A 69,700-nucleotide genomic window follows, 5' to 3' on the forward strand; every position below is an offset into this window, starting at 1 on the left:
AATAAAAAACAGCCCCTCCAAAGTGGTCAGGTGGGAGGAACTGGTCTAGGAGCAGCAAGTAGCCCCGTCTCCAGCACTCTGGGACAAGTGGATCTGGGATTAATGCCTAGTAGCCAACCTGAGGCCAGGCGGGAAGACTTTACTAAATAGGAGATAAAAATAGGGAAATAAATGTACAGTGACAATAAACTAGATAAGCTGGGTGACAAGATAAAACCATATTCTTCTTTAGTTTTTTGTTTTCAGGTATCCACAGAGGTATAAGTGGATTCTTCCAACAAAGCCCAGAGGGAGATAAAAGTTCTTTCTCCTGTGTAGCTAAGGCCACTCCAGTAACTGACCCTGGGAATGTTACCACCACAGGTTCTTAGGTTCTGCATGCAGTGGAAATTGACAAGAAGCTAAACAAGTTTTCCCAGACAAGGCTTTCTTGGGGCTTATGCTCTAGCAAAGGGAGTCAGCATAGCAGGAAGAATTCTCAGGCTGGCTCTCCACGGGGAGTTCAGGGAGAGTTTTAAAGAGACTTAGGCAGGGAAAGGGTGACAGGTAAGCATGTAGAGGTGGAGATTTTCCTACACTTGCGTAGTTCTTTTAGACGCTTCTTCATGTATTGCATGTCTCATTAGCCTGTTCAATCTCTATCCCAGCACGATTTTTAGCTTTAAAATGAGATTATAATGAGGAAAAAGTCAAGGTAAAGTCAGTAGGGAGGTCTATTCTGGCTTGAAGCGGTTAGGTCCAGAAAGGTCTGGTTTCTTTTTAGCAAGGTTCCCTATCAGCTTGTGTCAGTGGCTTGCTTTAGTGGTCTTGAAAAACATTATAAGACAGATAGTTCAGCCTTTTCCCCATATGAGTATGGGCCGAATGCTGGTGGTTAGGAAACTATTTGTTTTAGCCCTTCTGTAAATAATTAGACTAGGTTATGTTGACTTCCATGGTCAGGGGTGCGGGGCCTGAGTCCTGTCCCCGTTCTGTCTCAGGAATATCCACCCCTGCACACAGAAGTGTGACCTTGAGCCAGACAGGATAATCTTCATCTCCATATAACACAAACAGTAGATATGTTATTTTTTTAAAAGAAAAATATCTCTGAATATTTTATGTAAGCATCATGTTTGATTCCAAGTAATTTAGCTAATGGGGGCTACTATATTCAAAATTTAACACACCCCTAGTCTGCATGGCCCTTGAACACACACACGTGATGGCATGTTATAGGTCAGACCAAGCCCGATCTTGAGATGTTGACCTTTTATCTTTATCTTAACGGTGGGGTCTTGGTTTGCATGTTATTCCATAGTAACAGCACATTAAAATATGTGGAAGAGGAATTTCAAAGATTGTCCAGGCAGATCAGGAATCAGACTGGCTGTGTCCCAGAAGACCTCCCAAAGGAGGATGCATTTAAAGAAAAAAAAAAAGGACAGGGAACACAAAATTTTAGGAAAACCTAAGGAAACTGTTAAACCTGGTTTTCTCTCCTTGCTTTTTATCCTTTTGCCTCTAGTCTTTCCTACAGTGTTCAGCACCAGCTTTATCCAGCATGAAACTGTGGGAGACTACTCCCACCTGTTCACTGTCCAAGGCTCAGACACCAGCTTGCAGCCCTACATGCTGTTGGCTCACCTTGATGTGGTACCTGCCCCTGAAGAAGGCTGGGAAGTGCCCCCATTCTCTGGACTAGAGCACGATGGCTTCATCCACGGTCGGGGCACACTGGACAACAAGAACTCTGTGATGGTCTGAAATGCTATATTCCCTCTACCTTAGGGCTCTAAAGATCAACTCAGGATGGGAGTACTTGGCTGACCCCTGGGAGGTAGGAGGTAATGGCAGAAGAACCTTAGCTCCAGAAGACCTGGGTTCCAGCCATCAGTTTGTCACTTCCCTTTTCTTAGCCTTGATTTCTCAACTGTGACTAGGGATTGGAGTAGATGACCCCCGGGACCTTTTCACCTCTGGCATTGATAAGTTTATGCTTTCCTTCAGATGGTAAAGATTTTATGCAGAGTTCTGCTTCCCCACATCTGATCCCCAGAACCATTTGAATTTGTTGTCTTAAAAGAGAATCTGTCAGATCCTGGTCCCACCAGCCCTGATGCAGGCAGCAGAATGAATGTCCCTGCTACCCTGGTACTCCTACTTAATGATAAGCCTTTCTCCTCTTCCACTGTGCTTCTGAATCCCAGGCACTCCTGCAAGCCTTGGAGCTCCTGCTGATCAGGAACTACATCCCCCGAAGATCTTTCTTCATTGCTCTGGGCCACGATGAGGAGGTAGAGCCTCTTCACCCTATGCCTCCCTCTGGGACCCCTGTTCGGGGGAGGGGAGCAGGTACTTCACTCTAGTCCAGTTTGCTCCCTAGCTGCAGGGTCTCCATGATATATATGGTGTAGTGGTCTGCCAACTTCTCTGTGTGTCTGTGTGCCAGAACTATCTAAGGACCTTGCCAAAAATTCAGATTCATGGGCTCTGTGCCATAGATCTGAATTTTAAACAAATTCCCTGGTAATGTCTGAGACAGGCAAGTGATCCATCAACTATACCTTGAGAAACACTGGTGTTTTGGAAAGAGAACTGAACAATGACTGTGCTTTATTTTCAGTGATGCCACTTACTTAGACTCTGGACAAATCACTTCACTCTCTGGGCCTCAGTTTCTTCATTCGTGTAGTGAGGGGGGGTTGCGTCATTCCAACTGTGACATTCCAGGATTCCATGAGGCAGGATTGTCTAGGAGCCTGCCCCACAGGAAGGACACTAGATGGAAAGGTTCTAGAGCCCCTAGCTAAGCTGAGTGGGTTCCCATTAGCTATCTCTGGAGGTCTGTCTCTGACTGAGAAGGACTCTGGCTCTGTATTCAACGTCTACAGTTGTCAGGGATGAATGGGGCTCAGAAGATCTCAGCCCTGCTACAGGCAAGGGGCGTGCAGCTAGCCTTCATTGTGGATGAGGGTAGCTTTATCTTGGATGGTTTCATTTCCTACGTCAAGAAGCCTTTTGCCATGTGAGTAAACCACCCCTCCCTGACCTTGGAAGAGGTTCTCACCCCATTTGAGATGACCCCAGCCTGGTATATGTAAGCCATTCTGAGACAACCCTTTGTTTACCCCTCTTGCCTTAATCACCCTGATCTTCAGCCTGTCCTGGACTTCCCCTTTCCTTCTTCCCCTAGTGTATATTTCTCAAAGCAGCATAAAGCTGACCTCCTAGCCCACCAGACCACCACACAGATGGGCCTATGGGATAATTCAGGATGGGAAGAAGTCAGGACGGCTATCTCTGATCCTCTTCTGTAGGATTTCAGTCTCAGAGAAGGGTGCAATTCACCTCATGCTGCAAGTAAACATGACTCCAGGCCACTCTTCAGCTCCTCCAAAGGAGACAAGCATTGGCATCCTTGCAGCCGCTGTCAGCCGGTAAGCAACTCCTGGCCCTGCTCCCATGCCAGACTCAGGATGGGAGACCTGGCACTTTCCCACTTTGAGTCTGAGGAGGCTTATCTCTCAGCCCTGAAGCTAGGCTGGGAAGCCATGGCATTGGCCACAGGAGGGACAGAGCCACCAGTACCTAGGCAAGGGCTGGGGTCAGAAGGGGAAGTTTTAGTATATCCAGATGGCAAGCAAGGGCCAGCAGACAAAAGCTTGGTCACGTAGCTGGGGTAGCCAAGAGCCCAGACAGTTAAAAATCACATGCCGGCAATGACGTGTAGAGCTGTCTAAATTCTCCACCTGCCCTGGCAGGAGGACAAAGATAAACAATGTGTGTTGGCTATGGGCAAGGACAAGAGGATCTGTAACAGCAGAGGTCAGCCCTGGCTGGGTTTTCTTAGCAAAGTGGGAAGAAAAGATATAAACATTTCACAAACATTGAACTGAATAGCCACCATGGTCAAGGCTTTGTGCGTTGACCTATGTTACCTACCCCCTTGACCTAGGTGGTAGGCATACAGTAACGCATGAAGCAGCCCCTGTCCTCAAGGAACTCATGGTTAGCAGAGGAGCCTGACAATTCTGCTGCAGTGTGGGAGGTGCTATGAGAGTGGACACACAGGATGCCAGAGAGCAGTGTAGCAAGGAAGAGGGACCCTAACATCGACTTTGTAGATGGGGAAAGCTCCTGCTGGTAGAGTACAGGTGGTCTTGCTGGTGTTTTGACCTCTTCAGAATGTTGAGTTGGTGGAGGTGATAGGGAGGTGAATGGGAGACCCCCTGTCCAGGCTTGTGGAAACTTCCTCCTATCTCCTTCCTTCTCCTGTTCAGGCCACTGATCTTTGACTGGGGTTGTCTAAGTCCTGAGAACTCTGTTTCTCTTCCAGACTGGAGCAGACACCAATGCCTCACATGTTTGCAAGCGGGCCATTGGACATAACAATGCAGCAACTGGCAGATGAGGTATGGGAAGGAGTGTCACATACTCTTGGTCAGCTAGGAACAAAAAGGTGGCAGAGAAGTGACCTTTAGGGTAGTAAAGGGGCCCTGGTGCTGACCAGTGCTCTGCTCATTTTCATCCATTCCCAGCCAGTAGCTGAGCCGAGACGAATGGATCTAGGTGGTGGTGTTCATCTGAGACCCTAAGATCTAATATACCCTGGTACCTTTGGGAGCTGGTTCCCACTCATCCTTGAGGCTGCTGAGCAATTGTTCTAACCAGTCAGATAAGCCCAGCCGGGTAGTAAGTCATTGCTTCTGCTTCCCTGGCCTTCTAGCAGAGCTTGAGCTAACTGAACTCAGCAGCACTCTTGACCTCTAAGGGTCCCCGAGGCAGGTCTAAAGTAGAGAGAGACTCAGGCCTCAGGAACACTGACCCTGTTGGGCTGACCCCACTGAAATCCTGCTGACCTGTTCTTTCTCTTTCAGTTTCCCTTCCCTATCAATATACTCTTGAGCAACCTGTGGCTATTTCGACCCCTGGTAAACAGGTAAAGTGTTTTCTTTCTTCCTTTCACATCCCCTACCCCAAACCTACCCACCCCGTGAAGTCCTCTTTCCTTGGCTTAACTGAGCCTGCCTAATCATCCCTCACCCACCAGACACTACATCTCTAAATTTGTATATTTAAGACATCTCTAAGATATCTCTCTCAGTCTTAAATATGTCCAAGGTTCAGGAAAGTAGATGATCTTTTTCCTCTTTCTTTCACCCCATTGGACAGTTCTTCCTAATGTCTGACCCTTAGTCCTTTTGCTTTAGGTTAATGGAGAGAAATTACTTAACCAATGCACTGGTCAGGACCACCATGGCACTCACCATGTTCAATGCAGGGGTCAAGGTAACGTCACCTGGTTCCTTTCCATACACCTTTTTCTGACTGCCCTCCACTCCTCCCTCTCTTGGCTTTAGCTACTGGCTCCTTCTTCCTTTTCTGGTTACAATTTGAACAACAGTAGGAACCAATGCTGAACTGTCCTGTGTTGTCAGTTGGGTAAACATCATGAGCCTAGGGTCTAGTTGAGGTCTACGTAACCTCTGAAATTGCTGGCCAGATTTTATATGTGTGTATTTTAGTGGAGGGTGTCCATGGCCCTTTCAGGTTCTTTGGGTCTATACTTGCAAAAAAACAACAGTTACACTAGTGTGAAGAGGGGTATTTGGGGAGCTCAGTTTTGTGATCTATGTATGCTCAGACTGTCATTCAGCATGTTTTATATTCCCTCGCACTTTGGTCACGTAGAGTAAAGTTTTCTAACTTTTCTACCACCAAGGATCTTTTTTTATTCTTCCCCATGTTTTAAAAGATTTATCCACCTAACAAATTTAATGATTAATGTATTTTCCCCTGGTGTTACCCTAAATTGAAAGAGAGAAACTCACCTGCCTTTTAAAAAATCTATAACATGTGTGATATATACAACACTTAAACACATCGTCACTTCCCAAAAAGATATTGGGTGGCCTTAGCAAACATAAATTCTGTATTAGGTTTACTTTTATAGAAATAAGTTTCAGGTGAATTCAATACTTTGATAAATTTTTATTCCAAGAATTACTTTTCAGCAAATTGGTCCACCGCCAGTTGCATTAGCCACTAAGGGGGAGTCTCTCTTTAAAGGACCAAGCTTAGCCATACAAAGGCACAGGCCTTTCTGAAATCTTGAAGGGAGTTAGAGTGTTCCTGTAACTGCCAATACCACCAGCACAGCTTCAGGGGGCACCATTCACCTAGAGTACAGTGTGACCTTGAGGTGCTCTAGCCATGTAAAGCCCAGGTTGGCTATAAGTGAATGGTGCCTGAGAATTCATTTCTGCCATAACTGACTGGAATGTCCAGTGTGCCAGCTGGAACCAAGCTATTTTCACCAGCTGCCTGTAGTATTCACTGAAATAGTAGTATTGTGTCCTTACATTTGAATGGTGTTTTTATCGCCCAAGAATACTTTCACATGTTACTCCATTAGATCCTTCTCAGAGCCCTATGGGCATTACTGCCCCAATTGCCAGTTGAGAAAACAGGCACAAAGAGGTTACAATTATTCAAAATCATGCAGCTAATTTGCAATAGTCCAGTTCTCCTGTCCCTGACCTAGTGCTTTTTTGCACCATACCAGTTCAAAGAAAAGTTTGCACTTGGGTAGTCTGTTCTCTCCACCCTCCACGGAACAATCCCTCTGTAGCCTGTCTTTAATTAGTCCTGGGTTCTTCCTGGCCAGGCAAAGAACAGGGTCCGATTTTGCAACTAGATGTGGGAAACCATCATCCCCCTCAGGTATCAAACATGCCGTGATGGGGGCCTACAGAGGCTCTGGGTGCCCTGTCCTGAGTAGACAGCTGCAGAAATGTTCCGGGTGCCCTGGGAAAGAAACTACACACAGAAGGATTCTAATGGCACAGCATGGGCCAAAACAGATGTCTGAGCAGTCACAGAGGAAGCAGTCTTGCTCTGAGCAGCTCTGTGACCCCTCCAGGACCAAGAAGCACGAAGGTCTGGCCTAACCACTCCTCTAGCTCTGTATATAACCACGTATCAATCACTTGGCTCAGAGACGACAAGGGACAGACTAAAAAAATTAAGCCCTGGGTTCTTAAATCAGCTTTCTCTGCCCCTACTGGTGGTAATTGGCATTTTTCTGGGCAGGGATCAGGTGTGGAAAACTTGAGGTTGGCTCAGGCCAGGGTTTGTGGTTCTCTCTCTAGGTGAATGTCATCCCCCCAGCGGCCCAGGCCACAATCAACTTCCGGATTCACCCTGCACAGACAGTCCGAGAGGTATGTACTATATGTTTCAGACAACTGGTTCAGCATCAGGGAGGTGTGGCCCTCAGGACCTGGGTTTAGCTCCAATCCTAGGGCTGGTCCAGTCTCTCATTTGCTCAACCAACATTTTTCAAAGGCATCCTGTGTACCAGGTACTTGGCTAGGATAGGTGATCTCTGGTTTGGGGGAACCTGGAGTCTGGGTGTGGGAGACAAATATGAATAAATGATAGCAATACCTGTAGTAGTAAACATATATACAGTGGGCTTGCTATGTGTTTGGTACCATTCTAAGGTATACACACACATTTAGTCCTCACAACCACTCCAGGAGGTGGAAGCTGTGTTATCCACATTAAACTGGTGAAAACAGGCACAGAATAACAGCAATTAAGTAGCATACCCAAGATCAAATGTCTAGTAATCTAGTTCCAGAGTCTGTGCTTCTAGTCATAACATGAGACTGCGATTATAACAATTAGGGATGAACGAATTACTATAGGACCACTGCAAATAAGAAAACTGATGGTATCTCTGAGGGTCAAAAATCTTTTATGACCACTAACAATGTGAGCTGGGCCTTAGAGAACATATAGGACTTTGCTAGAAGACACTCATTGTGGCTAAAGAGTAGGATAAATTGGCGAGAAGTAATGGGAGATGAAAATGATGGGAGAGGGAGTTGTCATTTGGGGATCAAGGCCTTGTATGCCATGCTAAGGAGTTTGAGCCCTAAGCTGTGACAAGAGAGAACTTTCAGAGGTCTTCAGACAGGGCTGTGATAGACTCAGATTTGTTTTAGAGAGATAATGCTGGTGGCAATGCCAAGGAAGTGCTGGAGTAGAAAGAGACAATTAGGAAGCTATTGCAACATCTTAGGCAGTGCAGATGGAGGTCTGCAGTGAAGCCTGGCCGTGCGTGGAGAAGAGGGTACCCACCAGAGAGATGAGAGAGAGAGGCTCAACAGGATGTGGTGCGTATTATACACGAATGTGGGATGAGAGAAAGGGAGGACGGCTCCAAGGTTTTTAACCTGGGTACTTGGCCACGTGCTAATGCCTTTGACCAAGATTGGGAATTCAGGAAGAAAAACGAGCTCAAGGAGAAATATAATAGTTTAGAAGTTTGAGAAGCTTATAATGTATTAATAGTTAATTATAAATACCTCAGGTCTGGAGAGAGACATGAACTATAGATGCAGGCTGGAGTGTTATTAACAATATTGGAAACTCTAGAGTTAATAAAAAGCCCCTGGCAAGAACGTGTAAAGTTAGGAGAGAGGGAAAAAGTTGAAGCCAGAGCCTCAAATCAGTGTGCTGCAATGATCTGCTATAAACATGAATTTAAAAATTATAAAAATGAGTGTACAATTGCAAACCACGATGAGTGCTTTGATGAAAAGGAACCTGGTGCTATTAGAGAATGTAACAGGCCAGGCGCGGTGGCTCACACCTGTAATCCTACCACTCTGGGAGGCCAAAGCAGGAGGATCATGTGAACTCAAGAGTTTGAGAACAACCTGAGCAAGAGATCCCATCTCTACTAAAAATAGAAAAATTAGCCGGGCGAGGTGGCGTGTGCCTGTAGCCCCAGCTACTTGGGAGGCTGAGGCAGGAGGATCACTTGAGTCCAGGAGTTTGAGGTTGCACTGAGCTGTAATGGTGTCACTGCACTCTACCCGGGGTGACAAAGCAAGACCCTGTCTCAAAAAAAAAAAAAAAAATCTGACATATTTTTTAAAAAATAAAAAGAAAAATGAAAAACAAATTTAAAAAAATAAAAATAAAAAGAATATAACAAGGAACAAGCATTGTCTAGGGGTCAGGGAGGCTTCCCTGAAGCAGTGAAATCTGAGCTGAAAGCCAAAGGGTGAGTAGACTTTATACAGAACGTTCGACATCTATAGGAAATGCCAGCTTTTTAAATATCAAGTTGAGCTAACAAGAATTCAAAAGGTAAACCCGATCCTTCAAAAAAATGATCTAAAAAGTCAACCCAACAACTCTCAGATAAATAATACATTCTAGAATGTAATAGGGTTAAGAGCAGTTCTCTGGCATAGATCATCAAGGGCAGCCACACCTAGACATCTGTGGTCCTTTCTCCTAAATCTTCCCCATGGAGGATTCCATTTGTCCTCGTGCAGGGAGGGAGGCACACTCCTCATCACAGAGGGGGGAAAAGTTGACATCCTGCCCAAAGCCATGCAGCATTGGTCAGGGGGACCAATGTGGGCCCTGGGCTCTGCTGCTTTTCATCAGGTGCCAACCTTTGTCCTCTCCCTGGGGCCAGGAAATCACTGAATTCCCCTCATTGAGCTTCTTTCCACCAGTTTTTTCCCAGCCTCATTCCAACCCCATGCCCTTTCCAAGGGCTGTTTTCCACCCAGCTGGGGCTTTCATCTCCCCAGGTCCTGGCACTCTTCCCTCCTCTTTATTCCCCCGCCACAGTGGCCTTCCTTCCTGGCCTATCTGATGAAACCCCTAGAATCCATAGGCCCATCCTGCCCACCTGCCCCAATGAGGGATGGAAAGCTTCCGTCATTCAGAAACCCCACAGGGCCCATGTGTCCTCTGCTCCCTCAGGCCCTAGTTCCACGTTCAGGGACACTCCCTGCCACCCCTCTTCAGGGACACTCCCTGCCAGCCTGAGGGCTGTGCACACAGAGCCTCGGGCTGGATCCGGGGGAACACAGGCAGCCTCCAGAGTTCTCTATCTCTATCTTCAACAGGTCTCCTCAATGTTCCAAATGTAAATAGGTCTCCAGCAGCTATCTGTGAGGAACAAGTCTTTAGAAATTTCATAGGCTACCATGTGGAAAGGAAGGTTTGCCCTGAGTGGGCCTCAAGGAGTAGAAAGAAATGAGGCCAATGAGAGATGTTTCTGGGGGCCTCTAATTAAAGAAGAGTTGGGAATATGCCATCTAGGATGGCGACAAGCTCCTCCTCCCTAAAGGGCTCAATCACAGTGTGATAGAGAAGACTCCTTCCTTCTTTTATTCATTCACCAAGTGTCCATTGAGTGGCTACTGTGACCAGACATCCTTCTAAGCAATTGAGATAGCAGTGACAAGACAGACAAGATTCTCATCCTGATGGTGTTACGTTCTACTGGGAAGAGACAGCAATAAGCAACTAAATCAGTAAATGAACAAGGTGATTTTGTAAGTGGGAAGTACCACAAAAAAAGTAATAGGATGCTGTGTCACAGAGTGGGGAGTGGGTGCGGGGCAGTTGAGCTCCTTTAAATGCAGCGGTCAGTGAAGCCCTCTGAGAAAGAGCGGAAGACCTGACAGCGGCATCCGGGCAGCAAGAGCACAAAGGGCAGACAGTACAGATGCCCTCTCATTTTGACAGAGCTGAGATTCTGCAAAGTGTTTATGATGCATCTAGTACCATATTGTCTCCTGTGGTGTATATACAATATCATTAAAAAAAGGAGAGGGGCTAGATGTTACAGGACACCATGTCTCAGTTCATAAGAAAGATATTCATAACCCATAACCAAATTGCTTAAAAATGGAATGATACATAACTGCAGTCCCTAACCACCGGTACCAGTCTGTAGCCTGTTAGGAAATGGGTCACGCATCACTGCCTGAGTTCCACACCACCGCGCCTCCACCCATGACACCCCACACTCCTAGTCCCAGGCCATGGAAAAATTATCTTCCATGAAACCGGTCCCTGGTGCCAAAAAGGTTGGGGATCATTGATATATAGCGTGCGATGATGGTGAGCTTTCTGCCACTGGAAGTATTCAAACAGATTGGATGATAGCCTGTCGTGAGTTTTCTAGCAAGCAGCCTTACAGCAGTACAGAAGCTGGACTTGATAACTCTGAAGACTTTAACAGTTTTTAAGGATTCATTGTCCTTGCCTTCAACAACTATACCATTCACTTAGGAGGAAAATATCTCTACACGTAAAACAAAAAAATAACATAACGCTATGGGAACATGCTGTAAGCATTGTAGGAGATCAAAAAAACAAGAGGTCAACGTGCTCTAAAAGTAACCTTTGAGGTCTCTCTCACCATTGATGAGTCCCCCTCCCAGTCCCATCCTTGTAGCTCTGATTACTGCCCAGGCAAGCACCAGCTAACACTAGGCCCTGCCTAAGCATGTTACGTATGTTAGCTCCAGTGATGGTCACTACCACCTTATGGGGCAGGTGCTCCCATCATCCACCTGTCAACGGATGAGCAAGCTGAAGCACAGAGAGGTTAAGGAGCTTACCCAAGGTCACACAACTATGAGTGACTGTCCGAGGCACAGGGTTGGTTGTCATTCCTCAATTTTTGTGCATGCCCCTCTCTCTGCTGAGACTATCTCTTGCTTCTTTTCCATCAGCTTCATATACTTCCTTCAAACTTGGGCTCAAAATTCATACCACTAAGGAATCCATCTCCAATGAACACCTTATTTCTGGTCTACTCCACACCACCTCCACCTGTGTGTACTTAGGAAGCAGTAAAGCATTGTTCTTGTGAAGTCAGACAGTTGCCCAGCCTGGTGATACTAACTGTATAACCATCTACAAGTTATTTAATGAGATAACTCCTATTATTATTTTTATTGGTTCACATCTTTTAAAAATCTTATATAGCCAACATTTATTGCATGCCTTTCATGTGCTTCGTACTGGAAATACAGAAATAAGATAGTCACAGTGCCTACCCTTGCCTGGCCTAGCAGCTAGTGGGAAATGTGGCCTCTTGTAGCCTCTTACTGATGGGATACAATCTGTGTGCCACCTTTAATTTCTGGGGACAGGAACCTCTAAGTAAGTTAGGGTGGGGGAGTGGAAGGCACAATCCCAACCCACCTCATAGGGACTAATTTCAGGAACCCCCCAATGGGTTGAGAATACATCAAGACCATACATTAATTCTTGCATTAGAATATTAAGGCATTAAGTGCTAGAGTGAAAATAAGCTCTGATGAGCCCCTCACCCATCCAACGGCAGAGAATTTGGTTAGACTCAAATGATGGTTTCTAAGCCAGAGGTAGGACCCCTCACTTTCTTCTAGACTCAGATCCTAGCATTCTTCTAGGGCACACTGGCCTAAAAGGGGTACTCTTGAGATAATGCCCCCCATTCAAGTGATCCCCACCTATGGGATGACCCCCCTTCCTAGGGCCGAGGCGGTTTTAAAGCAACTACTCATCAAATGGGTTGAGACTAGTGCTGGGGCTTTCCTTGGGTGGCTGCGTGGGTTTTGTGGGAGACCACCTGAAACCAGCCTCCTGATCTATTCCCACATGGCCCCATGGAACGTAATCCTCAGGGTCTGGTCTACATCCTGACTGGGGCCCGGAATTTTGCTGGATTCACTCTAGTCATTTCAGACTGAATTTTCTAGGAGTTTCCTCAAGTTCCTTCCTGAGGAAAGGAGGCAAAGAGAGAAAACTTGAATACCAATACCCCAACTCCTGGCTTTTCATCTGTGCTGAGCTCATCTTCCTGGCTCCAATGTAACTGGTTACAAACAGGAAGCAGGGATACCCAGAGAGGGGAAAGAAAGTTGTGTGGCCCTTTCATCACCAGTCTGAGACTCCCAGTTGAAGCCGAGTCATCACAGCTATCCCCCTGCCTCCAGATGGTTGAGAGTCCCATTCTGCTGTCTCCTTGACACTTTCACCCAGCCCGTGCCTCACAACCCAAAGGGGAAGACACGTAATTTCCTGATTTTCCAATTACCCACCTGATTCATGGCTATGAGACAAGTCTCTCGAAACATTTAACTTAAATCCACCATGCTGTAGATTGCTTTCCAGGAAGACACAGCTGTTACATCCCCGATAGCTAGTCAGCTGAAATTGAGGTCTCGGCACTAAAAGATGAGTCCTCCCTGTAAACCCCAGGGCTCTGCCTTGCTGGAGAGAAATCAGGATGTTTAAATTCTTATGGTACTTGGATAGTAGATCAATAAGAAATCTAATCCCCTTTGTCTCCACCCTGGAGGTCCTAGAATTTGTCAAGGATATTGTGGCTGATGACCGAGTCCAGTTCCACGTGTTAAATGCCTTTGACCCCCTGCCCATCAGCCCCTTTGACGACCAGGCCTTGGGTTACCAGCTGCTCCGCCAGACCATACAGTCCGTCTTCCCGGAAATCGATATTGTCACCCCAGGTAATGACTTCATCAGCTATGGCTAGAGGGAGGTGGGGGCTGGAAATGTTTCCTCTCCAATGTCCACTGCTCCACCCCCACCCCAGCTGTTCAGCTTGGAAACAGCTGGCTGCTTCCCCTCCTGATGGGACTGGAACTATATTTTCCCCTCATGGTGGAAGTGAGAAAATAAACAGGAAAGGAGCAGAAACAATAAATTAGGTCAGTTAAGCCTGGATCCTTGCTTAACCTAGGCCAGCCACTCTGGCATAGAGGAGGGGATTGCCTTAGACTCCCTCTTCTCTGGAGGAGCCACAGAAGGGGCCCAGATATTCCCAGATTCTGATTCTAGTCCATTCTAACACAACAGCTCAGCAGCAAGGCTCAGAATCCTCAGCCCAGAAAATTCTCCCAGCCCATACCATTTGCATTAACCTCATTCACCTCTCCCAGCCCAGACCTATTTCAGCAGCACCCTCTGCACCCCTTCCCAGTCTCCATCCAAATCTATGCTGTGTAGACTTAAGAGTGGAAGAGGATCACCAAGGGAACTTATGAAAATGCAGATTACTTGGACCAACTCCCAGAGATTTGTGTTAACCAAATCTGGATGGGACCCTAGAGTCTACCTTTTAAACAAATACACCCAGGGGATTCTGATGAAAGATGCCAGTTGACCACTCTGTGAGACTCTCTGGTCTATGATGTGAGGAGGAGATGCTCAAATGTTAAGGCCTGTGCCCAGTTTCCTTTTATCCAGGTTTAATCAAGGGTTCCTCCAAATATCCAGGAACCTTGGCCCTCATAGTTGCAGATTCTTCTCTCTTGGCCCTCAAAAGCTCCCTAGTCTACTCTCTCTCTTCTGGGGCACCTTCCATAATCCCATCAATGGGGTTAGGCTTTTACAGAAAAAAGACAGGCAGAAATCCATAAAACAAGACATTGTGAAGGGTCTGGCTACCCATTTGAAACCAGGAGAGGAAAATAGAACAAAACACAAATTATCATCTCAAATCATCCCACATATGTGAATTGATGCTCCAGGCTATCTTTTCCCAAAGAACACACCTGTGGGGACAAGTCCCAGCCCCAGATAGGTCATTTGCTACCACCTTCAGGAGAGTGGGAGACTGGATAGACAATATCCTGGGACTCTCCAGACCTGGGGTTTGACTCTAGGAAGACAGAATCATCCTTCAAAGGATGAGAATAACAGGAAATTATGTTCCATATTATGGTAGTAAAGTTCCCCAGAGAGTATTTCTGACCCAGGATGATACAGAATAAAGGTCAGGTTTGACAAAGGAGTGATATCTAGACGCTGGTTTTTTAAATAGCAAATGGCCATGGATATGGGTATGAAATGAAGATATTGGCCTCCCTAGTCATCTTGGAGAGAGAACACTTAGCTTTGGACCATTCAAGGGATATCTCACCAATGCCCTCGGGAGGAAATTTCATGTCCCTGGCTGAAACGGGATTTTTTGTAAGGTTTTCTGGAGGACAAAAAATTATAGCCACAGGCTCCCAAGAGAGCCCAGGCATTGCTCGATAGTGACCAGTCATCCTAATTTTCCAGCCAGCCCACCTCCGACCACTTCCTTGGCTCAGTTGCTCATGTAAAGCCCCTTTCCTCTTCATCTGTCCTTTCTAGGTATTTGTATTGGCAACACAGACAGCCGACACTTTACGAACCTCACCACTGGCATCTACCGGTTCAACCCCATCTACATGCAGCCTGGGGACTTCAGAAGGTGAGTGGAACAGGTTGGAGCAGCAGGTGGTAGAGAGGAGATAATGTCTGGCCTCTTTTTTCACCCCATGCTCCTGACAGTCCGCCGAATGGGGAAAAGCTGGGGTTTGGCAAACTAAAATGGAGACATCGTAGAACCTAACTTGCCCCTGTCATCCCAGAATTTGTGGGAACTGGCCCCTCTTTTACAAGGATGGAGATGATCAGGTGATTGGTGAGCATGTGGTGGATAGTACCTTGGGTGCTAATCCCAGCTCTCCTCTCTTTGGGAGAGTGCTTACCCTCTGGACCTCATTTTCTCTACCTACAAAATGGGGAGACTCCTCAGCATTCTCTGAATTGCAAACATACATGAGGTCAAAGGTGGGCACATGCTTTGACTTCTCAGAAGAAAACACTGTGGAAATCCAAGATGTGATCACCATGCTATGTGTGAATTACTATCTGGTGGGTTCTTCAGCAAACTTGTGATCCTGGGGCATGGGAGGATGATTTCCATTTACTTCTCTGCTGCTTATCACATCCAGACCCGATTTCCCTACCATAAGTCAGTTATAAACAGAATGAAAATACTTGAATATGAGCTTAAGAACAGCTTTCATGTTTTTGTTTTCTAAATAGGGGGCAGGTAGCTACTCTTTATTTACCTTTCATCTTTGAGGTTACATGTGTAGTTTAGTTGTTTCATTTTGTTTTGCTTTGTTTTTCTTTTTTATTGTGGGGAGGCAGGTTGGTGGGCATGAGATCTGATAGTAAAGTTCCCAGGTGAAGCAGAAAACTGCATAGGTATCTGGGCAGTTGCCCTCCTTACCCTCACTTACCCCTAGTAAGTTGAGGGGGTAGGGGTCTGGTTTAGAGGTAAGTCTGGCTAGGTACTCTGTCCTAAGAGAAAGAGAAAGATAGTTCTCTCAGAAGACATATTATTGCATGAATATCAGAGCAAGAGGTGATTTTGAACTCTCTGGGAGTTTATTCATTATGTGCACCACTGTTCTTTGCCATGAACATGTGTCCTTGAGGTGACCAACATATCATATGGAACCTTATAAATGGCCTCTCCCACCTGGCCCACTTCCTAGCCCTGGAGGGTCAAAGGCCAGTGGTTTCAGGCTTGGGGAGGGGATAGGGAGTGTGTTCTGTAATAACACTTGCACTGTGGCACTTAGCTCTCCCCTCCTCCCCAAAATGCCTCTGTCTTTCCCTCAGCGTCCACGGAATCAATGAGAAAATCTCAGTCCAAGGATACGAGACCCAGGTGAAATTCATCTTTGAGTTCATCCAGAACGCTGACTCCGAGGCGCAGCCCGTTCCTCACCTGCATGAACTGTGAGGTCAAGGAGCAGCTGGGTTAGGGGTGCGCGACCCTGGGCCAGGAATAACTCAAGGGGGGAAGCCACATTGTAATACGTCTCCCTCCTGCCTTGCTCACTCCTAAACTCACCCAACAGCAATGCTGGGGGTAAAGGGAAGTCAGCAGAAATCTGCCTTCTCTCGTCCTCCCAACAGCGCACTCCTTGACCATCGGGCATTTGCTGCCTTCTTGTCCCCTGTCTGTCTGATGCTGATTATTTCACTGCTCCAGCCTCCAGGCCTGACTTAAATACAGATTTGAAAAATCTCAACCAGGTTTTGCCTGCTAGGAGTGTTTAATTTAGGGCACTCTTGCTGGGATGCCTTCTCCAGGGCTTACATATTTCTTCTTGCTAGAACTTCCTTTCTCCTTTTCTTCCCTTCTCTTCTTGGACTTGTGAGCTGCCTCTCTCTATCTCTTCTCTCCTGGCCCCACATCTCTCTCCCTGCTCTCCAATTTACTCGACATCTGGAGCTAGAGTTACTCAAACCGTGATAATACATGATTGCCACCACAATTGGTCAAATAAAGTTGCCATCACCAACAGTCACTGAGGGGTGAAACTGAGTCAGGGGCTTTGGAGGAACCCCAGACCCCCTGGTTCTGGAGACTGGAAAAGAGAGCCTCTGTCCTTGGGCTTCTTCTCAAGGACTCCCTGGGCTTTGTTCCCTCCCCTGCCCTGTTCCTGCCACCTGCTGCTGCTGTCTCACTCCAGGAGGCACTAATCTGTGGAAACATTTCCTTGGCACATCCTATGGACTGAGCTCATAAGGGAAGGGCATTCATGACCTGGCCTCCTCGTGGAGCCCAGGACCAGCAGGGCCCTGGCCCTGGCATCATGTCTTGGTTCAGACTGATCAAGGGGAAGTGGAGGGCATGGTGGGGGAGGGGGCACGAAAGCTGTCCTCCATTAGGGGACAGCAGAGCTGCTGACTTTTTTCTCTGGCCAACCCTGAGCATATTTGAATCTGCTCAGTAGCTGCCAGGTGGGGGGCATTGGAAGGCAGCATTTCTTGGCTCAAAGCTAGCAGCTGTGCTTTGTGGATCACAAGGGAGTCTGGGTCACAGAGGGAGCTGGGACTGGAGACTCCCCTCTTTTTCCTCACCAGGCAAGGACCTTCCGTGTCTTGCTGGGGTTTGACAGCAGTGGGCTCCTTTTCCCTCTCCTCACAACCCCCCTGCCCCTCACACCCCCAATTTCTCACCTCCCTCCCATGGACGTGAGCTGCTCCTTGGAGCTCCGGCTTAATGGAAAGTGTTAGAAACACAGTGTGGAGATTATTCAAGCTTTTTTCTACTCCCCCTGAGGTTCACATTCCTTCCCTCACCCTCCCTTTTTTGGCCAATTCAGTACTTATTCAGCCTTTGTTCGAGGGCGAGCTGAAGAACAAAAATAATCCTTCACGTTTGTATAGAGCTGTGCAAAGTGCTTTCATCCACCTTATCTCAGCAGAGCCCCACGAGGACCTGTGAAGAAGGTATTGTTACCCTTTCTTACAGGGGAGGGATTGGTTCTCAGAGAGGTTACACATCTAGCTAGGGACAGTCGGCTCAAATCCATGTCACCTGGCCCCAAATTCACTGTTATTCTGCGATCCTAAATTACCAATGGAATCTACTTCCCATCAATTTTCTTATTTAATCCTCACAACAACTCTAAGATGTTATTGCCCATTTTACAGATGAGGCAACTGAGGCTCTGAGGTTAAGTAACTTGTCCGAAGTCATGCAGGTGTTAGGGGCAGAGTCTCTGATTCCAAAGGCTGTGCTAAAAGTACTTAAGAGGAAACTGAGACTCAAATCTTGAACTGAGATTTGCCCAAGATGACAGAGTTCTTAAGAGGCAGCCCCAGAATTAAAATGTAGGTCAAAAATCCCCAAGTCCAGGGTTCAGTTGCACCATGCTGCCTGCCCCAAGAACCTGTGGTGTGTGGCTCATTCACTCTGGTCCAGGGAGATGTCAAGGACAAAGGCTATTCTACTTTCAGATTTAGGTCTTCTCTCTAGGTCTCTGTTCCCCTGGCTGACCTCTCCCTATTCACACCTCTCCCTCTGTCTGCCAGCACTTCTTACCGCCCCTACCCCCAGCTTCTGGATTCAGCTCTTTTCCCTTCTCTGAGTTTGCGGACAACCAGGTCTCTAATGATCCATGGAGTAACTGGGAGAAAAATGAGCAGCAGACCCTGTCCCCATCCAGTCTCACCACCCTCTTCCAGCTTTAGAAAGGATAGTTTCTGAACCCCCAGAGGGGGAAGAAAGGCCCTGGAGAGGGAACTGCTACAAATCCTGGCTCTGAGAAGACAGACATTCTAGCCTAGCGGCCCCTGAGCACTTCTAAAGAGAACAGCTCAAAGTGCCTGGCCAGTACAACGCAAGCCCCAAGACTCTGGGTGGGATGGGACAAGGAACCTGGGCTTTCCTCCACCTGTCCCCATCATCTACCACTCCCCAAATCCACCTTGGAAGGGCCCCAGCAGATAGTCCCAGGTACACCCTACACCCCCCATCAAGGACTTAGTTCAAGCTTCTTGCTCACACCTTACTACCTAAAGGGGGAAGAAAGACAAAATATTCATAAGCAAAGAGAATAGGAAAGGAAAGGAGTAAATAGGAGACAAAGTTCCTCCTCAAGAGCTGAATATTTCATTAAACTTTTTTGAAAATTTAAATCTAATTAAATATTTTTATAAAAAGGAAACTATTGGCCGGGCACGGTGGCTCACGCCTGTAATCCTAGCTCTCTGGGAGGCCGAGGCGGGCGGATTGTTTGAGCTCAGGAGTTCGAAACCAGCCTGAGCAAGAGCGAGACCCCCGTCTCTACTAAAAATAGAAAGAAATTATCTGGACAACTAAAAATATATATAGAAAAAATTAGCCGGGCATGGCGGCGCATGCCTGTAGTCCCAGCTACTTGGGAGGCTGACGCAGGAGGATCGCTTGAGCCCAGGAGTTTGAGGTTGCTGTGAGATGGGATGATGCCAGGGCAACACAGTGAGACTCTGTCTCAAAAAAAAAAAAAAAAAAAATGAAACTATTCGCAATTCTGGTGTTCAGTATCCCCCTGTCAACAAAAAGAATCAGTATCATGTTTCACATGTTACATTTCGCCCTCCAAATATGAAAATTTAAGATTAATGTAAATTATTTAATACTACAAAATGTTCCTTGGCCACCACGTGCAATGTGGCAAACACTACACTGATTCACGGATACCTCCAGAACCCGAAATTGGAACTCAAAGAGAAGCAAGAAAATGAATGCTCAGCACTACTGGTAAATAACATGTCATAAAAGAATCTACTGCAGTCACACTATCTGAGAGGAGGGACTTGACAAGTTAATTTTCTTTTCTCTTAGCTAAACACTTTAACGGCTTAGTTCCTCCCTGCTCTCTAAAGCCATGGCTGTCTCCAAAGTTCACAGTGACGAAACCCACAAACCTTCAGGGCATCCAGATACAGTTACCTTTGTTTCTGAAAACAGGATGTGCTTGCTTCAGTAGCACATATACTAAAAGTGGAAGGTTACAGAGAAAATTAGCACAGCCCCTGCACAAAGATAACACGGAAATTTGCGAAGAACTCCATATTGTTAATGTATACATATTTCAACAGAGCAGTGTGTATGCAATAAATATATATAATTTTTATTTATCAATTTAATTTAAATAAACAAGTAAGACAAGGGCAAGATATAGAGAAGTGTTTCTCTGGGACCTGAACTGCATTCGTCTCAGGAATGTGTGTTCAGGGTTACTGGTTGCTCTGTGTCAGCCCTGAGTGATGAATGCCAAGTGTCAGAGACATCCCTGGGTTTTTAATAGATTTATTAATAGTTCCTTTGTGGTTATACTATATGATGCCTTCTAAAGCATGAAGCTCAGGGCAGGGGGCTCTCTTGTCCAAGTCTAAGAGATAAGGTCTGGGAAATCAGGAAGGCCTCTGTGGGGAGGAAGTCATGATTTAAGCTAAGACTTTCAGATTGAGTTAACTAGGCAAAGAGTTGGGGTGGGGGGATCAGGAATTGTGGCAGGCAGAGGGAATAGAGCAGGCAAAGACTATGAGGCTCATGAAACATGACACTTCAGGAAACTGAAAGGAGTCTAGTTTGGGCCTTGTACGTCAGGAGAGGGATTTTGGACTTTGATGAAGGACAACGGGAAATGGAAATCTAGTTAAGAGGTCTTTCCTTCCACCCTTCTGTCCTTCCTTGTCCTCCTTCCTTCTAACGCTTACATAGGATTTACTACATGCCAGGTGCTGTGCTGAGTGACATACATATAAACTCATTTAATCCTAATTTTTACCCTGTGAAGAAGGCTCTTAGTCAGCAGGTTGGAGAAAGATGGGAAGATTAAAAAGTTACTTAGGTTAGTCATTTGGGAAATGCAAATCAAAACCACAATGGAATACCACCTCACATCCACTCAGTTGGCCATAATTAAAAAAAAAAATGTAAAATAACAAATGTTGGTGAGGATGTGGAGAAACAGGAACACTTGTGCATTGCTGGTGGGATGTAAAATGGTGTAGCAGCTGTGGAAAGCAGTTTGATGTTTCCTCAAAAATTTACACATAAAATTGCCATATCTTTCAGCAATTCCACTCCAAAAGAAATTCAAACAAAAGCTTGTACATGAATGTTCACAGCAGCACTATTCACAATGACCAAAAGGTGAAAACAACCCAAATGTCCATGAATGAATGAATGGATGAACAAAATGTCTTGTACCCACACAATGGAATATTAGGTCAGCCGTCCAAAGGAATGAAGTACTGATACATGCTACGATGTAGATGAACCTTGAAAACATTATGTGAGAGAACCCCTTCACAAAAGGTCACATATTGCATGGTTCCATTTATATGAAATACCCAAAATAGTGAAATCCATAGAGACAGAAAGCTGACTAGTGGCTGCCAGGGGCTGGGGAAAGGGGAGAGTGGGGAGAAACTGATTAATGGGTACAGAATTTCTTTTTGTGGTGATGAAAATGTCCTGGAACTAGGTAGAGGTGATAGTGGTACAATATTAGGAATATAATAAATGCCAATGAATGGTACACTTTAAATGGTTAGTTTTATGTTATGTGAATTTTACCTCAATAAAAAAAAATAAATCCAAAGAAAGAAGTTATTTAGGAGATGGAGCTGATGGATGGCACGTGGTGGCTGATGGGTGGTGGGGAGATGAGGAAGTGGAATGACTCCCAGGTGGCTGACTCGGGCCAATGGGAGGGGGACTCCCTTTCTGGGATGGAGAAGACTGCCGCAGGAGCAGATATCTAGGAGATAACCAGCTCCATTTTAGGTGTGACAAGTTCAAGTGCTGAGACATACGAGTCTGGAGCTCAGAAGAGAAGCCTAAGACAAATATATCTGGGAGTCATGAACATAGCATGATAAGTTGCCACTATGACAGTGAATGAGACTCAATATCTAAGGGGCTGACGGAGAAAGAAGAGCCAAATGTGTAAATTTAAATTAGAATAGGTCAGCAAACATCACAGAAATTTGAAAATATAAAGCATTAAAAATTAGTATGAATTTTAAAATATAAAGTCTCTATGCTCAAGGACCTTGTAATCTAGCTGGAAAAACAAAACCCACACATAAAATATTTAGCTCATGAAAAGAAGCTTTAAGCTGTGTAACTTACTGTATCACAAAAGCTTACCATTTTGGCTTTCATCTTACACTTCTCGACATGCGTTCGACTACATGTTGAATAACCTGCTGTTCCCTGAAAATGCCAAATTCTCCCTTGCCTGCCTGCCATTTCACTGTTCCCTCTAACTAGAATAATTTCCAATTCTTTTAGGCATATACTTGGGAGTGAAATTGCTCATTGATATGGTAATTCTATGTTTAACTTTTTGAGGAAAACCAAACTGTTTCCTACAGCATCTGCACCATTTTACATTCCTACCAGCAAATATACAAGGGTTGCAATTTCTCCACACTCTCACCAATACTTGTTATTTTCTATTTTTTGCTTTCTTTTTTAAGGCCAACCCAGTGGATGTGAAGTGATATCCCACTGTGGTTTTGATTTGCAATTCCCTACTGACTAACATAAATAACTTTATCTACCTACCTTTCTCCAATCCATTGACCCCATTTTCCAACTGTTATATTACAACTTACCTCACAGAGTAATTATTAGGATTCAATGAGGTCACATACAAACCCACAGTCAGATTCAATCAAAGCACCTCCATGTCTTTGAAGACTTCCTCGGCCTTCCCGAAGCGCAGTGTTTCCTCCTATGACGAAGGTATATTGTTATTAAAGCTTCTCAGGAGGTTCTAATATGTAGCCAAGATCGAGAATCACCAGATTGGGGCAATGTTCCCCCATCTGGTGGGATCATGGGCATCACCTGGGATATTATTTAAAAGGATGGATTTCCTGGCTCAACACCAGATCTTTGGAAACAGAATTTCCAGGAAAGAGGCCTGAAAATCTACATTTTAAAAGAAGTGTGCACAGGTGATTCCTATGACCAGGCCAGTTTAGGAAACCCTGGGCTAAAGGATAGTCATAGGGTAGTAAACACAGAGGGTAGTTTGAAAGTAGATAAGCTGGTTTGCAAGATACAGTCTCTTGGCATCGTGGCTCTTACAAGGTAAAGTTTCCTCATCTTTGGCTTGTGACCCACTGCAGAGATGCTACCCTGATAAGCTCCCCACCTGCATCCACGTGGGAGACTGTCCATCTTTAACTCTTTCCAGTCAGGCACGCCCTCACACTCTGTGAAGTCTAAAATTCAATGTGAGGCCCAGAGAGAGCTCTTCCTCTTTGGTGAAATCGTAACAGTCCTACTGTGTGCAGGGAATGTTCCAAATGCCACATTATTGCAAATTCTCTCATCATCTCTGAGAAAGGTAATTGTGTCTCCAATTTATAGAAATGGCCCAAGGTCACACACCTAATGTATGGCTGAGCATGGACTCAAATCCATGTGATCACAAAGCTTTGGCACATTCTACTTTGCAGCTCTGCCCCTCAAGATTACTTCTCTATTGCCAGTTATAGGTCACCAGACTCTTTTGCTTGCTGTTAAGGCTTCCCAACTATTAGTAATTTCAGAACTGCAGCTCCAAAATACCTGGAATCATCCTGCCTGGAGGAAGCCCAAGGTGGGTGTCCAATGGGCTTTTGGAAAGGGGAGCTAGCTCAGTTATAGAGAAGCAAAAGGGATGGTGACGGCTCTGAGCACAGGTGGCCACACTTCCCTATCCCACCCCCATCACTACATCCTCCTAGAACTGAATGAAGCCGGAAGGGGATGTCACCTCAGCTCTGGGCAGCAGGAAAGAAGTTGACCTCTGGGAGGGAGATAGCAGGGGAGAGGTTACAGCAAGGGGAAAAATGGGAGGGGGCACCCTCTCCCAACAGAACAAAAGACAGAAAAGTTTCCAGCCATGTCAGGCTAGTCTTGTGACCATGCCATGCTAATTAGCGGGTCCTGGAATTTTATGACGCTTGAAGATGAGTATCCAGGTAGTCCATGGAGAAGCCATTGGTAGACAGCAGCTGTTCCTGAAGGAAGGCCATGGGGCTCAGAGGACCTCAGGATAGAGGCTATATAAACCATATATTACTACAAGTGCCAAGCAAGACCGAAGAAGGCAGCCCATGCCCCATAGAGGTTCTTCTCTCACAGGCTCCTCCAAAGGCCCCTGGTAGTGATTAACAACTCTCCTTTCCCGAAACCCTCTGTTCCCCTCCCCTATAAACTCATATTCTAAGTGAAAACACTGTGCTTGCTATACAAATGCCATTTCATGGCAAGTCATCCAGCCTTTCTCCAACTAGACTGATGCCCTAAGCTCATCCTATATAGAAATGTTTGGAGCTACTGCCACGTTGCCTTCTGGAGGACCTGGGGAAGAGATGCTGTGAGTCTGTTCCAGTGTTGTTGTATGGGGGGAATCTCTCTCTGCCACAGTAATGGGAATCAGTCTGAGACCCCTGACCAGACCTGGTCTCCACTACCACTGAAGGAGGAGAAGGAGAGCATTCTGGTGAGAAAGACAGCAAGAGAAAGGTGCTATAGGATGCAACGGCCTCTAAAAAGACTTCATGGAGAAGAGGCTGGCAAAGACTTAATGGTCTTCCATATTCGGGATGGACATTACAGACCATGAGGAAGTTGAAGCCAGATCTGAGAAAAAGAGTTCCCCAATGGGGACTAGGAACAAGACCCTGCAATCAAAGACTCAGGGGACCTCCTTTGGAGAGAGAAACATGTTTTTCTAAGGACAGAAAAGTTCTTTCAGCTAACGAGCTTTTAGAGGAGGCATGTCTTGAGGCAAGAAGAGGGCCCACATGACCTTTGGAGGTTCTTGTCATACAAAGGACCACATCATGCTCAGAGACCCTCACTCTCTTTTTGACACCCCCAAATGAGTCTCCCCTTCTGAAGTATCTGGCTGGCTTGCTACCTGCTGCTAGTTCCTGTCTTTTCATCTGTGACCTCCGCTCCCTACATCTGTGTTCCTCAATTCACAGACTGTAGCTATTTCTGCTCCTTCAGTAGAGAAGGGCTGGAATGGCTTCCCCTTCCCAAGGTCACAGGTGGCTCGGCTGGAAGGAAATCTGCTTCCCCCAGGCCCTCTTGGTTTTTGACTCTAGGGATCAGTACAACATAGGGAAAACTACCCAGATGAGTCTCTTCCATCTCATTCAGCAGTCATTCAACATATTTATTGGGTACCTACCATGTGCTAGGAGCTGGGGATACACTACTGATCAAAAGAGACAGAGAAATTATAGTCTTGTCCCAGTGGTCCTGACACTTCAGAAGATCCTAAAACCAGGGTCTTCTGTACTTATATACTCATAAAAATATTTGCAATCCCTATAACCAACAAAGGACTCATATCTGAAATATATAAAGAACTACAAAGCAGTAAGATGGAAAGCCTAATAGAAAATGGGAACGATACTTGAACAGATATCCCAATGGCAAATAAATGTATGGAAAGATGGTCAACCTCATTGGTTATCAGGGTGAAACAAATTTAAACTACAATACCACTGTACCCACCAGAAGGGCTATAATTTTTTAATCTTTTTAGATTGACAATACCAACTGTTGATGAGAATGCAGAGCAACTGGAATTCTAAGACACTGCTGGCAGGAGTGTAAATTAACATGAGCACATTGGAAAATTGTTTAGTAGCATTTTCAAAAGCTAAATATATGCCTACCCTATGTCCCAGTAATTCTGTTCTTAGGCATATATCCAATAGACATATAAACATAAGTGTACCAAAGGACATGAACAAAAATGTTACAGCAACCTTATTCATAATAACCCCAAACTGGGAGCAACCTGAAGTTTCATCAACAGAATATTAAATTGCAGTATAATCATTAAATGGCATACTGTACAACAATGAAGATGAATGAGCTACTGCTACCATAATTCTACATGATGTTATAGGTGAGTTTCATAAACAGACACAAAATAATGCCTACTGGATGGTTCCCTTTATATAAAGTTCAATAGGAGGTAAAACTATAGTGTTAGATAGGGGTTACCTTGGGAAAGAAAGGTGAGGTAGTGACTAGAAAGGGATAGAAGGAGGGCTTCTGGGGTGCCAATAATGATCTCATTCTTTACCTAGACAGTAGTTATACAGGTATATTCACTATGTCATAATGTGTTGATCTATACAATTAGGTTTTATGCACTTTCCCAAATGTGTAGTATACTTCAGTTAAACAAAATACCCACAAGAGAACGGAACTGTTTTCAGACGGGTAAAAAAATGGAAGGTGGGAAACGAATGAATAGGAGAGAGGATGAAATTTTATACACAGGTAGCGGAGCTGCAACAAGATTAAATGGGGTCAGAGAGGGGAAGGAACTGTCGAGTGGAGCAGGGCAGAAGTTGTCTGCAGCCCCTGGCTGAAGTATCTCCAGATACATTAAGCCCTAATTCCCGGCCCAACCCTCCACCTCTTATTCACAAACCTGATCTTTCTGAGTGAGGTCTAGTGTTTCCCAGTCTAGCAGCTACCTCTGTTTCCAAACAGAGAAACTCAGTATTTAAAGTCAAAATCGGGATTCTGAGACACTTACATTTACTCTACTAGGTCCCATGAGTCCACAGGCCCTTGATGCAAATGCCGCAGCAGCCGAGCTGAAATAATTCTAGGGATGCTAGATACTATTCCTAGAATATATAAGGGGAATAGGAGGTGCGAGGGGATGGGTTGTGTATGTGTTTTTGTCATCCTTGTCCAAAGAAATGATCCTCTTGGGTTGCTGTGTGTGCTGTTGTGTGCACGCGCCGAAAACTTCATACCTGGAACTGCGTTCTTCTCTCCCCAGGCACATCTCTGCCCCGAACCTCTTCAGGGGTCTGCAGTCACGCTTGAATGCCCCCTGGGCCACTTTCCGGGAGGAAAAGGGCAGGAAGGAAGAACTGGTCACAGGTTCAACCGACAAGAGAGGAAAACCTGGGGGTGGGGGTTCCTTTATGGGGACAGTCACACACCCCTGCACAAAAACATCCCGAAGAGACCTGGTACTGAGTTTGCGTTAGAGAGCTGGAGATACCCCAGGGAGGAAGTGGCAAAAGGCTAGCACGGGAACACCTCTCTTTGATTCCATAAGGTGCGTCAGGGAAAGTTGGATTTCGTTTAGCTTGGGATAGAGACATCTCTCCCCATGCTGCCACCAGGCTCTGTGGGTTAAAGGAAGCGAGGCTCCCCTCCGCCCCGACCTCAGGTGATGCATATGAGACCCCAGCCCTGCCTCTGACCTCTTTTCCCTCCCGCCCGGCCATCTCCACCCCTTTCAAGGCAGGGACTTTATTAAGGCGGGATCCGTCAGGGCTGAGCCATTTGCCGACAGGAACGCGGCATCTGGTGGAAGCGCGAGGTGACCGGCCAGCGGGACAGCCGCTGTATCCAAGAACAAGGTAGGGACGGTTCTGCCTGGGTACTGCGCGCGGGGAAGGAGCGCGCGGATGGCTGCTCGAGCCCGCGGGTCAGAGCGGGCTGGCTCTCCGTACACAGGGACGCTTGCCGGTCTCCTCGAAGGCCGGAGGCTCCGAGGCAGCACTCCAGAGGCCGCAGTGGACGCGCACAGGCGCACACGCCCTTCAAAGGCTCCAGGAGCGCCGGCGCGGCGGCGCGGGCCCGAGGGCGGTGGCCCTGCGCAGTGAGCGCCGGCAGCGGGAACCGCGGGCGGGCGCTGGGACCCGCGCGCTCGCGCGGCGCTGAGCCGGCTCCAGTTCCCGTCACTCCTCGCACGGCGTTTTCCCGGCGCCCCGCCTCCGGGCACGAAGCGAAGGAAAGGGGCCGGGCCGGGGTTGACACCGCCCCCTCCCCAGGTACTGATTGGCTACCGCAGTTGTCCATCCGAGAATCTATTTTTGATGGAGGGGGGGTGCCACCCAGTCTGCCCCAGATCACGTTTGCCACCAGCAGCCAACCAGTTGGGCCCAAGTCCGCGGGCAAGAAGCGATTGGGGGCGAGCGAGCTCGGCCCCCTAGTCCGCCGTCCGGGTCCCCCCAGGCCGGGTCATCCCCTCCCGGCCCGAGGCGGTATATCCTGCCCTCCCCGGCCACCTCCCCCCTCGTGGAAGCGGAGCGCGGCCTCGCTGTAACGCAGAGGCGAAATGTAGCGAGCCGGGTGTCGCGGCTGGACGCTAGCCTTGGCTGGAGGTGTAGGGGGGGCACGCCGGGGGCCGAGGAGGACTGCCGAGGAGGAGTGATGAGAAGAGGCGGTACCCTGCAGCCCCCGAGACCACGGGCCCCTGCTGCCACTCGCCAGGCGCCCCCCTTCCTCCCAAGCGAGGGGCAGGTCAGTCCTGTTGGGTCTGGGGGGGTGGGTGGCGGAGGGCGGGAGTCCTGGCGCGCAGCGCATTTGCTGAGTCTGAGTGGTGGAGAGACTGGGGAGGCCACCCAGCTACTTCTCCCCCTCCCTGGGGTTGGGGATACTAAAACGGATCTTTTTTGTCCCCAACTGGGAGGAGGAGATACGGCGTCTTGGTTCACTTTTTGCTTCTTTCATCCCACGGCCTTAGGCCCATCTGAAGTCTCTTTATTGGGGAGTGGGTGAGGGCCTGGCTTCCCTTCCCGTGAGCCCCCTTTCAGGTTAAGTGGCCTGCCTGGAAGACAGGAGGGAGGTGGGGGTGTCACATTTTAGTGGACTCGGAAACTTTTCTGGCATACGGGTGGTGGACTCAGAGGTTTCCGCCTGCATCTCTGCTGAGAGTCTTTGAAAGAACCACAGTGCTGTGTTTAAGGAGATTGGAAAAGGGAGTCCTGGTGGGTGACCGAGTGGATTTAGAAGGGAACAATTCCCGAGGGCCAGTTACTGGGGTTTGATCCAGCCTTTCCCGAACTGGAGCTAATTGTGTGTGTTTGGAATACTTAAGGACCTGTTCTTCTTACCTGGGGACACTCTCCTTAAATTTATTTTTTACTTGTAAGAGCTATTCTGGCGAAATGGACTTCCATTAGGAATTAGGAACCCTGGGGATTCCTTAGGCAAAGAAAAGTGGAGCCATTACAACTAAAGAGATTCATTTGGGAGCAAGTGCATGTTGGCATATGGCGCTTCGGTTTTGGTTTCTTGGGGGTTATTTCATGGTTACTTTTTGTTTTTAAGACTTCTACTATATCCAACTCTCAGTAACCCTGGGGAACAGGAGCCTTGGTAACTGAAATGTGTGGGTAATAACCAATAGTTTTATCTTCTGCCCCTTCAAACTGAGATAATTCCCTTGTCCTATCTGACAAGCTCACAGGGCCAAGAACGGGCAGAGAAGTAGAGACAGAGGCCTGGATCTGAGTCAGAGTCAGCGTCTGAGCTTTTTGTAACACTGTTGACTCTCAAGGGCAGGAGTGGGTAGGCCTCTGGCTCTTGGCCTTGGTCTGGCAGGCTTACCCCTCTACCCAGGGAGTCCTCCTACTTTTGTTTTGGTTTTGGTTTTTTTTTTCTCGGAGGCTAAGTGTTTGGAGGTCTGGGGGCCTCCACTCAGCGATCAGGTTCTCTCTATTTGCCTTAGGTGGCTGTCTTGTGATGATAAACAATTACCTTCTACAGTGGGGTGGGTGGCTGTGTGGCAGGGAGTTTGCAACTGAATTTATAACTGACCCCTCTGAGAGACTACACTTAAATAATCCTGGATTCTTAATGGACATTCAAGAAGGGATCTCCCCAAGGACATCTCTACCCACCCCAGGTTGCTGAGAAAACAATGCCAAGGTCTCCTACCCAGCATCTTCCCAATCCCAGTCTGGCCACATCTCATTGCTGCAGACCATGGTGGTGATCCCTGTGGGTGGTAGGTTGCTGGTTGGGAGGATGGTGAGGTTCCCAACCTGCTGGACCTCCAGATGTAACAGTGTAGGACTGAGTAATTTTACTGGAAAAAGGGAAGCAACTAGCAAACTCTCTATATAACAAACTCATAACTGCCTTAGGGGGGAATTCTCCCAGTATGAGCTGTCCTTTGCTGTATCATAACATTCTCTTTTTTCTTTTCTTTCTTCTTCCCACATAAGGTGTTCCACACAGATTCTCGTGACTTTAAGGACCAGGGACTTGGGGAGGTACAAGGTCTGCTCAGGAAGGGAGGAAATCTCTGGAGGAGAGGGGAAAGGCCGCAGACACTGCCCTGGGACCAGCAGAGCCTGAGGAGCTGTGGGAAGCTGGAGGAGCCCAGCAAAAGGAGCAGGAGGGAGCCACAGCCCCAGACCAAGGCTGTGTTCCTAAAGATTTGAACTCAAGCTACTTTTGACGAAAGAGGGGCCTCTTCAGAGGGCACCCCAGACTTTGGTTGGGCTCTTCTACTCTGGATGCCCCCTGCTCTGAGGAGCCTGCTGCTGAGAACCAAAGAAGATAAGAGGCCAGACACGTTTCCCCCAAGCACAGAGCTGGTCGGTTGGAGTCAGGCATCTGCACCCCTAGTGGCTGGCTGCTGAGTCTGGTGAGGAGTTTCTTGTTTCCCTCCAGCTCGCGGCTTCAGTGCTTGATGGGGCTGCCTGTTGGTGGATCAGTTTTTGCAGTGCCTGGTAGGAGCGGAGAGCCGTGGGAAGAGGTCCCGCGGCACCCAAGCCTGGGTTCACCCCAAGACTAAGTTCTTTCCCAAGTTAGAGAGGGAGAAAGAAAGCAGGAAAAAAGAGGAAAGTTCTCCCTTCCCCTCCTCCCTGCCTGTCATGTCCTCTAAGTCGGAGCCGAAGGACGTCCACCAGCTGAACGGGACTGGCCCTACTGCCTCTCCTTGCTCTTCCGATGGCCCCGGGCGAGAGCCCTTGGCCGGGACCTCAGAGTTCCTGGGGCCTGATGGGGCTGGGGTAGAGGTGGCGATTGAGTCTCGGGCCAACGCCAAGGGGGTTCGGGAGGAGGACGCCCTGCTGGAGAACGGGAGCCAGAGCAACGAAAGTGACGACGTCAGCACAGACCGTGGCCCCGCACCACCCTCCCCGCTCAAGGAGACCTCCTTCTCCATCGGGCTGCAAGTGCTGTTTCCCTTCCTCCTGGCAGGCTTTGGGACTGTGGCTGCTGGCATGGTGCTGGACATCGTGCAGGTAGGACCTGAGTAGGGCAGCTCTTGACTGTGAGCCCAGGGCCACCTGTGCCTCCTGGGAAACTGCGACTCTTAGAACTTCCTCTCTGCCTCCCTGCTAGAAGCAGCTGCTGCTTCCTGGAATACTGTTTCCCTCTGGATCATGTCCTCGGTTTCTTCTTGGTCTACTTACTTTCTACAGAAACCTTGAGGAAGCCGAGTAGCCCCAGGGAGGTAGTAAGGGCAGTATTGCTTAACAGAAACAGAGTTGGTTTCAGAACTCAAGCTTGGAAGAGGAGAGATGGAGCAGGGTTGTTGCCTGCCATTCCTCCTGGGCATTCCTACCAAGCCCAGCTCAGTAGGAGACGTTTAAATGGGTCTCTTCTTTATGCCTTTTTTTCCCTTCACTTGAGGTTTCAAGGATACCCATAGTAGAAAGCTCAGTTTCAAGCCTCTCCTCCATTCCCCTGCTGGGCAGGAATTTGTTCAGCTGCCAAGAGGGTCTCATATCAAGTGGAAAGGCTCTTAAAGGCATTTTGTGTTGTTTATCTTCCTGTAACCTTGGCACAGTCTCCTTGCAAGATAGGGTGGGCACATGCTATCTGATGCATGATTTGGGGAGTTGGCATAACAAAACCTAAAGTGCTAATTATGTGCCATAAATGGGGACACAATGTAACCAGGTCTGGGCAGAACTGTCTCTCCTCTTTGCTCCTCACCTGTCTTTCATGAACCTGCCCTGAGCAAAGAAGGCTCTTTATTTTTTTATTGTATTTGTTTATTTATTTTTTTGTGGAGATAGGGTCTCGCTATGTTGCTTAGGCTGGTTTCCACCTCTTGGGTTCAAGCAATCCTCCTCCCTTGGCCTCCCAAAGTGCTGGAATTACAGATGTGAGCCACCTCACCCTGCCAAAGATGGTTCTTTATAAGGCTACTGGGTAGAATGAAGGATAAGAGTCAGCAGGACCTGGAAGATAAGAGCCAGGGACATGCTATGTTAGCTCATTGTGAGTTAGGGCTTATGCAGAACCTCCAGGTCCAAGAGATAAAGTTTTGTTTCTAGGTAAAAGTTCTTGAAGCACAGTATGGCACACAGAGCGTTTTGAAGGTGCTGGGTTTATCTAAGTTGATCAGCAGTACGTATCAAATTCCTGCTAAGTGCTGGCTCTGTCCTAGGTACTCAGAGAAATACCAAGGCAGGAGGAGATCTGGCCTTTGCCTTTTGGGACCCCTCAGTGTTCCCTGACCATGACATCTCCCAGAAGGACATGAAGCTCAACATCACTTTCCCTGTGCCAAGCCAACCCTACAAACCATGCATGTAGTGATGTAGAGTCCTGCTTGTAGGTCTCGCCATGCTCGTGTCCCAAGGGACTGAAGGTTGGTGGTTCTCAATGGTTGCTTCTGTAGTGTCCATCTGGACCACTTTGACTTGAGCCCTTCAGGAGAACCTTTGGTTGCTAATGAGAACGGTGTTTGTGTCAAGCCAAAGTGCCTTGCACTGCCTCCCCTCCCTCCAAACCTGTTACCTTAAAGATTGTTCCTACATGGAGGTTAGGAAGCCAGCCCAGAGCTTTGGGTTCCTCCTTCTAGTGGCTGCCCCTCTCCCTAGGGCAGTGAGTGGGGGAGGGGGGGAGGAGAAATGAGATGGGTAGCAGTTTTCTTGCCTTTTCTATCCCTATCCTGCGGCCTTGGTTCATTCTTAGAGTTTTTGAGTTCTGGTTTGGTACCTACAAAGGGTTGCCAAACCAAGATCCACTGGTGAATTGGGAGAAAGTTGTCTTATTTTCTAGATAACAATAATGGTAGTGGGGAAGCATTTTGGAGGCTTTTCTGTAGGCCTATGAGATAGGAACCATTATTGTCTCCATTTCATAGATAGGGAACATATGGCTTAGAGAGATTAGGTAACCTGTCCCTGTTCATCTGACCCCAGAGCCTGTACCACTTACCTCTGTGGCCTTCACTATGGCCCTGGTTCACCAGTTGGTTAAAGACTCTGGGAGGAGCCTGCTCTCTTTGTCTTCCCCTGTAGAGCAGGGTGGACTGGAATCTGGAATAATTGCAGTTATCTTCTGATATAAGCAAGAACAAAAGTTTTTTTGTTTTTTTTTTGAGACAAAGTCTCGCTCTGTTGCCCAGGCTAGAGTGCCATGGTGTCAGCTTAGCTCACAGCAAGCTCAAACTCCTGGGCTCAAGCAATCTTCCTGCCTCAACCTCCGGAGTAGCTGGAACTACAGGCGTGTGCTACCATGACCGGCTAATTTTTTCTATTTTTAGTAGAGACAGGGTTTCCCTCTTGCTCAGGCTGGTCTCGAACTCCTAACCTCGAGCAATCCTCCCGCCTCAGCCTCCCAAAGTGCTAGGATTATAGGCATAAGCCACCACACCCGGCCGAGAACAAAAGTTCTTAGAGGGGGTAGGAAGGGACCCCCCACACACACACATACCCGTACCCATCCCACACACTCAGATTCCAGAGCTGAAAAAGCCCTCTGATGTCTTGCCCCACCCACACCCCACACCCACGAGATGTGGAGCGGCGTAGGTGGGGAAGCTTTGGCGCTGCCCTTGCTATCACACCTAGGGCATCTGGGCTCACCCCACAGCTGGGGGCCAGTTGGTGTTGATGACAATGGCTGGTTTGTCCTTGGCCTCCTCCCCCAGCCTCCCTGCTGCAGCTGGGCTGGAGCAGGCCCTGCTGCTGGCCGTGGTGAGATCGCGGGATGGGGTGGTGCAGAAGGACCAGGGAGATTCTCATTCCACATCCACAGGAGGGAAGGGGGTGCCTGACGGTCTCAGATTCAGGAAGAGCAGGACCATTTCTAAGGATTCACACCTGTATTCCCCCTTCACAAGCTGAGATGGCCTTCAGTGAGACAGAGTCTGGAAGTGCCTGTCACACTGGGCCATCTGGAGGAGTTGGCTGGAGTGTGTCCCCCAGTGTCTCAGAACAAGTGAGCAGAAGTCTGTGTTGGCGGGTGCAGCTGTCCCCTTGGTCCAGGGCCCCCATCTTTCCCCACTGCTACAGAAGACCCAGTCTCTTCCCGAAAGGCCCATTTCTCTCTCCTCTTATCTGCCCTCCGCTCCATCCAACGAGCACCGCAGCCGCTGCAGTGAAATAAGGGGCTGGCCTACAAGCCAAAGGCAGGAGAAGGACAAATGGACCGTGACCTGCTCCAGCTGCCCCCGCCCATGGCCAAAAGTTCCTGCGGCATTTGGGCCCAGTGTTGGCTTCTGAAGGGGCTTGGCATGTGGGAGCCTCTTTGCTGCAGCCGCTTGTGCCCCTGCCCCCAGTTTGGTCCTGGACTGCCACGGGGTGTCTCACTCCCTTTTTCTGCAAGCCCCTGTGAGGACGGGGTGTGCCGGGAGGTAGTGCACCAGTCTTCGCTGGAATCCCCAGCTAGGTTAAGACGGGTGGGATCTCAGGTCCTCATTTTAACTTTCTGCTCACTTGCGAAGGATCTCGAGGAAAATAGACACCTCCTCTCCCTCCCAAATATATCCTCCTCTGGCTTCTCTGCCCTGCGTAGAGGAGTCTATTACAACTACTAGGAAAGTGGGTAGCAAGCATGGCCTTGGGGAAGTGGCGTGGGAAGGAAGCATTCCTCTCATGGCTGGTCTGCTCCCATGGCCACTGGCATTCCTGGGCAGGACACTTGGTTTTGGTCTCACTTGGCCACCCATTTGGCTTTTCCTATCTCTGCCCCTTGCTTGCTGTCAGCGACCCGTTTGCTTTTCTCACTCTTTGTACAGCCTTGTACATCCAGGTGTTGCCCTGAGGCCCTGCTGCTTGGACACCTAGAAGATGCCTCTGGGGAAAGCCTCAGACAGATGAAGGCTGGGGTTACTGTAATCTAATCTAACTCAGTGCTCACCCCAAAAGGTCAACTTCAGCCCAATTTTCCAGGTTCTCCCATAGCCTCGTGCCTAGAGCTTGTATCTGGGAATCTAAATCTTAATGTCTTGATGCCATCTCTTCATGGCTCTGACTTTCTTCCCTGCTGCTACCCTCCTGGAACACAAGGCAGGCGGGGGTCAGTGTAGGAGGCTGGAGGAGGTGAGGGATGCAAGAGGTAGGTTGGAAGGACAAGGAAGAGGTAGCAGCAGGGCCACTGAGATTCAAGACTTAGGGCAATTGCTCTGAATCAGGATTAGTTTTGAGTGTGGGAGAAGTGGTCTCATCCTTCACCCCCAGAATATCAGGGACCAATGAGGCCCCACCCCAAGGATAGAGAAAGAAGAGGAAGAGAGGCTGCATTTCTGAGAAGCAGTGAAAATCCGTAGCTATTTCCCCACCCCTGAGCAAGGCAGCGCTTCCTGGACTGTGCCCATTTTCACCCCCTGCAGAGCAGGAAGGCGTGGGTGGCAGCTTGGCTGGCGGCTTGGCTGACGGGTTTGACTTCAGGGGCAGATACTCCCAGCCAGGATGAACAGGATGGGCCTGAATTACGCCAAAGAAGGAAGAAGAGTTACTCACTGTCTTCCCCTGCTACATCCTACCCACCCCCGGCCCCAGGGCCGCCCCAGTTTCTGGGCTGGGTTCCACATCACCGGCCTCCAGCATCTCTCCCCAGAGTCTTGTGCGTGCCCGCGTGTCAGAGGCTCCCGTCTGAGCTGCATCCTTAAGAGGGTTTTGTGGGTGAAGAAAGTATGTGTGTAGGAATTGGCTACTCTGACTCAAGTGCCAGCCCAGGGCTTTGCTGGGCTGGGGCTCAGGTAGAGTGAGGTTCCAGGCAGCGTTCTATGAGGCTTGGGAAGACTTTTGCATAGGGACTGTTACCGTGACTGCTCCTTCTCCTTGCCTGTCTGTCTCTCATCCCTTTGCTTCTAAAACCCCATACTTTGCAGGTCCTCCTGTAGTTAAAAGGGGAGGGCTAGGCCAGGCGCGGCGGCTCACGCCTGTAATCCTAGCTCTCTGGGAGGCCGAGGCGGGCGGATTGTTTGAGCTCAGGAGTTCGAGACCAGCCTGAGCAAGAGCGAGACCCCGTCTCTACTAAAAGTAGAAAGAAATTAATTGGACAACTAAAAATATATAGAAAAAATTAGCCAGGCATGGTGGCACATGCCTATAGTCCCAGCTACTCAGGAGGCTGAGGCAGGAGGATCGCTTGAGCCCAGGAGTTTGAGGTTGCTGTGAGCTAGGATGACGCCACGGCACTCTGGCCAGGGCAACACAGTGAGACTCTGTCTCAAAAAAAAAAAAAGGGGAGGGCGAGCATGTGTTGGGAGGTGGAGAAATTTGGGGATATAGTGGCAGCCAGAGGAATTTAGCTGAGATTTATACATTTTTTTCCTTAAGTAATAATAAAGACCAGCAATATTTCTTCCAAACAATTCAGGAAGTATTTACTTGCATACGCTTGGAGTATTTCCTTCCAGGCCTTTTCGCTCTACCAGTGTATACACATTACATACGCCTACCTGCAGAACTGGGATTTTCATGGAGCTGGAAGCAGGATGGGTTGGTTGTTTTGGGATAAAGATGGGATACGAGGCTGTGCTCTGAGAGGAGCTTCGAAAGCCCACAGGTGGAGAAGAGGGGAATTCTTCCCATCCCTGGAGCTGCTTGTCCAGTTTGGGAGGAGGGAAGAGGCAAAGCAGCTGGAGGCGGGACTGCAGAGAGCTGGCGCCCAGAGGGGTGCACCAGCATGTCCGAGAGCAGCAGTCCCTGTGTTCCTCCAGGGCAGATGGGACTCCCCGGGGGTGACAAGGGATTCACATCCCTTCAGTGGCAGCGGTGTTTGGAAGGGACTGGCTCTTTCTGTGGCTCCCTGAAAGCTCAACAACTGTGGTTGAGGTGGGAGTGTGTCTCCTCCCCTCATTAGTCCTTGCAGAGGGGCTCCCCTAAAGAGAGTCTTAGGTCCTGGCCAGGCCAGGAGGTCAGACAAGCGTGCGCTCTGGCCCCAGTGAAACAAGGTCCTGTTAGTGCCCCCTTTCTCCACACAAAGAGAACTCTGACAAGGAAAGAGAGGCCCTTGTCTATAGGCACCCAGTGTCCAGCCTCCTCTGGTGCCAGCCCCCTCTGCTAGCCATGCTCATCTTTTTTTTCATTATGGTAAAAAAACATACAACATAAAATTTACTGCCCTGTTTGTAAGTGTGCCGTTCAGTAGTGCTAAGTATAGTCACATGGTTGTGCAACAGATCTCCAGAACTTTTCGTCTTCCCCAGCTGAAACTCTCTACCCATTAAAGGCGAACTCCCCTTTGCCCCTCCCCCTGCCTCTCCTAACCACCCTTCTACTTCCTATCTCTATGAATTTGACCACTTTAGCTACCTCATGTAAGTAGAATCACATAGTGTTTGTCTTGGTGACTGGATTAGTTAGTATAATGTCCTCAAGGACATGTTCATCCATGTTGTGGCATGTGACAGGATTTCCTTCCTTTTTAAAGCTGGGTAGTATTCCATTGCATGTATTTGCCATGTTTTGTTTATTCGTTCATCCAATAGACATGTATTATGTAGCAGTATACGTGGCATACAAATAATATCTTCAAGACCCCGCTTTCCATTCTTTGGATCGAAATCCAAAAGTGGGATTGCCAGATCACGTGGTAGTACTATTTTTAATTTTTTGAGGAATTGCCATACTATTTTTCATAGCAGTTGCACCATTTTACAATCCCACCAATGGTGCACAAGGCTTCCAATCTCCACGTCCTTGCTAACACTTATCATTTTCTGGGTTTTTTTTTTTTTTTTTTGATAGTAGCCTTCCTAATGGGTGGGAGGTGATACCCTGACTGGGGTTTCGATTTGCAGCCTTGCTCATCTTTAACAATAGAGTGTCAGTGCTGGAATCACCTTTAGAAACCATTTGATCTGGCCCCTGAGTTGACCGTTTTACAGTCAGGAGCTTGAGGCACTTGTAACTTGTCTAAGGTCTCCAGCTGGTCTACGCCAGGAGGCATGTTGGGGAGATAGCATGAGCCCCTCCCTACGGTCTCTTGTAGGAGACACACGGCTTTCAGTGCAGGGCCGGTGCCCATCAGAGCACTCTGCCTCCCAACCGCAACACCCAGAACAACCTGCGGACATCTGCCCGGCCACCCGCCCCTCCTGCCTCTCCCAGCCTGGAAGCTGTTTTGTTTTTTGTTTTGTTTTGTTTTTTTTTCAGGCTGGTCAAGTGAAGCAGGGGAGTGGAGAAGGAACAAAGGAATCTGTAACTGGTTGTGATCAATTAGTTGTAAGCACCACTGCACTCAGACCATCCTGGAGGCTTTTCATTTTTAAAATAAGTAAAGGAAACCGCATTGCCAATCAAGCCAGGGAAGGAGACAAAAATCCCAGCTTTTTTTTTTTTTTTTTTGCAGATCCTCCGTTTCAGTTGCAACTAAAGGAGTTTTCAAATAGCCAGTCCCAGATCCTACATATTTTCAAACTCTTAGCACTAACTAGTATGATACTCCCTGAACCTTGGTTTCCTCATTTACAAAATGAGAATAAAAATAGCTCCTGTCTCATTGGGTTGTTGAGATGGGTAAATGAGGAAATCCGTGTAGAGCGCTTAGCCTAGCAGATAGTTAGTACTTAATAGATGGTGACCGAGGAAACTGGTGGGAGAGCCAGGGCCGACTGTCTGGAGTCTAGAACCCATGTCTCCTGGCTCCCAGTCCGGGGCTCTTCCTACCGAGTTCCGCTTGCTTCTGCTAGCTGAGAGACTGGGGCAGGTGTGTGGGGTGAGGGAGTGCAGAAGGAAACAAGCATTCTGAGGTTTGGGGGCCACAGTCTCAATCCCGAGCCTGTTGAGGAGAATTGCTGTGGCCCAAGGCCCTTGGAGATGGAAACCAAACAAACTCTCTAATGTCAGCCCAGCCCCAGCCCCGCGGAGCCCAGCGCTCCACAGCTGAGACAACACCACCTGAGGTTGAGGCCACAGAGCAACTGGACTAAAGGCAAAGGGGCCGGGGATTGTGATTTGAGGGGGGATTGCCAAGGAGTTCTGGGGTGTAGGGCAGCCTGGGGAAGCTCAGCTGTGTGGGTTCCCCCCCACCCTCCCCACCGGCTCCAGGAAAGCAGGCAGAGGAAGTAGAGCTGGGCTAGGGGTCTCGTGACTGGCAGAGACCCTCTCCATCTCCCCTGTTCCAGGTGGCAGGAAGGGGGGCTGCATTGTTTGGAGAACTGTGGGCTTGGTTTGGTTCCAGGGTTCTTGGAGGAGAGGTGGCTGGCGTGCTCACTCCCTGCTGACTCCATTTCCTTGTCAAGCCCCTGATCCCAGACTCTGTCTTGAACCTCAATGCCAGCCCTTTGGGACACTGAAATTCCTGGGTTCTGTTTTCACCTTGTAGCACTGGGAAGTCTTCCAGAAGGTGACAGAGGTCTTTATTCTGGTGCCTGCGCTGCTGGGGCTCAAGGGGAACCTGGAAATGACCCTGGCATCAAGGCTTTCGACCGCAGTGAGTGTCCTGGCTAAGAGGAGGGGGGCACAGGGAGGACGCTGGGCGGCACAGAGCCAGAGACTGGGCGATCGCTACAGGCCCTTCTCCATTGCCCAGGGCCTGGAGCGTGGGCTGGGGTGAGAAGCGGGGGCCTGGCTGGGCAGGTGTAGGGAGATCCCCGGCTGGGTGTCCTGCGCCTGGGCAGAGGCTCCCTGCCCAGAGTGGTTCCCAGGCTTGGTTTCTGGATGTCCCAGCCGTCCCTGGACTCCTGCCCCACCCCCTGCTTCACAACCCGCCTCGTGACTGTTTGTGCAGCTTTGACAGGCAGGCATCATGCTGGTTCCTCCACCCGCACAGATGGGGGCCTTCTCTGATCTCCAGCCCTGCTCTGCAGCTGGGCAGGAGCAGAGCCAGGCCCTCCCAGCCCCCTCCCATCCCATTCCCTTTCCCCGTGGCAGCTTGTTCTTCTTTAAGGTAGTAGACAGGGAGGGGCTGCTCGTCACTCCCACCTCCCACTACCGTTAGATCAGCCATGATGAGTCAGGAACTGAACCAGATACAGCACCCTGGGATGGGAGGCAGTAAAACTCAGGAGGCCAGGAATGTCCCTGTATAGCCAAGAGTCTAGAGAAGGCAGGGGGAAGAAGTGGCAGCCAGTTTAACCCACCCCAACTTGGCCCACCCTACTCCTGGGCCATGCCACCCACTCCTTCCCAAACACTCTTACAACCTTGTTTATGTGCCAGCAGCTGACCTTTCCTTCCCTGGGATAGCAAGCTGGCTTCAGAGTTAGGGATTGAGTCACCCTGACCCATGCGGGAATGGGCTGCCCAGATAAGCAGGGCAGAGGATGGAATCTGCCTCTGCTTAGCGGGTTTCCTGAGAGGAGAGAAGAGGGGGCTGCCTTGGGAGCCCCCTCACACCCCCACCCAGCTGCAGGAGCTCAGCTTTAGCTCCTTCCCTCTCAGCCCAGCACCCCTGATCATACTTTACTTCTCCAGGACTTTCACATCCTGGTCCCAGAGTCTTAGGCCACATGTACTGCTTACTGATCCAGGCAGGGGCCTGACGAAGGGAGCTACAGGCCTTTTCCAACCTGGAGCTCCAGCCCTTTGCCCTCCCTCTCCCAGGCCAACATCGGACACATGGACACACCCAAGGAGCTCTGGCGGATGATCACTGGGAACATGGCCCTCATCCAGGTAAGAAGGCAGGCACCAGAGAGGGTGGACTAAGCGTCCCCCTTAGTCAGGAATCTCTGGAAGGCTTAGGTCAGCCCCAGCTGGCTCCTGAGTGAATCCCCAGCAGCCTGCTGAGTTGGACTCTCCCAAGGTAGCTCTAGGAGGTAACCAGGTCACCCAGGAAAACAGCCAAGATGGGGAGGGGCTCAGCACTGCCCACGTCAGTTCTCAGTTCCTGGTGGCACAGGGGCCTCTGAGTGCCCACAGATCCCGGCAGTACAAGCAGACTCAGGAGTGCTGAAGTGTCCTGTGCCGCTGCTATCCCACCTGCCCATGAGGCCACTCAGGTTCCAGACAGGAAATCTTCCCTCTTGAGCCGCAGGCCTTGAGTCTGGACCGAAGTCTCCGGCTGTGTTGAACCTCCCTCCCATCCCCAGAGGAACGCTCATTCAGCCAGTAACATGTCCTGGGCTCCCGCAGGGTGCACTGCCCGGTACTAGTGTCTGGTGTGAAACTAAATAAATAAAGACATCCATCCAGCCTGCAAGGACTGGACGGTCCAGTCCAGCCTGCCTCCTGGGGCTGCTGAGGGCCAGGAAGAGGTCTGCCCAAGTGCTCAGTGACCTCATCTAAGAAGCTCGCCGCTCCTGGGTTCTGCAAGTTACCGCTCCTCTCCTCAGGTGCAGGCCACGGTGGTGGGCTTCCTGGCATCCATCGCAGCCGTCGTCTTTGGCTGGATCCCTGATGGCCACTTCAGTATCCCGCATGCCTTCCTGCTCTGTGCTAGCAGCGTGGCCACAGCCTTCATTGCCTCCCTGGTACTGGGTAAGGAAGGGGGGTGCTCAGAGGAGTAAGGAGGGCTGCCCCAGAGGTGTTGACTGCACCTGACACCTCCTTTATCTCTTCTCACCCTCCTGGCCCCTCCTCCCCTTCCTCACCAGGTATGATCATGATCGGAGTCATCATTGGCTCTCGCAAGATTGGGATCAACCCAGACAACGTGGCCACACCCATTGCTGCCAGCCTGGGCGACCTCATCACCTTGGCGCTGCTCTCAGGCATCAGCTGGGGACTCTACCTGGAACTGAGTGAGCCACCAGGAGTGTGGCTTGGGTGGACCCCTGGGCGGGATGGGGAGAGATGGTAGTAGTTTTGCAAATGTGCAGGGATTTCTTCTGTGTTCTTAACTATTTGGTTTGAACACAGGTTGTGATAACTCCTGATCTTAGGTGAGGCTAAGTACTGATCTCAAACTCATGCAGGCGGCAGGGGCAGCGGGGAAGTATTAGAAATATATTCCTGTTTAGTCCTGTGGATTCTTGCTTCCCTTGGAGGGGTGAGGCGGAGAGGGTAAAGGAAAGGAACTGAAGGCTGGAATCTGCTTGCAAGATGAAGGAAGGGATGGGAGATAGTGATTTCTGGGATCACATCAAGAGACCTAGCATCTGGTCCCTGCCTGTGATAAATTCAGTACCTGGGTAGCTCTCTACCTTGGTTTCCTCTTCTTAAAATGAAAAAGGCTGGCCACACCTACCTCCTGGACTTACAGTGAAGATCAAATGAGGTAATAGGTTTACAGGCATTTAGTATAGTATTGCTCTTGATCTGTCGGGACATTTGCAGGCTCAGCCAGGAGGAAGCTGGAAGAGGGGAGCCACAATGCTCATCTCTTCTGATCTCTGCCCTCTCAGATCACTGGAGATACATCTACCCCCTGGTGTGTGCCTTCTTTGTGGCCCTGCTGCCTGTCTGGGTGGTGCTGGCCCGACAGAGCCCAGCCACGAGGGAGGTGTTGTACTCGGGCTGGGAGCCTGTCATCATTGCCATGGCCATCAGCAGGTAGGCTCAGGCCCTGAGTACATACCCCCGCCCCACCCCCACCCTGTCACAGACTCCCTTTTAAGCCCTGGAGAGAGAGGCTGTGGGTGAGACCCTAGAAATGTATTCAGTAGTGTATTAGCCACATTCCCTTCTGTTGCAAGTGAGAGAAACCATCTGAATTGGGTTTCATTCCAAAGCAGAATGTATTGGCCTAGAAAACCAAAAGGGAACAGCTGGATTTGGGAACATACGTAATATCAGGGTCCCAGTACTGTCCCCCTCTCAGCTCTACTTTTCTTTCTGATGGCCTGCAGTCCAGGTTAGTGTTTTTCTTAGTCCTACCAATTCCAGTCGAAAGAGAGAGATCCTTCTCCCCACAGTTCCAGAGTCCCGGAATAGCTTCACTGGTTCTCATCTGGTCACATAACTATCCCTGAATCAATCACTGTTGCCTTGGGGATGCGATACTCTGATTGGATGGGCCTGGAGCCCAGCCATCATTGAAGCAATGTCACCTGAGCCCCAGTGACTGAGCCTGGGAGAGGACGTTCCCTGGAGAGGAGTCCAGTGCTGTCACCAGAAAGGGAAGTAGATGCTGAGCAGGCAGAACAATAGAGGTCCTCCCAAGCAGGTGGTCCTGTGGGAAGCTCTTCTAGCCAACTTGGAGGGTGGGTATAGGAGGCGGCTGCCCGACCCAGCACCACCAGCTTGTCCTGTGGGCACCGTGCCAAGTCAGAATTTTATGAGCAGCACCTGGTTCTGACAAGGAAGGCCAGGACTAGAAAATAAGGAACTCCTGGGAGCTATCATGCTTCCTTCCCTTCCCAAAGCTAGCTCCTGTACCCCTCATCACAGAAACCAGAGCAGAACCCTTCATTGATCTTTATGTCCTTTGTCTTTGTGTCTCTGTAGTGTGGGAGGCCTCATCCTGGACAAGACTGTCTCAGATCCCAACTTTGCGGGGATGGCTGTCTTCACGCCTGTGATTAATGGTGAGGTCTTGGCATCAGCTTCCAGGGGGAAAAGGAGAAGACTTAGGGGGTTGGTTTCTGTATCAGCCAGGGTCCAAGCAGGCAAGAGAATCCAGCTCAGATAGTTTAAGACTTTAGTGAAGGGACTGCTTATGGAGGTGGGAGCGGGGTAAAAGGACGAACAAGGGATGTTGAGGCACCCAGAAATTAGCAACAGCGGGAAGCCTTTAGTCCTGAAGGGTCCAGTGGAGTGTCTTAGTCCATTATTTGTTGCTATAATAGCATACTTGAAACTAAGTAATTTATAAAGAAGAGAGGTTTATTTAGCTCATGGTTCTGAAGGCTGGGAAGTTCAAGATGAGGTGGCTGCATCTGGTGGGGCCCTCATGCTGCATCCAAACATGGTCAGCCACTGCCAAACGGCAGAGAAATACCTGATTTCTCCCTCCCCCCGCCACCCTCTGATTGCCTGCTGGTGGCTCCCATTGAACAAACCCAGGTGGAAGCAGCCAGCAAGGGAGGCTGGGTGATTCAGTCTGTAGAAGTCAGTCCCCTAGGGCTCAGAGCAAGCCTTAGAAGAGCAGAGACCAGATTAGGGTATGAGCGCAAACAGAATAATCAGCACAGTTTCAGGGACAGATACTGGATTCCAGAGTTTGGAGCTCAAACCTGACGCTTGAAACTGTTACTGGAACCAGCACATGAGCGTTGGGTGCTTGGGTCTGCCCGGAGCACTGGAGAGGGGTGAGGCAAGGCAGGGCTTTGTCCCCTTGGCTGTGTAGGAAGGCAGGTGCACACGCCGTGCTGGTTGAAAAGTCAGGCTTTCTGAGTCTGCAGATCTGCCTATGTCCTTTCCAGCACTCTCACAGCCGTGCCAGGGGCACATGGGACTGCCACGTCTCCATAGAAGGGAGGATGGAGGAGCCTGGAAGAGTCCCCTGGAGGTGGGGGTGTCTTTGTCTTCCTTCTTAGTGCCTCACTCTTCTCTTGGGGACTGGTGAATGGGTGATGCCCACACGGACCCTAAATGAAGACAGAGGACAGTGCCTCCAAGATAAAAAGACAAAGAACGAGATCTTTCCTTCCCACTGCTCCCCTGTGTCTAAGCCCTTATATGTCTCTGCAGGTGTTGGGGGCAATCTGGTGGCAGTGCAGGCCAGCCGCATCTCCACCTTCCTGCACATGAATGGGATGCCAGGGGAGAACTCCGAGCAAGCTCCTCGCCGCTGTCCCAGTCCTTGTACCACCTTCTTCAGTCCTGGTAATGCTCAGCCTCCCAGGCCCATTCCAGCCCTGGAGGGAGGGGGCCTCCAATCAGTGAACCTCACTTAAGAAACAGCCGGGGCCCAGATGCACAGCTCTCCTTCTCTACTGGGCTGTGCCGGCTGTTCTGAAGGCACGACGGGTATCTTTTCCTGGGACCCCCTCAGGCTAAAGACCACTGGCTGGAGAGGTAGAAATAGGTGTCCGCTGCCTCGGGGTATGGTGCAGTCCCTCCTCACTTTGAAAGGCCTTCCGGGCCCAGGGCTCCTCCTCTCCTCTCACGCCCTCTCTTCCCTGGTCCCAGATGTGAATTCTCGCTCGGCCCGGGTCCTCTTCCTCCTCGTGGTCCCAGGACACCTGGTGTTCCTCTACACCATCAGCTGTATGCAGGGCGGGCACACCACCCTCACACTCATCTTCATCATCTTCTATATGACAGCTGCACTGCTCCAGGTACGGACTGGCAGGAGCAGGGCTATGGGGAGGCGCTGGGATGCCCTACAGGGATGGGAGAGGAGGCCCAGGCTGTATCATCGGATGCTCTGCCACCTCTCTCTGTGTGTCAGGGCTGCTGATAAACACTGGACGGGGCTCAGGAGAACAGACAGGTTCCAGCAGTTACTCACATGCTGTGTGACTTTGACCCAGTTATTGTACTTCTCAGCCTTGGTGATATTTATAAATTGAGAGGAATGAACCAGAAGTGGTGGTTTCAGGCAGGTGGTTGTAGGATGCTGAGCAGGTGGGCCTTGGGTGCCACCCCCACTGGCCTGGCCACAGAGCTCCATTTGGCTCTGTTTTGCATGCTGGGCTTCCTCGGGAAATTTCATTTGCGTAAAGGGGTCCACAGTGTGAAAAAGTATCTAAACCACTGCACTGGATAATCTCTGTAGGATCCCGTCTGGCCTTGCCATTTTGTGACACCGTGACACTTTCTCCCTTCTTGTATTCTTACATTTTTTAAACTTTTTATTTCGAAATAATTATAGATTCACAAAAAGTTCAAAAAAAAAAAAAAAAAAAGTGCAGGGATCCCATATACTCTTCACCTAATTTTTGCTGTTGGTAACATCTTACATAGCTATAGTATGATATCAAAACCAGGAAATTAGCATTGGTACAATTCACAGTACTTATTTAGATTATAGCAGCTTTACATGCACTGTGTGTGTGTGTGTGTAGTTACATGCCGTTTTATCACAAGTGTAGGAGATTGGTGTGACCACTGCTGTAATCAAATTATAGAAAACTATCACCGCAAGGCCCCCATGTGCTACCACTCTGTGGCCACACCCACCCTTATTATTGCATTTTAAATTTGTATAGACTTGTTTTTTGAATAGATAACAGTCACATAGTTCAAAAATATTTTCAGGTTCATACTCACAGTGCAACCTCAGTGAAACGTCTTCTCTGCCGTCTTCTTCCCGGCCATCCAGTGTTCTCCTTCACAGGCCATCAGTGTTACCCATTCCTGTGTGTCCTTCAGCCTTACTCTGAACTTACACAAGCAAACAGATACATTTTTCTTATTTTCCTCCCTTCGTTACACACATGTAGGACACTGTACACACACAACTGTCTGCACCCTGCCTTTTTCACTTAACAGTTTGTCTTAGAGGTCATTCCATATTAATATGTAACGAGAAGAACACCCTGATTTTTTATGGCTGCATTCTATTCTCTTACAGACGTTCCCTAATTTTATTTAACCAGTCTCGTATTGATGAACACTTATCCCTCCACCCCCCTCACCCCCAGCTTTAGAAAGGTTGTATCAGGACATCTTGGCAAGGGCTGGGCTGAGAATCAGCCATATGCTGTTGCCCTGCAGCAATTAGCCAGGTCCCCACGTTCCCTTCCGAGTGGGCTCAAGGGCAGCACGTGGCGGGAAAGGGCAGGGGGTGGGCAGGCCGAAGGTCTGTGGTGGAGGTTTTCAACTCGTCCCTTGGCCTGGGTTGGGAAGGAAAACCTTGGCTCCATTACCTACTATGAATACCCCGGGGGACACTCTCACTTCCGTTTTCTTCTCTAGATCAGCAGAGGGTCACAGTGTGGCACGTGATGCCTTCTAAAGGTTCTCCCTGATCCGTTTGCCACCTCCTCCCATCCATGTGTCCTGGGACCAGCTCAGGTGGCTAGAATGTGAGGACAGCTGCTGCTGTTCCCTTCCTGGGGCATGTCCCGAAGGCCTCCTGGCCACACTCTGTTTGGGATTCTTCTGCAGCTGCTGGAAAGGGTGTGAAGTTATGCAGGGGGTGGCCTCACAGAGGGCCAAGGCCGTGGGAGTACAGAGCAGCTGTGTGCAGGGCAAGGGGGAATGTGAAGGGTGCTGGAACTGTAACCTCTGGCTTCCTTGGAGAGAGGACAGAAAAGCAACCAAGTTTGCCTTAAAATAGGTGTCAGTTCTGGCTTCTGGATCCATTAAGGGCTCTGGTTCCTGCATCTCGGCCCCTTAGGGCAAAATTTTCATACCACACTATTTGCAACATACAATCAAGAGTAAAACCTCCCAAATGACTATGCTGGAGCTTAACCATTGGACACCGTTTCATTCTCACGCAGATACAGTCATTTAGGGAGCCCAAGTGTCAAGCACTGTGCAGATTATAGAAGATGCAGGACCTGCTGTACCATAGTGTTCTAGATCAAGTGCATCTCCAACTTAAAAGTGCATGTGAATCTTGTTAAAATGCAGATTCTGATTTCAGGCCCAGAGTAGGCCTGAGATTCTGCATTTCTAACAAGCTTCCAGCTGTTGTTGATGCTACCTACTGGTCCTGGGCCACTAGCAAGATTCTGATCCAGATCATTCTTAATTATCTGTAGTAATAGAAGGTAAGCAAGAGCACAGATAAATCACAGCAGCAGGTAATCTAAAATGCATTTTGAATCAGTATGCATTATTAGCTGACTTACTCACAATTCTATTTTATTAGGACTCACGTTAAAATAAACTTGCATTCTTTGAGCCCACAACAGCAGAATGGAAAGAGTCAGGAGAAAGCCAGCTTGGGATAATCAACTATTACTGAGACAACTGTGCCAGCAGCAGCTTCAAACACTGTCCTTAGCCCACTCTGCCTAAAGAAGAAATCCCTTTAGGGAAAGGTGACTGCAACACCAGGCTCTGGGAGAGGCCAGCAGGGCAGGAATTGGAGTGACTCAAGAACGAAGCAACCCAGAATTAGAGTCAAGAGGGCTGAATTCCTGCAACAAGTAGGGTTTAAATTAGGAAGCCCCTTCCTTGGTAAATTTGGGAGCAGAACGTAATGCCGACGTGGGTGACTCCAGGTAGTAATAACGTCTTCCCCTCTAAAGAGCCCTTTTGCCTATTGTCTGCTCAGGTTGGTAATTGTGGGATAGAAAGAGGAAGATAAAAGATAATGACTGCAGCTAGCCAAGCCTCGCGCTGCACTGAACGGGAATAGGTCTGATCGCGTGGCCTCTGGCTCCCCCTGGAGAGAGGGGGTGGCTGCAGGCTGGGCCCTTCTGTCTCTCCAGGTGCTGATTCTCCTCTACATCGCAGACTGGATGGTGCACTGGATGTGGGGCCGGGGCCTGGACCCAGACAACTTCTCCATCCCATACTTGACTGCGCTGGGGGACCTGCTTGGCACAGGGCTCCTGGCACTCAGCTTCCATATCCTCTGGCTCATCGGGGACCGAGACACGGATGTTGGGGACTAGCTTGGTCACTCAACCTTCTCCCCATCCCTCTGCACTTTCTATTTGAAATTTTTCTTTTGTTCCCTTGTCCCTACCCCACCCCACACTCCCACCTCTTTCTAGGACTTCACTTTGATACCAAGTTCTCATTATTTTCAATGGGAATTTTTATACATTGAGCCAAGTTTATATAGCAAGAATTCAGGAGGGACAGATGGACTGAGATAAGCAGTACAAGTAGATTTTTGAGACAATCACCAAGTGCAATTTCATGGTGGGTGCCTCCAGGTGAGGTGGATTGGGGCGGGGGGCTTTTGTCTGGGGTCTGGGGACATTTGGTTTGGGTTTAGCAACCTCAGTCGTGGTCCTAATGAGAAACCCTTTGTGAGTGGGTTTTGGTTTTTGGTTTTTTCTTTTTCTTGGTCGAACAGAGGAATAAGTAACACTCCCAAACACACACACACGTTTTTGTAGACATAGACCAACTTCAAAGCCCTGGGCAGGAGACAGCCACTCCAACCCCTCCCCACCCCTCAATAATCCCAGCCCTATTCTCTGCCCTCTGGACCTAGGCCCTTCTGCTCTCAGAAAGACTAAGGTGGAGTGACCATGCATTTTGTGCCCATGCCTCTTACCCGATTGCCTGGTCAACATCACTAATCCCTCTCTCTGATCTTTTTCAGTTAGTTATCACATCCAGGAAGAAATGAACAATGGCCTCACTCCCTGTTGACCCATGTCCACCCATAGGTTTCCCAAAACTCGCATTCTTCCTGGGCCCAGAGGACTGATTCTTTGTCTCCATCCAACCTTTATCTCTAATTGTCTCCAAGCACTACCTTCCCCAGAGCTCACCAGGTTGGGTTCTGAGATTAGGGGCATCATGGGTATCTGGAGAGGGATTTGGAGGTTGAGGGCAACCAAGGGTGTTTCATTGCTGCTGTTTCTCCTGAGGACATAATCATGTGGTCACCTTGGACTCTGTCACTTCCTAAAATCAGTCATCCTATCGTGCCGTGAAGGTCAATTTTCCTCCTCTTGGCTTCTGCCCACAGTCATCATTCATTCATTCATTCATTCACTCATTCAACAAATACGCAGCCTCCCCAGGATGAGCTCTTCTGCAGCATGATCTGAAACATTCATTGAATTATATTTATTGCGTGCCTACTACGTGTTAGGTACTATGCCAGGCACTGACTAGCCAGTGGTAAGGGAAACACAGCTCTAACCGCCCCTCATTCCCCAGGTTACAAAGGCCATCTGCCCCTTTCAGTCTGGCAGACAGAGTTTCCTCATTGTAAGTATTCTCGTCTACTTCACCAACCCGGGTTGTGCCTATCTCTCCTGCCTAGATCCCAACTCTGCAGAGCTGACCACAGCTAGAGCCACCAGCCCCATCGCCCAGCCAGTGTTCGTTTCCCTAAACTGCCCTTCCTCCCCTTCCCTTCCCTCCACTCCTCCTCACCAAGCACCCAAAAGAGGATTTAGAACTAGCAAGCTGGACATCCAACTGGTTGCTTCTACTTTTCTCTGCCTAGCACAAAATTGGGAGAAAACTGGAGCCTCTGCCTCTTCCCCACACATTGCTCTGAACAGCTCAGAAATCTGTCCACACTCACACATGTACGAATCTGGGCATTTGGGTGTAGGCTTTTCTAGCCTCCCAGAAGCCTCCCCATAAGCCCTCGCCTCTGTAGCCCACCTCCAAGGGAAGGCTTAGGCAATGACCCTGTTTCTGCCAACACCATGCCTTATCCCGGGAACTTGCTCTAGTCTCCAGAGATTCTTCTCTCCCTCCATGTCTACCCAGGCCACCTTCTGGAATCATAGAACCTTAGAATTGGAAGGAATTGTAGAGATTATCTAGTTGGAGTTGTGTCCAACAGAGCTCATTAACACCAGCCTGGGCTTGTTTTTACTCTTCCTTCTGGACTTCTTTCCTCTTCATCTTCTTTTCCACCTCAAAACATACTCGCACACAGACTCTCCTTGTACAGGCACCAAACCGACTCCTCTGCCCCCGAGGCTGTGCCCCTGTGACCTCCAGCCACCCCTGCCCCAATCATTCACTCCTTCCTCATCTCGAGAGTTCAGCCAGGGAGTCCTGGAAGACTCTGGAGCGTCTGCCTAAAAATAGGAAAGATAGGCATGCCCCAGGCCCTGAGCGTGTGAGCAGAGGAGGACTGTGGGGTGAGAGGGAAAGACAATGAAGTTGACTTTCATGAAAGATTTCTTTTCCCCTGATTGCACCAACTGCGTGTACTTTTTGGCCTGGCTGTAAGGAGCAATATTGGTTTACTCTTGTATCCTTAAAAAGTTACAGAACTGTGTCTTAAGAGAATTATTTATAGTTACTATAACTGAATTGACAAATGTCAACTTAACTGATAAATTATATTTGGTAAAATAAAGAGGACGTTTATTTAGATGGTTGGTGGTTCCTGTGTGGCTCATCAAAAAGCAGCTTCAGCTTTCTTCTTGGGCCCCTCTGGAGTCCCACCTTCTCCTCACTCAGAAGCAGAAAGGGGCCTAAGGGTGACAAGAAGTGAAACATCTCTTAAATACAGAGATTCTATAACAGAAAACACACATCCGGGCTGGGTGTGGCGGCTCACGCCTCTAATCCTAGCACTTTGTGAGGCCAAGGTGGGAGGATCGCTTGAGGACAGGAGTTCGAGACCAGCCTGAGCAGAAGTGAGACCGTGTCTCTACTAAAAATAGAAAAATTAGCCGGGCGGCATGGTGGCGCATGCCTGTGGTCAGGAGCTTCTCAGTCACCGCTACTCAGGAGGCTGAGGCAGGAGGATCACTTGAGCCCAGGAGTTGGAGGCTGCAGTGAGCTATGATGACACCACAATACCCAGGGTGACAGAGTGAGACCTGTCTCAAAAAACAAAACAAAAAAACCCACATCAATCATTTATTGAGAAACAATCAGTGGTGTTCTGGGGCATATTCCAGGAGCCAGATGCAGGGTCCTTACTCTCAAGGTTATACTCTGGTCTCCACTCATTAACTCAGCCTCAGCTGGAGTATTGTTCTAGGGGATTCCTAAACAGTTCCTTCCCTGCAGAGGCTTATAATCTCGTTGGGCCAAATTAGTAATAACTGTTACATGTGGAGTACTTACTACGTAGCTTCACTGTGTTCAACCCCGTGCCCTGTTAGCCCTTAGAAATTTACAATTGACTGCAAAGGGTTTGGTGTCAGCCCTAGGTTCAAATCCCAGCTCTTCTGCTTGTATTTGTATGACCTCGGGCAAATCGATTACCGTCTCTGAGCTTCAGTTTCCTCATCTATACTAATACCTATTTTATAGGATGGTTATGACATAAAGCACTAAGCTCTATGCCCGGTACATACTACACCCAAAAATCCTAATCAGTACTACAGTGGGGGAGATGACGAGGCAATGCCGATACACAGGCCACAGGGGTAAGCCCAGGGCGGCTAAGGGAGCAGGCAGACGCAAAGGGCACCTAACCAAGTCTCACGGGTCAAGGAAACCTCGGCGGAAGCTGAGAAGAATAGGAGCCAGCCTAGCAGAAAGTGGGCGGGGAAGAGCGTCCTGCAGCGGGAGCAATGGGCTGAGCCAGGAAATGAGCCTGATTCCTGGGGGAACCGCAAATACTTCACAGGACCGGCGTTCGCCGCGCAGAGTGCGATGGCGCAAGCTTAGGAGACATGCAGATTTGTGACGAGGTAATTTTTCTGAGATGGCAGTCAGAGTCAGAGGTCCGTCTGACTCCAAAGCCTATGCTTGGAACCACTGCCCACCTAGGACAAGTCCCCCCGCAGCAGCGGTCCCCAACCTTTTTGGCACAAGGGACGGCTTCATGAAAGGCAGTTTTTCCAGGGACGGGGTGGGGCGGGCGGAGCTCAGGCGGTGATGCGAGCGCAGGGGAGCGGCTGTCAACGCAGATGAAACTTCACTCGCCCTGCTGCTCACCTCCTGCTGTGCGCCTCCCCGCGCCCCCAAGTTTCATGGAAGACAATTTTTCCACAGACCGAGGGGGTGAGGGGCGGCAGAGCTCTGCAGCCGGGTCCCTCACAGGCAGGGGACCAGACGGGGGCTTGGGGACCGCAACCCCACAGGATACGTCGCAAAAGGAAATGGCATATGCTGAGCTGAACATTTGCCAGCCTCAGAAATTGACAGTCTGTGCTCTAGGACTGACTCTCCAAAGCAGCACTATGTTAATAAGGCTATTAAGGGTTAATAGAAAGAGGATAATTGCTTGTTAATTATTTATATGGTGTTTCACTATACAGTATATTATACGACATAGTATACTTTTTAAATCGTAATAATAGCCTCATTTACAACTTCAGTATTATCTCTAATAACTATGAGATAGATATTATCACCATTTTACAGGAGAAAAGCTGAGATTCAGAGAAGTTAAATGTCTTGCCTAACATCATACTTCCCACCCGGGTCTCTCAGCCCAGTGCCTGCCTTCCATGCCTGGAGCCAGGTGAAGCGACTAACCAGGGTCCCACTCCATACAGAACACAAAACATTGCTAAAACGATCAAAAATATAGTGCCTGTTACCTCAGTTTTGCTCATGAGACACCTCGCCTACTGCAAAATGGTGTTTACTGAAATAGACAATATTTTCCAATGGACATTTAAAATCATGCCTCCCAGGCGCCGGCCTATCTCTGATGATATTTTTACAACATAATTACAGGCAGTACTACCAACCCTGAGGTCAGCCAGCTGACGACGGTCTCCCGAAGTTAGTTGTCTCCCTCAGCTGAAATTTAGAAACTGAATAATGCACGCAATAGTGCTGTTTACCATACCGTACTGTATTTTATCACATTATCTAAATATAGAATCTTTTAATATGGCTCCCAAGAAAATGTCTGGCTTGAAGATTAAAAAAACAGCAACAACAACAAATCCAACTCTAGAGCCAGGCATGGTGGCTCACATCTGTAGTCCCAGCTACTCGGGAGGCTAAAGCAGGAGGATCACACTAGAAAGGAAACAAATTGCAGAAAAGTGAGGAAAATTTGGCCAACCAAAAAGAACTTTTGAACATAATTTGAAAGACTTTAGACTATATTTATATTTAGTTAAGTGTGGATGACTATCTAGCTTGTGGTGATTTTTTTAAGAAGTTAAATGATACTATTATCTGAAAAAAAAAGTTAAACAAAAAACAAGTCCAAATAAGTTTAAATATTATGGCATATTCAGTTATATTTATATGGTATAAATTCATTATTTTGAACATAAATATTTTTCACTATATTCAAATGTTAAGGGAAAGGAATGTTGAAAAAATATGTAGAGAATATTGCTTTAAGGGATCTCCAGATTGCAGTCGACCACATGTTTATCTGTCCTTGACTCTGTTACAGACTGTCACGTGCATAACTTTCAAGCATATTACCTAAGTTGTTGCCTATTTCACAAATTATTCAGAAATGAAGTATTTGGTTTTTAGGAGTTAGAAATCCATGGAAAGAGTCACTAAAGCATTAAGAGGTTCACTCACCCACCCCAAGTGCCAGAATATTAACTATAGCCTTCTGATTGGCAGGCCAAAAACCAAACTGCCCATCAATACCATTTCAGGAAGTTGGGGGAGATGTCCTCATGGCCCGAGGTGCTCTTGGAGGGGACCCTCTCCCAAGCCAAGAGCACAGCCCCTGGTCTTTCTCCCTCATAGCTCCCCTGCTGGGGAGGACAGAATAGTCCATCGTGTACCCACTCATGCTTCTACAGTCTAAATCTCTTGCTTCGTTTAACATCTAGGTTATCTTTTTCCTGTATCAGGTCAAAGCTGGCTGCCAGAATCCTCTGGGAGGCCTCAAGGCCTACCTAGAATTCTCCTACTTCTCCAACCAGAAGCAATTGCCAGGCTGCCGTCGCCAATCGGGGCAGATTCTTATTTTCTTACTTCAGTAAGTAGGGGCCCTGTCGTCTGCTCTCACAATGAGGAAACTCTTGGAAAACATGCTGAGGGTATACACTCTCCTGAGAAGTCTCTCTAGTCCCCCCGCCACGTACACACACACAGAGCTTAATTTTAAAAATAATAATAATTAGAGATAGACAGACGCAGATTTAGATCCCAGCTCTCTCAGCTGGTCGCCATAATTAGCATTTGTCGATCCCCAAAATGGAACAATACAGTCTTCTCTGTGGGGTTATTGGGCACACAGAAGATCCACTAAATAGAAGCTTTGATGATGATGATGATGATGATGATATAATGTGAGTTGAATTGGTGGTAGTAGCAAAATGAGAAGAGAAATTCTCTCAATATGCAGTGTAGGATAATATGAAGGAACTAGTGAATGAGGAAGCTGATAGACCTAGAGCTACCCTGGGTTTTACTCACCTGTGAAGTTGGACAAAGCTGAGCAGTGAGGCGGACCACCCCGCTGCACAGACGGTCTCTATCGGGTGAACACACTGTGACCCTGAGCCCAGCCTCATCCTCAGAGGCTCAGAAACCTAGTCCCAGCCAGACATCCTCTCACTCAGGGAGGCCCATGCATAAGACCAGATGCCAACTGGTGAGTGCGCTGGACAGACGCCAGCCTAACCAGCATAGTCACTCACCGGAAGCAAGCAGCATAGGAAGACAAATGATCAGAAGGGACCTGGAAAGTCTGGAATCCTAACAGAGACGTTAGGGTTTTTTATTGTTTGTTTATTTATTTAAGAGATGGGGTCTTGCTATATTGCCCGGGCTGCTCTTGAACTCCGAAGCTCAAGTGATCCTCCTGCCTTAGCCTCCCAAGTAGCTGGGACTACAGGCATGCACCATTGCACCTGGCTGAGAAGTTACTTTTAACACTCAAAAGTACAATGGCCTTAGGCCTTGTTAGTTGGCTGCATGAGTCTCCACAATAGGGATACCTGACAGAGGGCCAGACATTCTTGTAAGACTCTGGTCCCTGTGCCAGACAGAGCCCAAAGAGGTGTGGCCAGAATTCTCCTCTCAGAGTCTCCTTTCTTTGCCTCTAAGATTAACAACTTCCCTTCAGATCAATGCATTCATTCTTTAGGTATGTTTATACCTTCAGCCGGTGCCGTCTCCTGCCTGGCACCTCTTATTCCACGTGGACTTTAGAGTTTAACTCCGAGAGGGCCGGGAGGACGAGGGTATTTCCAAGTTCTGGGTGCAGGGGGAGAGGTTATCGGTGGGTAACTAAGGAGGGACTACCGGTACAATCATCTCTGCCTTCCTCACCTCCTAGAGAGGGGAAAGGACATAGGAAATTAGAACAGAGGCATCTCAGTGTTAGAAGGGAACTCCTTCACTCTACAGACGGGACTTTCCCAGTGCCACACTGACAGCTGGGACCACACACTCAGTTCTTTAAACCTAAACTTTCTCTCTAGCTTCCACTCCTTCCCTCTCTTCTTTCCCTGGTCTTTATTTGGGGTGAAAGGAAGGGTATCCACAGAAGGAGGCAAACGTGGCAACAAAAGCAGAGAAAGCTATAATTTGATGTTTTCCCTAGATACTCTCAGGCTCAAAACTAGCCCTGGCCCCTTGGTCATGAGCCAGCAGAGGAGTGATCGGCAGGTTGCTCTCAGAATTTGCCAGCCTCTCTCTCTAGAGGGTTTCCTTGGGCACCTTGCGGCAGAGCCTTCCGGCTGAATGCTTAGCTGGGTCACAGGCGTTTCACCAAGCTGTGTCCCCTCCCCAAAGCAATCACCATGAAGTTATGATCACTGAAGTGAGTCTAGAGCTTAGGGCTGAGGAATAGCTTTAGCCTCAAGGCCTCACCCTTCTCCGGCCTGTCCCTCTCTTCCGTGCTGGGGGGCCATTGCCTGTGTCACTTCAGTCTTCAATTTGTGTCACAAAGCATTTTTCCACTCTATTCCCAGGACAGTGGTGGAGACTCTGGAGATCGTATAAACTCTTGTCTCTTCTATTTGAAGTTAAGCTCTCACGTCCTTAGGAGATTGTCTGGCACCAGGTTATTTCTTCAACAAATGACCAATGATTTCACACCGTAAGCATGACCAATCGCTATCTGACATTAGCGACAGACTAAGATGTACACCACATCCTCTGTGTAAGGCTCTTGCCAAAAATGTTTTTTCTGAATCTAATCTTGAGGAAACAATCAGACAATCCAGAATATGGGACTTTACAAGACAACTGGCATGGACGCTAAAAACAAAAGTCAATGTTATAAAAAGCAAAAAACTGGCAGGGGATAATTATAGACCAGTGCTATCCAATAGACCTTTCTGTGACGATAGAAACAGTCTATGTCTATGCTGTCCAATATAGAAGCTGCTAGCCAAATGTGTCTATTGAGTACTTAAAACATGGCTAGGTGACTGATGATCTGGTTTTTAAGCTTATTTAATTTTAATTAATTTAAATGTAAATAACCACACATGGCTACTGGCTACTGTATTGGACATGGCATAGTTCTAGATTGAAAGAGACTCAAAGCAATAGAATAACCAAATGCCATGCACGAAGCTTGATTGTATTCTGTATCAGAGGTAGGTGGGAAATGAGAAAAAAATATTTCTGGGGCTATAGAGAAATGTAAATGTAAACTGTTTATTAGATGACATTATTGGATTAAGGTTAATTTCTTAGGTGTGATAGGGTATTTTGGTTTTGTAGGAGAATTTCATTATTAGGAGCTCTATGCTGAAATATTTAAGGATGAAGTGTCTGCTACTTACTTTCAGATAATTCAACATACACACAAAGAGACAAGACAGATGTAACAAAATGTTAGTAACTGATAAATCCAGCCGAAGGGCATACTGCTATGCATTGTACTCTTCTTTTAACTTTTCTATGGGTTTGGAAAGTTTCAAAAGAAAAAATAGGAAGTAAAAAGTAAAAAAGAAAGAAGCAGGCACCCATAGGAAGTGTGACAGCAACAGAGCAAGGCTGACCACTTTCCCCAGCTTCCAAAAAACTGTTCAAACATAGACCAGTTGACCCTTGAACAACACAGGTTTGAACTGTGCAGGTCCATTTACACGTGGATTTTCTTCTGCCTCTGCCCCTCTGAGACAGTAAGACCAACCTCTCCATTTTCTCCTCCTCCCCAGCTTACCCAACATGAAGATAACAAGTATGAAAACCGTTATGATGATCTACTTCCACTTAATGAATAATAAATATATCTTCTCTTCCTTGTGATTTTCTTAATAACATTTTCTTTTCTCTAGCTTACTTTATTGTAAGAATACAGTATATGAGCTGGGCTTAGTGGGACGCACCTGTAGTTTCAGCCGCTCAGGAGGCTGAGGCAGGAGGATTGCTTGAGCCCAGGAGTTTGACGTTGCAGTGAGCTATGATGATGTCACTGCACTCTGGCCCCAGAAACAGAGCAGGACTCTGTCTCAAAAAAAATTTAAAAAAGAATATAAGGAACCTCACCTTGATGGAGGTGGCAAATTCCCATTTGAGATCAAAGGAGATCAAGTTGGTTAGGTAGAGTAGGGCAGGTGCATAGAAAGCTTTGGACACTGCAAGCTCAGGGAAATTGGCTAGTTTTTGGAAGATAGTTGGTAGACAATGAGGCAACAAACAATGACATTTTAGGAAAATCATCCTGGCCAGTTGTATAGGATCAATTAAAGAGAAAACAATAGAATCAGGGAAACCAATGAACAGGTTATTGCAATAAATCCAAGTGCGAGACAATGAAAGCCTAAACTAGGAAAGTGTCACTGGATATGAAACAGAGAGGATTTTTTTAAACTTTTATTTATTTATTTATTTATTTCGAGACAGAGTCTCACTCTGTTGCCCAGGCTAGAGTGCCGTGTTGTCAGCTTAGCTCACAGCAACCTCAAACTCCTGAGCTCAAACAATCCACCCACCTTGGCCTCCCAGAGTGCTAGGGAAACAGAGAGGATAAGTGGGGGAAACCTTTACTGAAGAAAGAATCAATCAGTTGTGGTAAATGACTTTCTTAAAGGGGAGGGGCTGTAGAGGGATGTGTGTAAAAGGAAATGTTAATGATGCTTGAAGTCTGAAGTCTACATGGCGGGAAGAAATGACGAGACCAGTGACAGAAATAGAAAAGCTGAGAAGACGAGCTATTTTTGTGGTGATAAAAGTGAGAGAGAGGATATGGCAGGACGTCCGAGTGGAGGTGCCTTTTTGGAAGTTGAACATACTTGATTAATGATAAAGAATGAATAAAGTGAAGACAGATATGTGAATCCAAGGGCGATTCACCAAAGAGTTTATAGAATGATCAACTCAGGGACCAAGAATCAAGCCGTAGGAAATACGTAGAGGGAGGTAGGATGGAGAGAAACCTGAAAGAAAAAGGTGATCATCAGAGAAGTGGGAGGGTGAAAAAGAAAGAACAGTGTCACCGAAGCCATGTGGGAAACAACTGTCAAGGATTGGTCAACTATGTCACAGCAAATAGGAACTGAGAAAACTGGACCCTTAAAGATGAGTATCCTAGCCTAGGCTCCTGTACCTAGGGAACAAACGTTTTGGGCTAAATATGTTGTGAACCACGATGATGTTCTTTCCTCACAGAACGTGTCAAGCCCAGGGCTGTTTTCCCATGGCCCTGCTGGTTCTCTTCTTCTATTCCTGGAAAAGGCATAGAAAATGGAACTCTCTTCGCTTGCCACTGAGCTCATGCTCTGCCAAGGTCCTCCTCCATAAAGGACAGGGAGGTCAGAAAAGTTTCAAGCTGAAAAATTAAAATTATTTGCCAGACTGTCGTTTTATGAATATTCATGAGCAACAGCAGCGAGACGTGCAGGAGGATTCCCGATGTACTCCAATTAGCCTCCAGCTCAAATGACGAGTGGTGTGGCTAGAATGGGAATTGTGGAAGTGTGAGTGAGGAACTGTCTCTCGTTTTCTGTCTTTATTGCTATCGCTAGTTATTAAATGCTGTAACTTTTGGCATAGGTTTTTTTCCTAAGAATTGGTCTCTTATGTCAAGATTGCCTACACTTGCCTGGTATTGGGTCATATGGAAAATATGAATCATGTTCACAAGGTCCTGGACTTGTCTATCTATTTGAAGGAATAAGAAATGGACTTCACTTGAGCATGATGGATGAGGCTTGGGTTTTTATTAATGGCATAATTTTTCATCTTAACTCAATAAAACCTTTAAAGATAGGAGAAAATTATCTAGGGATGGATTTAGGCAGGTGAGAGCATGTTGAACATATCTCCTCTTAAGAAATCTTTACTGGCCAGGCGCGGTGGCTCACACCTGGAATCCCAGCACTCTGGGAGGCCGAGGTGGGTGCATCATTTGAGCTCAGGATGTTCGAGACCAGCCTGAGCAAGAACGAGACCCCGTCTCTACTAAAAATAGAAAGAAATTATCTGGACAACTAAAAATATACATAGAAAAAATTAGCCGGGCATGGTGGCGCGTGCCTGTAGTCCCAGCTACTTGGGAGGCTGATTGCTTGAGCCCAGGAATTTGAGGTTGCCGTGAGCGAGGCTGACGCCATGGCACTCACTCTAGCCCAGGCAACAGAGCGAGACTCTGTCTCAAAAAAAAAAAAGAAAGAAATCTTTACTGACCCAGAATGCTTTTAAAATAAGATTCAGAAAAGCTGAAGGAATTTGAACGCCTTGAAACTGTAGGGTGTCTTAAAACACTAATAGTGAGGAAACTACACTTCCCAGGAGGCCTCGCGGGGAGTCTCCACAATCGGCAGGTTCTTTTTACCGCGAGGTAAGCTGGGAAATGTAGTGCTGCAAGCGACGCTGCACGTGACGCTTGTAGAGGAAGGCGAGAGGGACCGCGCCGTCGGGGGCGGGACGGGTCCAGGGCATCGAGGTGTGCGTTGGTCCTTCCCCACAATTTGGTTTGTACGGTGAGGGGCGGGCGCTATCTCTGGCTCCAGCCGTGTAGTGAGCTGGCCCGGGGTCAGTCGCCCAGGGGAGCTGCTCGGGGGAAGTCCCGGTGGGTGGGGGACTGGTGCCTGGTCTCGTTTCCCGGCAGCCGGGCTGGAAGAGGGAGGGGGAAGGTGCGAACAGCCGGGGGCTCGGGAAGCTCTCGCCCTGAGCCCCACCCAAGCTGTGGCCGCGCGGGGAGGAAACGCGTATAGGTTTGAGTGCAAAGTTTCCTTTTTTGCTTTCTTGTCAGAGCAGCACCAACAGGCGGTGAGTGGGAATGCCCAGCTTCAGTTTGAAGAGGGTTAAAAAAAGCGACTCCCCCTACTTCTTGCCTCCTTAAAACACACACTGGGGTTTAGCCATGGGCAGCCGCGACCACTTGTTCAAAGTGCTGGTGGTGGGGGACGCCGCAGTGGGCAAGACGTCGCTGGTGCAGCGATATTCCCAGGACAGCTTCAGCAAACACTACAAGTCCACGGTGGGAGGTGAGACGTCGCCGGGGGTCGGGGAGGCGGGAAGGCGGAAGGGGTAGACTGGGGCTCCGATGCGGACTCGAGCTGTGGACCCAAGCGGGTTGGGGAAGGGGAATTTGGTGTCCTTTGGGTCCTTCCTTGGGTCATAGGAGTCTGGGATCCTAGAGGGAGTAGTTGCTGGCTGTTTGATTTGCATACCTCTCTCAGGTTTCCCCAGTGAGGTTTTCCCAGCCATAGCCGACTACCAGGAAAGAGATGGGGCAAAGGTGGGAAGATGAGAAATAGGGACGGGAGGATGAGAATGAGCAATTGCTGTTTATCGCCGGCTCACTCTGAATTCAACTCTCCTCCTGCAGCTTTCCAAGCCGTCAGGGACAAATCTATCCAATCAGCAGAAGCGACGGAGACTCTGTAGGGCCTGGTTAGGAGCCCGCTGGGGCTTTTGTCCGGCCTCTCCAGGGAGTTACAGACAGCCATTGAGAAAGGAACAGAAAGGTGTTTAACTTGGCTTCACGGGGAGAACCTAGGAAGCAGAACTGGTCTGAAGGACTCTAGTTTTGTTATGGTGATGTAGGTGGGTAGGGGGACACAAAATCTCCAAAGGAGCTCCTTGGTTATGCAATTAGATGCCCATTAGGGCTGATGAGCTGTGGCTTTTGTCCATTGATAGCTTAAATAAAAGTAACCTAGGAATTCTAGGAAGAATGTGAAATATACCACTTCTCTGACCTCTCTTCCCACCCCTTTCCCCTTCAAACTGAGGAAGGGAAGGAGGAAGGGAACACCGAGAGTTCATTCATTTTTTTCCCCAGGTGGGGCCTTTGGACTCAACTGTTTTTTCAGAGGTAGAAATGCATTTTTGTTAATTAGAAGGTGTTTGGGAAGAGCTGGTGACAGGGGAGAGTAACTTAAAACTTTACCTCTGTTAAAAGAACTTGTTTTAAAGGGAAAAAAACCTTGTATTGATAGAAAATTTGAAAATGTGTGCTGGTGTTCATATAGAAGCTTTTAAAAAATTAAGAAGCATTTACATTGCAATTAAAACATTCTCCTTAAGAACATCTAGCAAAATTAAGAGTTTAAAGTTTCAAAGACTGTTTTCTCGCCACTCTGCCCCCCCACGCCTATTTCATGGTTTTGGGTTAAAAGTGTTCTGCTAGTTAATTTTTAGCAATTGCTCTAGTTTTCCTTTAGTAAAGAATATAATTGACTCTGGCTAATTTTTTTTTCAGTGTTTCCTCTAAATTTCCCCTAGCTTTTATTTCTGTCACAGAAGTATAAGAATGTATTTCCAAACCTCGGAAATTATTCTATTTCTGTCCGTATCCAAAAGCTTTTCCCCCTGGAATACTTGTTCAGCCTTAGCTCACGGAGTCTCAGCATCTCCAGACTTACTAGATTACATCCAGCGCAGCTCTTAAGCATCATCCAAGCAGTGTCTTCTTCTGGGAATCCTCTGGGACCCTTTCCATTTATCCTATTCCTGCCCAAGTTAATTCTTGCAGCCTTATGGAGAATGTAGAATTCACCAGAGTGTGTTTTTCTCATAATACAATTTGATTAGAAACCAACAGTGAAATTGAATGTGGAAGATACAAAAGTGACCACACTTATCTCATTTCTCCCTTTTCCCCCCTCATCTCCTCCCTAAGAAAAACCCCCTAAATCTCCCAGAAACTGTTTAACCTGAGAATAGGAATTGTTTTCATAATCATTCCCATCTTCCTGCCCCCAGCCTTGGAGACAAGTAGTAGCAAATAAATTTGCTTGACAGAAGAGTGAAAGCTGGAGACCCCTTTGGAGAGCAAGTATGAGTGATCTGTCCCACACTTGATACGTGAGTGTGGGCTCATCTCAGCCAGTCGAGGGCTTGGAAATAAATAAATGGGATTGGAGTTGTATGTCCTTAGGGTTGTAATTTCATATTTGATCTGAGTTTATCCCTGGAATTTTTAAAGGGAAATTTTATTAAAGTATGTATTTTCAGTGGATTTTGCTCTGAAGGTTCTCCAGTGGTCTGACTCAGAGGTGGTGCGGCTCCAGCTGTGGGATATTGCAGGTAAGCTGCGAAGGCTGGGTAGGAACAAGGGAAGAAATTGTGGTTTAACCAGCAAACTCTCAGAGAAAAAGTGAGGCAGCAAAACCAGAAATTATTGTTTCTGAAGCTGAAATGATTGGGCTGATCTGAGGATACATAGAGCTTTTGTAGATGTTTTGCCCTGAATAGATCTGGAGCAGTCCATGTGGGTGGCGGGGCTGGCAAGGTGGTGGATTGTCCAGACCATAGGTGGATGCTCCCAGAGCAGGGGAAAGGTGCTTTTTCTAGGTTTAAAGCTGACCTTGGTGAGAAACAAGACCCCCAGAAAATAGATAATGATAGTGAACCCTTATTATGTGCCAAGCACTCATCTGAGCATTTTAAATTCAGTGATTCATTAATCCTCGCAACAAGTCTATCATAAAACTACTGCTTTTATCTTCATTTTACAAATGAGAAATATGAAGCACCAAGAGCTTGATTTGCCCTAAGACATATAGATAGTTAAGCAGCAGGGCAGGGATTTGGACTTGAGCAATCTGGGTGCAGAATCTACCTTGGAGATGAAGGGGCTTAATTATCCCTTTATGGGATAGATAGAAAACCAAGAGGTAGAGGGGGACAGTGAGTGGCTCCCTCTGCCACATGTGTCAGAGAGGGTGCTGAGATTGGTTCTTAGGATCACTTCCTCAGGAACTCTCCTCTTTCTCCCCAGGACAGGAGCGCTTCACCTCTATGACACGACTATACTATAGGGACGCTTCTGCCTGTGTTATTATGTTTGACGTTACCAATGCCACTACCTTCAGCAACAGCCAGAGATGGAAACAGGACCTGGACAGCAAGCTCACATTGCCCAATGGAGAGCCCGTGCCCTGCCTGCTCTTGGCCAACAAGGTATGTGGCCAACCTAAGAAAATGGCCCCTAGCCTCTATCTGTGGTCAGAGAGTAAGCATATCTAAAATGCTCTCTGATTTGGGGCGTGTGTTTCTCCTTCTCAAGTTAGCAGAATCATCTCTTCCTCCTTTCAAAGGATGTTGAGGGTGAGACTTTCTTTGGGAAGAATGCTGACTATAGATTTTAGATGCTGGTGTATTCTTAGCCATTGGTAGAAAAATGTCTTAAATACACAGGCATCTAAGCCATATTTCTGTTTCCAGGAAGTTTATGGTGTTGCCTTTTATTCTCTTTGTCAGTGTGATCTGTCACCTTGGGCAGTGAGCCGGGACCAGATTGACCGGTTCAGTAAAGAGAACGGTTTCACAGGTTGGACAGAAACATCAGTCAAGGAGAACAAAAATATTAACGAGGCCATGAGGTGAGTATCTCATGCTGTTATGGGGATAGGCATGAAGATTTATCCATCTTCCACTGAAGCCCTATGGAACTTCTTTTCTTGTTTCTGAGCTAACAAGAACAGACGGAGCCACTGGAATGCCAGCTCCTGAAGGTCAGGGACACTGTCTTCTCTCCTAAGATAACTGAGCACAAAGGGGCATTTAAACCTTGTGGCTTTACTGAATGCTATCTGGTGAGAAGACAATGTCTGCCATTTCTCCTTTTCCTCCATCTAGCTTCTCAGGCTTATTTCTTATTTCTTTTTAGAGTCCTCATTGAAAAGATGATGAGCAATTCCAGAGAAGATATCATGTCTTTGTCCACCCAAGGGGACTACATCAATCTACAAACCAAGTCCTCCTCCAGCTGGGCCTGCTGCTAATAGTGTTTGGCTTGTTTTCCATCCCAGTTCTAGGAGGTCTTTCCATCTCTTTCCTTTGATTGCTCACCTAGCAGTTTTATTAATTACGTTTGAACTGTCTCCTTCCAACTGTCCAGTAAGGAGGTCCATGATCACTTAGAAAAAACACCTGGGACCCAGGTGCATTTCTGCATCTCCTGGGTGTCGGCTTTGACTTGCTGCTGGCTCATGTGACTAGTTAGCGCCTTCAGTATAAGAAAGATCATCTCATCCTTCAATTTTTGATCTGGAATTTTGTGGAAAGATTAGAAATCCACATCTGTGTTTTTAAGGAGTATGATCCTCACTTACTTTTAAGCTTATTTTTCCATTTGATGTACACTGATATCATGACTTCAGATTGAGAGGAAAATGAGATCAAATGTTATTCCCCAAATTCCTTATAGGCCATTGCTTTCAGATTCTTTCTGTCTTGGAATTTAAGCATCTACTAATTCTGAGATGCAGAGGAGGGGGTCTAGACATCAATGGGTTTGGGGCTACTGGAGGCGACCCAGAAGTCACTGTATTTTTGAAACTTCTAAAGTTATAATTAACTTTCTCTTGTCTTGGCTTCAAGAATAGTCAAGCTTTTAAACTATTGTGCGTGGTGAGAGCATTTTCTTCCACCAAGAACTTAATCCTCACATTAGGGTTGTTTAGTGTCTCCCTACCAGTGGAATGGGAGCAGGGTTTGCAAGTTTCTGGGTTGATGTCTTGATACATAATGCTGCAAGTGACATCAGTTGGCTGTGGTACTCTAAAATACGTCTGTTCCTCGCAGCTTTGGGAATCTGAACGGAAGAAGAAAAGGGAGTGGTAACAGAACAGAATCCAGCAGAACAACTTTATGAGCACCGGGGGCAGCTAGTACTTAGCCATGGGAAACAAATATTATGTGCAGGCCTTGGCCTGGGGGAGGAGAATGGATAGACAGAAAATCATCAGGTAATTTAAGTACTAAATTGGGCAGGTATTTTAGTATGAAATTACTTCTAGACAGTTTAATTTGTTAAATTCTCTCTAGGCTGGTAATTTATAACTACCCAAAGTTACAAATATCCTTAGTGAACTCAGAGGCCTGAAGTTTTTTGGATAGACCTTAAATAAGTATCCTAAATCAGTAGTTCCCAAATCTGGATGATCAAAACTACCTGGGAAGTTTGTTAAAATTTTTTTAAATGTTTTAAGATTTTTGGAGGTCCCAACCTCAAACCTGCTAAATCACAATTTCTAGGGATGAAGCCTGGAAATGTGGTGGTGTGTATTTCAAAGCTTCCCAGGTATTTCTGACCAGCCTGGTTTGGAAGCTTGCTAGAGAACATGGTAAAGATACAGAGACCAGGCCAGGCATGGTGGCTCATGCCTGTAATCCTAGCACTATGGGAGGTCAAGGTGGGAGGGTTGCTTGAGGCCAGGAGTTCAAGACCAGCCTGTGCAACATAGCAAGACCCCATCTCTACAAAAAATTTAAAAATTAGCCAGGCATGTTAGTGTGCCTGTAGTCCCAGCTACTCAGGAGGCTGAGGCAAGAGGCTCACTTGAGCCCAGGAGTTTGAGGTTGCATTGAGCTATGATGATGCCACTGTACTGTAGCCCAGGCAACAGAGCAAGACCCTGTCTCAAAAAAAAAAGATACAGAGACCCAGGCCCTTCCTATTTAAATGATCCTGGGTTTCTGTATGCTCTGTTAGCTCTCCAGAATCCTGATACACACCACCAGACTTTGAAAATCACTGTCCTAAGAAAGAGATCAGAGGCCAAATATCAGAGAAGGGAAGCCAAGCCTTCAGTAGTTAATTTTTTTTAATGCCAGTTATTATAACTTGCACAATCTTTTGAGACCTTATAGTTCTCTTCTGTATTATCATTTTCAGGCAGGGTTTTGGTTACAATGATTCTGAAGATAATAGTGGAGTAGCAAATTTCATTTATGTGAAGAGATAATTTTTTCCCATTGGTTTGAAACCCTGCAAAATCACAAAATAAATGGGAACTAAGTCTTGCATTCGTGGTAGTTATTGGCCTTTAATGTGAGTTTGTTAAAGAGCTATTTTATACTGATAGTTCAAAAGAATTGTAGAAACATAGACTTTATTTTTTAAATGCCTTCTTTTAAAATAAATGAAGGCAAATATTATTCTGCATATCTGTTAATTTACTAGTACCAGTTACTTAGATCCAGCTGCCTAGTACCAATTCTATACTCAATGTAATATCCCAAATACTGCTTGGAGCTGTGAACTTTTTAAAAAATTGAATGTGCTTTCGTTTCCCTTTTGCTGACTCAGGATTTACCTGCCTCTTCAAGCATTGCTACAGCCCTTCTGAATTTTCTGTCCCAGTGGGTGAACATTACAGGCCTGAAACTAATTAAAGAAGGAATTGAAATATAACTAATTCCTCTCCATGCCCTTATCCATAAAGCAAAGCAGTTAAGATAGGAAAAATGAAATATTTACATGAATGGAAATGTGATTATACTAAAAATAATTAGATCTTATCATTTGGATGCTACCCCTTTGGTAAAATTGTTTGGAGCATGGATATCGTTGTAGCCCTTCCCTAGAGATGGTTCTATATTTGAGACAAGATGCCCATCTAACTACTGAGTTGGTCTTTGGCCAAAAGGAAAACATAATTCCCTACAGGGTATTCAGAGAAACCCAGGGGAGGGCTGAGAACACAGCTGTGGGATAGTGACTGCCCTGGCTTTCGTCTTTGAACAGAATAGCTGAGTGATCAAGTAAGTGGGGAGAAAGAGATCGTAGGTCGGAGGGCCCTCTAGCAGCAAATAATGATTTGCTGTTTTATCGCTACTGTTGAGCCAAAATTACTCCAAGGTGATTTCCGTAATTTACTTTGTCTAGCTATTACTAAGGTATAATAGGGTTCCTCATTTTTTTCTGTTATCTCCAGATTTAACTTTTTTCTTTAGATAGTCTGTCTTCTGTCCTCAAGACACTCTCCCATCTAACATGAGGCTTTTCTCGCCTGTCCTTGTCCTTTTATAGGCAGTGGCCTGCTTTTGACATGATCTAAGGCTGTGGTTAGAGGATGTAAAAAATCTCCATGGAATGCTATAAAATCCAGTGACCAAATTGCCCAAGGAAAAAAACCCCAGTGCCCTTTCCCCTCCACCCCTCTTGACTCACTATGGATAGGAAGATTTCTCAGCTATGTGACTCATCTAAAGCCAAATAATCCCCAGAGCTGCAGGCTGATTGAATAGGTTGGAAGTCACTAGAAAATTATGTATGTTGGAAAGAACTCTATGTATATTTTTGATTCAGCCCATAAATACCAGAGACTTCAGAATATATATATGACCTTTCTTTAGTTTTCGGGCATGATCTGAATTCTCTCAATTTATCTGAAGAGTTTCAGCATAATAATGGTATTGTTCTGAATTAGGGTTCTCCAGGGAAACAGAACCAATAGGAGATATAGATATTATAAATACATATAAGATATATAGAGATAGAAATAAATATATAGAGATATATGTAGATATATAAATACATGTATTTATTATAAGGAATTGGCTCACACGATTATGGAGGCTGGCAAGTCCTAAATCTGCAGAGCTGATGTCTCAGTTCAGTTCCAAAGGCTGGCAGGCTGGAGAATTCTCTCTTACTTGAGGAAAGACAGTCTTTTGTTCTACTCGGGCCTTCAACTGATTGGATGAGGCCCACCCACATTAGGGAGGGCAATCTGTTTTACTGAGTCTGCCAATTTAAATGTTAATCTCATTCAAAAACACGCTCATAGAAACACCCAGAATAATGTTGGACCAAATATCCGGGCACCCTGTGGCCCAGTCAAATTGATACATAAAGTTAACCATCACATGCTCTAACAGTACTTACTGAGTGACAGGCCACTGTTTTGATTCCTTTTCTTCATACTCTAATTTGATTCACATTCAAGGTATGGTTCATCTGATTAGGAATTAATTACGTGTTAGTGGGAATAACACGTTAGAGGAGAAAGCAGGTAGAGGAAGGAGATAAGATCCGTATTTTATAAGTTATCATATAAGCCCAGTAGCACTGGACACCAGCATTTGATACTCTTCCCTCAAATCTGTGAGTTGTGCATATCTTTTACACTATCTTTGAAATAAGAAAGCAAGCAGTTCTTCCCATTTTATGTTTCAGGGAACACATGTCTCAAAATTTGACTGACTGAAAAGCAGCCGGTTGAATTTGTAATAAAGCCAAGACATAACTGCAAGTCTCTAATTCCCCATCTCCATTCTGTCATTTAGGTTTCTGGGAAACATTTGGCCTGAAAAACCTATTTTAGAAAATAAGCCCAGACACTTAGTGAAACAGAACTGAGCCCTTTGGGGTTTGAAATTCTTGGTTTGTGTTAGATAGCTTTGAGAACATGTTCATGTGTGGAGTAGAGACATGTGGGTAATTAAATTTGGGGCCAAATTAGGTGCAGTTTGAATAGCATGCAGTGCAGACATACCCTAAGCTGTTTAATTGACAGGTTCCACTTACCAAGATGTGGCACCCAAGTAAAGTGACTGCCATTTAATTTTAAATATCAGCTTTTTTGTTTGCAAGTGCAGGGATTTTAACAGGCATTCTATTTTCAACTGTTGCTGCCAGTATCTGATGTTAATCTGAGTGTTTGCTGTAAACCAAGTATTAATACTTTCCTAAGCACTTCACATAGATTTTTATTTTCACAGCAACCTATCAGGTGAATATAGGGGGAAACTGAGGAACAAAAAATTAAGTCTTTGATCAAGGTTAGACAGCTAGCAAGTGGCAAACTGTGATTTTTTTTTTTTAACCCTAAGCAATGTTGCTCCAGGAACTGGACCCTTTGCTACACTACACTGCCTCCTATTTGTATGTGTGTGCTTTGGTAGTGGAATCCTTGAAGTTTTTCCACTTACGTTTTCAGGATGGTGGAAACAAAGAGTAATTTATTAAATAGGTATACAAATTTTCCAATACTTTTATAATGAAAGATTAAAAACCTTTCATTTTGGCGCATGGTGACTCACACCTGTAATCCTAGCACTTTTAGGAGGCCGAGGCATGAGATCATTTGAGTCCAGGAGTTCAAGGTTGCAGTGAACTATGATCGTGCCACTACACTCCAGCCTGGGTGATGGAGCAAGACACTGTCTCAAACAAAGCAAAACAAAAACACCTGCTCTTTAAGGAAAATGAAGAAGAAAAATCCAAACCACCCAGAGCCCAATAACCCAAACAAAATCTCTATTTACATTTCAATAAGTTTGCTTTCAATTAATTTTTAATGCAAAGAGTTGTTTCACATAATTGTATTCATAGTTAAGTGAAACTTTTATTTATTAAACACCTTTTATG

The 69,700-nt window shown here is 47.4% G+C and overlaps 3 protein-coding genes across 6 annotated transcripts in view; all 3 read left to right on the plus strand.

Annotated features, from left to right (window-relative positions):
• The window catches only part of PM20D1 (peptidase M20 domain containing 1), a 20,102-nt gene extending 3,277 nt beyond the window's left edge, over window positions 1-16,825 (plus strand). Inside the window, exons 3-13 of the mRNA XM_012657890.1 lie at window positions 1,508-1,740; window positions 2,190-2,276; window positions 2,874-3,007; window positions 3,300-3,419; window positions 4,319-4,394; window positions 4,860-4,921; window positions 5,193-5,271; window positions 7,134-7,205; window positions 13,160-13,328; window positions 14,962-15,061; window positions 16,267-16,825. Of these exons, the coding sequence (XP_012513344.1) occupies window positions 1,508-1,740; window positions 2,190-2,276; window positions 2,874-3,007; window positions 3,300-3,419; window positions 4,319-4,394; window positions 4,860-4,921; window positions 5,193-5,271; window positions 7,134-7,205; window positions 13,160-13,328; window positions 14,962-15,061; window positions 16,267-16,390 (1,256 nt within the window). The 3' untranslated portion in view covers window positions 16,391-16,825. The remainder of the gene's footprint in view (window positions 1-1,507; window positions 1,741-2,189; window positions 2,277-2,873; window positions 3,008-3,299; window positions 3,420-4,318; window positions 4,395-4,859; window positions 4,922-5,192; window positions 5,272-7,133; window positions 7,206-13,159; window positions 13,329-14,961; window positions 15,062-16,266) is intronic.
• A 10,480-nt stretch (window positions 16,826-27,305) lies between these two features.
• SLC41A1 (solute carrier family 41 (magnesium transporter), member 1) lies at window positions 27,306-50,670 on the plus strand. Of its 4 annotated transcripts, none has more exons than XM_012657872.1 (11): window positions 27,306-27,351; window positions 29,947-30,972; window positions 39,245-39,352; window positions 40,465-40,536; window positions 41,196-41,340; window positions 41,457-41,603; window positions 42,207-42,354; window positions 43,249-43,328; window positions 44,434-44,568; window positions 44,875-45,023; window positions 48,075-50,670. In XM_012657872.1, the coding sequence occupies exons 2-11, from the start codon at window positions 30,601-30,603 to the stop codon at window positions 48,258-48,260; spliced, it is 1,542 nt and encodes a 513-aa protein (XP_012513326.1). In that variant the 5' UTR covers window positions 27,306-27,351; window positions 29,947-30,600; the 3' UTR covers window positions 48,261-50,670. The 4 variants fall into 4 exon arrangements, with proteins under 4 accessions (XP_012513326.1, XP_012513328.1, XP_012513325.1 ...); XM_012657871.1 differs by lacking the exon at window positions 27,306-27,351 and adding an exon at window positions 27,853-28,237; XM_012657874.1 differs by lacking the exon at window positions 29,947-30,972 and having other exon boundaries at window positions 27,316-27,351.
• Window positions 50,671-60,014: 9,344 nt separating this feature from the next.
• Window positions 60,015-64,938, plus strand: RAB29 (RAB29, member RAS oncogene family). Its single transcript, XM_012657875.1, has 6 exons — window positions 60,015-60,034; window positions 60,344-60,578; window positions 62,554-62,625; window positions 63,320-63,501; window positions 63,802-63,923; window positions 64,211-64,938. The coding sequence occupies exons 2-6, from the start codon at window positions 60,455-60,457 to the stop codon at window positions 64,323-64,325; spliced, it is 615 nt and encodes a 204-aa protein (XP_012513329.1). The 5' UTR covers window positions 60,015-60,034; window positions 60,344-60,454; the 3' UTR covers window positions 64,326-64,938.
• The last annotated feature ends 4,762 nt before the right edge of the window (window positions 64,939-69,700 follow it).

The sequence above is a fragment of the Propithecus coquereli genome, unplaced genomic scaffold (assembly GCF_000956105.1).
Source record: "Propithecus coquereli isolate 6110/MARCELLA unplaced genomic scaffold, Pcoq_1.0 Scaffold563, whole genome shotgun sequence".
NCBI lineage: Eukaryota > Metazoa > Chordata > Mammalia > Primates > Indriidae > Propithecus > Propithecus coquereli.

What these genes read in the sequence shown, in the direction of transcription:
- SLC41A1 (XM_012657872.1), top strand. Translation starts at nt 30,601, where the DNA reads ATGTCCTCTAAGTCGGAGCCGAAGGACGTCCACCAGCTGAACGGGACT. An exon ending in CATCAAGGCTTTCGACCGCA is followed by an intron (nt 39,353 to 40,464) that starts GTGAGTGTCCTG and finishes TCCCTCTCCCAG; the next exon opens with GCCAACATCGGACACATGGA. An exon ending in TGACAGCTGCACTGCTCCAG is followed by an intron (nt 45,024 to 48,074) that starts GTACGGACTGGC and finishes CTGTCTCTCCAG; the next exon opens with GTGCTGATTCTCCTCTACAT.
- RAB29 (XM_012657875.1), top strand. Translation starts at nt 60,455, where the DNA reads ATGGGCAGCCGCGACCACTTGTTCAAAGTGCTGGTGGTGGGGGACGCC. An exon ending in CTACAAGTCCACGGTGGGAG is followed by an intron (nt 60,579 to 62,553) that starts GTGAGACGTCGC and finishes ATGTATTTTCAG; the next exon opens with TGGATTTTGCTCTGAAGGTT. An exon ending in AATATTAACGAGGCCATGAG is followed by an intron (nt 63,924 to 64,210) that starts GTGAGTATCTCA and finishes ATTTCTTTTTAG; the next exon opens with AGTCCTCATTGAAAAGATGA.